This window comes from Nicotiana tabacum, chromosome 11 (genome assembly GCF_000715075.1).
Source record: "Nicotiana tabacum cultivar K326 chromosome 11, ASM71507v2, whole genome shotgun sequence".
In the NCBI taxonomy this organism is placed as follows: Eukaryota; Viridiplantae; Streptophyta; class Magnoliopsida; order Solanales; family Solanaceae; genus Nicotiana; species Nicotiana tabacum.
Window position 1 is genome coordinate 73,505,907 of NC_134090.1, and position 72,089 is coordinate 73,577,995.

A 72,089-nucleotide genomic window follows, 5' to 3' on the forward strand; every position below is an offset into this window, starting at 1 on the left:
CCAAATCTAGGCAATACCTAAACTTGTTAAGAGGTCGAATCTCTTCAGTTATACCATCAATCTGCCGATATACTTCTGCAATCAAGATATCATCTGGATAGATATTACATTCAAGCACATCAACAGTCTCTGCTGTCACACCTCCTTTTTGCTACACCCGAAAGGGGTATAAAGGAGTTTTTTCCAATTTAAGTGACAATCGAAATGAGATTATTTATATTAAAATTTAGAGTCGCCACTTGGGATAATTTATGGTGTCCCAAGTCACTGGATTCCGTGGAGAAGGTGTTAGACATTCTCGGATTCCGTGGTTTTAGCACGGTCGCTCAACTATTATTATTGGCCTAATTATCTGATTTTTTACACATTCTAAACCTATGTGCATTTTTAACTTTTTAGCCGCTTTTAATATTTCAGAAAATTTCAAGGTTATTTAAAACACATCATAAGCCCCGCTACATAAAATGCACCCGTGGTTCACGACACGTTCTATTTAACCTTGTTGGAAATGAGAATCAGGTCACATGAAATGTACACCCGAATTTATAACATGTTTATTTCATTATTATTATTCCAAATTATGACAGGGTCACATGAAGTGCACACCCGAGCCCCTTTAATCTAATTTAACACAGTTCAGTTGAAGAATAGCAACCCAATTTCTATACTGTGACAAAATCATGTTTAGCTATAACCAATTCGAGTAAACATACAAGGAGATAACTAAGTGCGCAAATTCAAAACTATGAAGAGCAACTATACAAACAACGTAGAATCACAAATCAAGCAACACACACATCAAGCTATCGTAACACAATGAAATGAGAATGAAAATTGAGAAATGAACCTTTTATTGATGAACAAGGCTGAAAATTGCAAATCAATCGGGCTAAACAAAACAACAATCCTTGGACCAAAATACCAAAATTACAAGTCAGAACCTCGAATTGACACCGGAAAGCTCGGAACCCAAATCAACCTCAGTCAAGTGATAAACTAAAACCTCAAATAACTGATTACAGAATGCAGACGAATGAATGAGCTGTCACAATCACAAATCCTAACGTCATCTGTAATGGTACCAACAATGATGGCAATCTTATCCGGATCAATCTGTTGTGCATCACAGATGCACAATGTTCTAACGTCACTGTCGTGAAGGCCTTTAGTAGTTAGAGATTTGTTCTCCTTTAACAATGCTTCCAGATGAGCAACATGAGTAGGATCATATGCATGTTCAAACAACCCCTTTGGCAGGAATGTTATGACATCATACTTTGTAGTTGAAGCATAATTTCCCTTGAATTTGGCAAGGGCATTAGCTTCACGATCATTAACGAAGACAATACGATGACCGGGTGCTTGAGGTTGTACTCCACCAAGACGAATGCTTCGAGAGGATGAAATACGATTAAGTATCGGTCCCGATCTAGATCCTCTCCATCCACCTCCGGCCATTCTGAAACTTCATGTCGTTCTCGCCGGAACCGGAGAAATTACTCGCACAGCGATAAATTATTCTTACTTATTTTTGTTTTTTAGGTGTATTTAGTTGACGGTTAAGTTGAATGAAGTTAAAGAAGAAGCTTCGAAGAATTGACTTGGGTAGAACTTCTTCATCTTCTTTCCTCGTTTTCAGTGTGTGTGTGTGCGCGTTCTTTTTTTTATTTTTAGAGAAGATCAAGAGGATCTCAAATGGGGAAGGCTGCTGTATGGAGATGGATATGAAGTCTTGGAGATTTAGGGTTTTTGGGTGTAGGATGTCAAGAAGAAGAAGGTTGGGGTCTTTGGGTGTTCCAACGGCGGATCTTAGGGTCTAGGTTTGCCTTTTCCGATTTTTTCCTTAGGTCTTAGGTCTTAGAGTCTTTGTATTTTTGTGTGTATTAATAGGTTAGATCTAGGTTATTATTTGGGTTGAAGGGTATTGAGCTCAAGGAATAGGCTAAAAACTTGGGTCTTTATGACGAGTTTTGCTTAAAATTAGCTTAATTAACTAAAAATCTATCCATATAGAAATATTATCAAAAATATTAATTAGCCCTACTTAGTAAAATAATTATTAAAATAAGACTGACCGTTAAAACAAAACTATTTTTGGTATTTTTCAAGATTAATGAAACTATTTTTTTGTAATTTTTATTTTCTTGTAATAAAATAAAGTAAAAGAGTAAAATTAGTTGAAATAGTGATATTAGGCCTAAATTAAATATTTACAAGCTAAAATATAAAAAATCTTGGGGAGGGTAAAAAATCACATGTCTACAACTGCCCCTTTTTGACTGGAAATACGAAGTATTTTCAGACAAAGAACGACTAGACAGGCTTTTTGACCCGACCCTTATTTAAAGAGACCAAAAGCTAAAAGAAAGAAGAATGTTACCGAGCCCTGGTATCTGAGCCGCCTACATATCCTTAGCTATAAAGAAATCAGGCCACGTGTAGTTCAGAAGGGAGTGAGATGATGGAGTATACCGAGGTGGAGAGCTGATCGAGGTGTCATTCCGTCGAGGTTCCGGTCCGCGGTCCTGTTATTACATCAAAATCAAAAAATGAAAAAAAGACTAACTAAGCCTATCAACTATGAGTTACAAGATTCATATCTATAAGTCTTCTGAAGCTTGATCTTGAGTCTTGAATGCTTCTTCATGCAGACTTTGGATTTGAACCTTGACGCTTGCTAGTTGCAGGTGCTAGTTCATTCTTCTTCGGATCAAAACCGGACATGCAATGCTCGTGATTTCAGCCATCATGTCTTGAGCAGTTCACAACTTTCTCTACTTCTGCATTTGGATTCACTTCTTACCTTTCTCTTTTTTTCCTCGTTTTTTATATTCTGGATTGAGACTAACTCTGTTGGTTATCTCGGACTGTTGACCCGCATTCTTGCCGCGAGCTTCTTTTGTTGCTGACTTGAATTGCATTCTGAAGTGAATTCCCTTATTCTCCAGGTGGCGCCTAATTGCTAACATTTGAATCGTATTCCCTTGCTCTCCAGGTGGGCACCTGATTACCAAAACTTGAATTGTATTCTCTTTGTTACTTTAAACTGTTTTCCCTTGAGACCTGTGTTGTCTTCCTTTGAAACTTGAACTGCTTTCCTTGTTCTCCAGGTGGGTGCCTAATCGCCAAAACTTGAACTGTATTCCCTTGCTCTCCAAGTGGGCGCCTGATTGCCAAAACTTCAATTGTATTCCCTTGCTCTCTAAGTGGGCGCTTGATTGCCAAAACTTCAACTGTATTCCCTTGCTCTCCAGGTGGGCGCCTGATTGCCAAGACTTTAACTGTATTCCCTTGCTCTCCAGGTGGGCGCCTGATTGCCAAAACTTGAACTGTATTCCCTTGCTCTCCAGGTGGGCGCCTGATTGCCAAAACTTCAACTGTATTCCCTTGCTCTCCAGGTGGGCGCCTGATTGCCAAAACTTCAACTTCTCTTGCTCTCCAGGTGGGCGCCTGATTGCCAAGACTTCAACTGTATTCCCTTGCTCTCCAGGTGGGCGCCTGATTGCCAAACTTTAACTGCATTCCCTTGCTCTCCAGGTGGGCGCCTAAATGCCAAAATTTTAATTGTATTCCCTTTCTCTCCGAGTGGGCGCCTGATTGCCAAAACTTTAACTGTATTCTCTTGCTCTCCAGGTGGGTGCTTGATTGTCGAAACTTGAACCGTACTCCCTTGCTCTCTAGGTGGGCGCCTGATTTCCAAAACTTCAACTGTATTCCCTTGCTCTCCAGGTGGGCACCTGATTGCCAAAACTTCAACTATATTCCTTTGCTCTCAAGGTGGGCGCCTGATTGCCAAAAATTTAACTGTATTCCCTTGCTCTCTAGGTGGGTGCCTGATTGCCGAAACTTTAACTGTATTCCCTTGCTCTCCAAGTTGGCCCCTGATTGCCGAAACTTCAACTGTATTCCCTTGCTCTCTAGGTGGGCGCCTGATTGCCAAACTTTAACTACATTCCCTTGCTCTCCAGGTGTGCGCTTGATTGCCAAAATTTTAACTGTATTCCCTTGCTCTCCAGGTGGGCGCTTGATTGCCAAAACTTTAACTTTATTCCCTTGCTCTCCAGGTGGGTGCCTGATTGCCGAAACTTTAATTGTATTCCCTTGCTCTCCAGGTGGGCGCCTGATTGCCAAAACTTGAACTACTTTTCCTCAAAACTTGACATGCTTCTCCTTGTTCTCCAGGTGGGTGCCTGATTTCCAACACTTGCACTACTTTTCCCTCGAAACTTGACTTGTTTTCCCTTGTTCTCTAGTTGGGTCCCTGATTGCTGAACTTGAACCGTCTTCCTTTGAACATTGCTTCTTTCCCTTTGTCCTCCAGGTGGGTGCCTAATTGCCAGAACTTTAACTGTATTCCCTTGCTCTCCAGGTGGGAACCTGATTGTCGAAACTTCAACTGTATTCCCTTGCTCTCCAGGTGGGCGCCTGATTTCCAAAGCATCAACCGTATTTCCTTGCTGTCCAGGCGGGCGCCTGATTACCAAAACTTTAACCGTATTCCCTTGATCTCCATGTGGGCGCCTAATTGCCAAAACTTTAACTGTACTCCCTTGCTATCCAGGTGGGCGCCTGATTGCTGATACTTTCAACTATTTTTCCTTGAAACTTGAGCTGTTCTCCCTTGTTCTTCCAGGTGGGTGCCTGATTTCCAACACCTGCACTACTTTTCCCCGAAACTTGCACTGCTTTTCCTCAAAACGTGAACCGTTTTTCTTTGAACTGTCTTCCCTTGTAATTTGAACTGTTTTCCTTAGAAACTTGCACCATTTTCCTTGAAATTTGAGCTGTTTTCCTTTGTTCTCTAGGTGTGCGCCTGATTGCTGAACTTGACTCATCTTCTCTTGTTACTTGAAACGGTTTTTCCTTATTCTTCAGGTGGGTGCCTGATTACAACAAAACAGACAAAAAAAAGAATTTTTCTACCCCAATTTGATATGGGGAACATCTGTGAATGTTAACCGAATCATCTTACCCAAAATCTCTAAGAATTTAAAAGCTAACTCCATTATCTAGGAGGGTCCTGAAAATTAAAACTTATCCTAAGAGTTAAAACTTGAAAGCTATATTCTATTTTCTAATGGTAAAACTTACGCTAAATCTCATTATCTATGAGAGTCCTAAAAACTTAAAGATACATCCCCTTATCCATGAAGGTCCTGACAACCTAAAACTACATCTCATTATCCAGGAAGGTCCTAAACACTTAAAACTACATCTCATTATCCAGGAGGGTCCTAAAAAGCCGAGAATGAACTTACGTGAGCCATGCTCTCTTCTTGGAGGATCTCTGCAGAATGAACAAAATTCCTTTCCCCTGAACCATGCTTTCCTTATGGAGGGTTCTTGTATATCGAATAAATTTTCCTTTGGTTTGGACATAGTCTTCGTCCCTAGTTCAAACAAAGAAAACTTGTGAGTTTAAACATGGTGGTTGGTTTGTGGCCTTGACTTTGAGGGCGATTTCTCCTTCACTTCCCATGATAACTTTGATTTCAACTCGAAAGACCTTGCTTATTTATTGACTAACCACTTTCTCTGTCACCCTTATCATAGAAAATACCACTGATCTGTTCAAACCCAACATCCTCTATCTATTGCATTTTGCTCATAATTGACATTTGCCGAACCTTTGTATTTTACATGAATCCCAAAACACATTGATTTTTACCAACTCAGTGCACTTGCTGTTCTTTCCTAACGTATGCCACTGGTCTTGGCCTTGAGGTCTATTGCTCCTTCACTTGCCATGATAACTTTGATTTCCACTCGGAAGACTTTACTTGTTATTGGTTAACCACTTTCTCTGTTAACTTTATCACAGAAAATACCTTTGATCCATTCACCCAACACCCTCTATCTGTTGCATTGTTCATGAATTGACATATACCAAACCTTTTCACATGAATCCCAAAGCACGTTGATTGTTACCAACTCAGTGCGCATATTGTTCTTTCCTGACTTATGCCACTTTGATGTGCTAGCCAGATCCCGTTTTGTGTAATTGGAAAGCTGGTAGCAAATTTTGAAGTCATTTCTCACTTGTTCTGACCAAACAGACTCAGGAAGAGGAACTAAACAAGACAAAGGAACAGAGTAAAGGACAATGGAAAGAGATGATTCCTAACAAGAAAACTACAAAGTAGAAACTTATCAGATGTGGATACCAACTCTAATAACCATGACATGCACCTGTGGCCTAATCTGTCAAGGAAGTCTGATGTTCAACTCTTGTTGTACCTCTTCGCCGTGAAACTAGGCTTCAATGCTCCGATTATCCAATCTGATTCACAATCCTTATTTGACTTGTATTGCCCGAAGGGTTTTCACCATCAAGCCTCTCTCATTTTATTCTTTCTCTCAACTCACCATCGCCTTATGGTGCATGTGAAGGTTTTCACCAATAAGACTCTCTCATTTTGTTCTTTTCTTCTTATTTCCTCTGATTCTACAGATGACAAGGTATTAACTATGGTAAAAACATCATATACTCTTGGCATGTGTAAACTCAACACTCTCAAATATTATCTGGGAGGTCTTTTTTGGACTGTAATGTGGCTTTTGGACAGGATTAGAAAGAAATAATATCATAAAGGTTCAAAATAACTAAGACAATGGGGTTAATTTATTTACAACTTTTGGAATCCATTTCAAAACTTTGCCCCAATTTCTAAAACAAGAGAATTTGATTCTAAGAAAAACCACCCCACTCTTAACTTCGTGGGATTATGAAATATTTTATTTGGTATGACCGAACCGTAAGGCTGCCTACGTATCTTGTGATGACAAGAATCAGGTCAAACGTAGTTCACAAGACTACTTTTGTTACTATTTTCCCCTTTTTCTCTTTTTTTTTCTTTTTCCTTCTTTTTCTTTTTTCCATTTTTTCTCTTTATCTCTATCTTTCTCTTTTTTTTTGAATTTTCCTCTTGGAATGAACTTTCTAAAATAAACCTATGGGGACATGAATTCTTTTTTTTGTATGACTTTAACTTGATTCCAAAAGAGGGGAGGTAAAAGAAATCAACACATGCTCAAAGGGGTACCAAAGATTATAAAGTGTTTCGATAGCTAAAAGAGGGTCTCCCAATTTCTAAGAATACCAAGTATAGCACATGCAACTTGAGAATGAAAAAGAAGATCTTGCAAAAGAACATTTTTTTGTAGCTTCGGCATTGATATCACTGATATGCCTTCCACTTCTTTTAGTACCTTGTCAAGTACAAAACTATCGTTGGATTATTTCTTCTTCATAATGGATACCCACCGTCTGCTTGGAGCAAACTCCCTTGGCTTTATCTTGTTACTTGAGGTGCATTCAAAATTGCTCGCTTCAAATTGTCTGGGATGCACTCTCCTTTAATGAATTTTTGTCATCCTATTAACTTCCCAAATTATCTGCGCCAGTTTCACACAGTTCAGGCTTCAAATGATCTCAAAATGTCCAAATTTGTCCTTATTTCCCTCAAATGTCCCTATCATCTTCAAAATTATTTCATTGCTTCGTAATTAAATTAACTTTTAAGACCAAGCCTAGAATTATGCGTGCATGTCATGTCACTAGAGCCAGCATGAAAAGAACTATAAAAGGAGAAGAGAACTAAACAAAAAATGACTAGAAATAACAGAAAATAGAAAATTGCATTAGACAGACGGTGAAAGGGTTTGAACAACAAGACAAGCAAAATAAACTGGGGTACAACCCTGGAACAAACCTAGTTAACACTAAATGAGTTACTACGACTAAAGGAACTAGGCAAAATAAAAGGATAGAAGGATTTGAGTCACAAGACAATATCCGGATTACAACCCTGAAATAAACCGGACAACAGAAATGACAATAAAATGAACCTCCAAGACTCCTCTCTGGCTAGCCAAGAAAGGAGCGTCTTTCCAATTACCAAACTCGGCATCTTAGCCACTGAGTTCCGCATCAATATTACTAGGACCTTCACAAGTCTTCATCATATTGACTTTAGCAAATTGCGTTTGGGTCCCTTTTGCCGGCTCGTTTTAAGATCAACCTCTGATAGCGCTGAAAGATTTGCAGCACGTGGACCTCCGAGGATCTCAGAAGAATTCTCACATTCCTTTTCAAAAAAAAAGCATACCCACCATATGCGTCTCATTATGAATAGGCGATGGACTTTGGCTAGTGTCTACTATCTAGATTTTGCACGACAATGTCACCTGCATCAATAAGCTTCTAAATTGCTTTTTTCAAATGCCAACACTTTTCTGTGCTGTGACCCGGGGCATCAGAGCAATATGCACACCTTTGAGAATAATCAAAATTCTTTGGAAGAGTGTTCAACATTTTTATCCGAATCGGCTTCAACATGTCCAATTGCCTCATCCTTTGGAACAAACTGACATATGATTCTCCAATGGGAGTGAAAGTCTTTTCCTTTTGCTTTTGCCTTTTCATCTTGTATTCTGGCCTCGGTTGGAACCTTTTGCGGGTAGGTGGTTGATATGCTTGAGGGGGCAGGTAAGACATTTGTGGAAGTGGTGTAGCCATCGTGGGTCTCGTGGGTGTGGAGCATATGGTGGTGCATTGTGGACGGAGTATTGGGAAGGTGATGTACGACTTTTGGGGTTTTGTGGAGAGAAGTAGCATTGGGGAGGATTATCTGGAGCACAGGGATATCCATGGGGTCGATGTCAAGGCTGAAAGTGTTGAGCAGGAATGCCTACTGGATCCTGTCATTGGCGCGGCTTAACAACATCTTTTCTATTTCTCTTTCTTCCATCCAAACTTACTGAGATGTTCTGAATGTCTTTTGTAGTGTCTTTCAATGTAGAATAACTCATGATTTTGCCTGACTTGATTCTCTATTATACCATCTCCCCCATTTTTACCACATCATTGAAAGGTTTAACCAAGGCCGGGATCAAATGACTGAAGTAGGTGGGGCCCTGGGTTTGTAGGAAAAGCTCAACCATTTCTTCTTCACCAATCGGGGGGACTGACCCAAACAGCTTGTTCCCTCTATCTGAGCCCAAACTCCCTAAAGCTTTCCTCTGGTTTCTTTTCCATCTTGGATAGGAAGAAGTGGTCTGGGATAATGTCTAGATTGTACTGAAAGTGTCGAACAAAATCTTGAGTCATGTCATCCCATGTATGCCACTTATTGACATCTTAACGAGTATACCATTGCAAGGCTGCCCCAGTTAAACCCTCGTTGAAATATGTCATCAACAAATCCTCTTTCCCGCCAATACTTCTCATTTCACTAGAATAACCCCTCAGATGGGCTACTGGATTTCCACGCCCATCATACAAGTTAAACTTTGGCATTTTAAACCCCGCGGGCAGACGAACATCAAGGGACATGTTAATCTGATTTCCCATCCCTTGCATGCTCCTTAAGGATTGTTCTATACCTTTCAGCTTCCTGGATATCTCATCTCGCCCTTCTTTTCCTGTGAACTTTTCATTTTCAACATGAGGCTTATTCTGAGGGCTCTGCTTGTATGAGTCAGGAACCTTGAAGGCAACCTCTGAGGGGTAATATTGGTCATCATGAGCTTTGAGTAGGTGTTCATTGTTGGGGATAGTGGATATGACATGAGGGCAATTTTGGGGAAGGGTAATTGGAGGACGAGTATAAACATGTGATTTTTGACCCTCCCCAAGATTTTTTATACTTTAGCATGTAAATATTTAATTTAGGTCTGATATCGCTATTTCAACTAATTTCGACTCTTTTACTCTATTTTATTACAAGAAAATAAAAATTACAAAAAATAGGTTCATTAATATTTTGTAGTCATTTTAAATCTTGAAAAATACGAAAAATAGTTTTGTTTTAACGGTCAGTCTTATTTCAATAGTTATTTTATTCAAATAAAATTAATTAATAAATATGGTAGCATTTTTAGTCTCGTTTGCGGGGAAAGAATAAAAACTTGGGCTCGAACAACCCATTTTTAAGCCTAATTTTGGACCTAATCCATAATTCCCTAGCTCATAATTCCTAGGCTGATACCCCTAAAGTAATTCCTATTCCTATATAATAGCACCTACACCCTAAAAAATCAAGGGGAGCCGTTTCAAAGACGATCAGCAAAACGGAAAAATCAAAAAAAAAAAAAAAGGAACTAACGCCGATCTCCTAGGGGATCAAACAAAAATAGCCATTTTTGGACTTTCTTCTACAAAGAAAGAATCAGCTAAAAAGCTAAAAAAAATAGACAAAGAGACAAGGACCAAAAACTGACAGTAGCGCCATTCTCAACCAAAGGAACCCCACCCCGTTCATTTCAATCAACAATCAACATTCTTTCCCCAAAATCACGAAGCAGCAACCGACGGAAACAGAGCCGGAAATCCATTATTCCGTTTTCGGCTTCAGTTTTCTTCGAGTTTCACCTCAAAATTGGAGTCCCGCTAAGGTTGTCGTCCTGTCCGTTCCGTCGATTGGCATTTTCGGATTGTAAGTTAGTTAAATTTCAGTTGTACTTGGGTTATTTCCCTTTCTCTTGCTATCTTAGCTTTAATCTGAATCTTGGATGTAATATTTCATCTTTTGCTAACTATTTCTTAGCAGTATTTGGTCATTTTTTTGTTGTTCTTGTGTTATGGTTGATCTGTTTTGCTCAATTTATATTGAGTTGGAATTTCGGTTGATTTGTTGTTTTATTAGGATTCTGGTTGATTTATGTTTCTTTGCAAATTTGTTCGTTTTCGTTGGTTAGTGAAATTGTATTTCGTTCATTGTGTTCTGCCGTGCAAATTGAATTATTCGTCTGTTTAATAGCTCAGTTTACTATTAAGAAATGTTGAAGTTAGGTTGTAGATTTACGTCGTTATGTGATTTTGCTCGTCAGATTTAGCCCAGTGCAATTTTCTTAGTAGTTGTGTAAATATGGCCTTAGATCTTTGGTTGAAGTAATTCTTGTAATTAAATTGAGGTGTGCCATTTTCATTAAATAACCCGTGGCCCTTACAAATGTTGCTATTGAAAACTGAATCTTCGTAGTTGCTTTAGGCGCGTAATTTAAAATTACCTTCCTAAACTCGGGTGTACATTTCATGTGACGTAAATTCAAATCTTAACAACGTCAAATAGAATATATCTCAGACTGCGGGTGCATTTCATGTGGCGCGGTCAAAAGATGTGTTTTGTATAACGTTGAAATCTTCCTAAAAAACGAATAAAAGCGGTTTTAAAGTTAAAAATGCACATAGGTTCAAAAGTGTTTTAAAATCAGATAATTAGGCCAATAATAACAGTTGAGCGACCGTGCTAGAACCACAGAACTCGGGAATGCCTAACACCTTCTCCCGGGTTAATAGAATTCCTTACCCGGATTTCTGGTTCGCGGACTGTGATACAGAGTCAATCTTTTCCTCGATTCGGGATTTGAAAACGGTGACTTGGGACACCTTAAATTATCTCAAGTGACGACTCTGAATCTTTTAATAAATAATCACGTTTCGATTGTCACTTAAATTGGAAAAAACTCCCTTATACCCTTCAAGGGGTAGGAAAAAGGAGGTGTGACAACGAGTGATGGAGCTACTAGGGTGGTTGGGACAGCTGTGATAAGCGGGTGGATTTGGAGAGTATGGGGGATCATCTGGCACTATGACTGGAGTTTGGATAAGGGTAACATCTAAGAAGCTAGGTGGTGGCGGGAGTGGTGCCTTCTCAGTCATCCAAACCTGATACATGTCCGCCATGTGTTGTCTTAACATCTTTACCTCTTCAACCAACCCATTGCCCTGTTCAACCAATTGCTTTTGGGCACCAGTATCAACCGACTCGATTCCATTGCCGCCATTGCCTTTCGACCTTATGTTTTAGAGAAGAGTTATCACTTTAAGAACCACAAACCAACCACCTTTCTGCTATGAAGATGAAGTCATCACGTTAGCGTTAGGGCATTTAACATAAGATAATCTCACTTTATGTGCAATGCATCTAGCCATAGTTAGCGATTCTAAAATAACTTCGAGGGTACGAAGGTCAGTTGACATCATCCCAATTTGTTTATTTCAATCCTCTCTTTTCTTTGTTTTTCTAGCACTTGCTTACTCATTTTCCTTCCTCTTTTTTTTTTTTCTTTTTTCTAATAATCACTCTTTTCTTTCCTCTCATTTCTCACATCCCATAATTTTACTTTTTTTTTCTTTTTTCTTTTTTTCTTTTAATAATAATAAAAATGATTCTATCGAACCCTATGTAAGTTGCCTACGTATCATGACGCCACATGAATCAGATCTTTGCCTAGTTCGGGAAAATCGGGAATAAAGTAAACAAACTAATGTTTTTTTTTTTTTGCCTTAATGACTACTCTGATGAGAAAAGAGAAATAAAAGTAGCAAATCCTTTTTTTTTTGTTTTCTAGACTTAATGTTCTATAACCTATTCTAAACTCAAGCTTAACGAATTTTTTTTCTTTTTGAAACAAATACTCTATTAAGGAAAAATCCTAGAAGAGAAAAATATTTTTTGACTTTCTTTATTTTAGGAAGGAAATCTAAAAAATAAACCAAAGAAATATATTCTGATTTTCGTTTGATATCCTGAAAAAGATTTCGAAACGAGAAATGAAAAGATAAAAAAAATGTTTTTGGATTTCAGTTTTTGATTACCTAAGAAAGAAACTTTAAAGATAATCAAAAGATAAAGTATGTTTTTTTTCTATGTACAATATCCTAAAGTTCTAATGAAAAAAAAGATTTTTTTTCATTTTTCATTCCCAAAGAAGAACCTCAAAAGAAAATCTTTTTGGATTTTTGGAATTAATACCTTAAAGAGGACCTTTTAAAGAGGTACTAAAAGAAAATTCTTTTTTTTTTTGAATTTTTAGTCTTAATATACTAAAAGGAAGTATAAAAGTAATTTTTTTATTTATTTCTAGATATTAATTCAATAAAGGAAAACCACCTCAAATGATTTTTTTATTCATAGAATTAGTATTCTAAAGAAAACTTCTAACGGAAATATAAAATGCAACATCTCTTTTTTTGGATCTTTGATTTATAACACACTTTATCAAATGCAAAATAGAAAGTACAATAATAATAAAAAAATTCGACATTACTATACAAAACTAGAAGGTAAAAGACGACATAAAAAGAAAAACAGACAAATCTTCTTAAGCAACTCCTGAATAAGCGATCCTGACTGGATGGTTCCGGGGTGTCTGTCATGCTCAAACTCCGATAAGTAGACACACACATGTATGAGAAAATTAAGATCAAATAAAGTTAAAGACCTAGAACGCTATATGAGACAATAATACTCCCTGTTTGACACATGCAAGACACGATTGTGACTATTTTTCTAAAACTAACATATGTGGCTAAAAGTGGCTAAAAATGCAAGATTTGGCTAGACCCCGCGAAGCCAAGAACCTAAGACTTACTAGGAAGACCGGACCCTATGTGGGTTGCCTACGTATCACGCCCCGAAAGACGAGAATCAAGTTTGCGTAGTTCGGGCAGATTAGATACGAGCGAGAATTAAAACACAAGTAATTTAGAGAATTTTTTTTTGAAAATAATGAAACATGTAAACTCTTTTTGGATTTTCTGCTTCTTTTTTTTGGAAAATAATGGGAAAGTGCAAAAAAAAAAAATTGGATTTTTCATTTTCATTTTTTTTGTTTTTTTTCTTGAAAAAGTGTCGAAGAAAATTATAACTAGGCCCTACATGCTTTATTTTTTTACACTTTACCCTCTTTTTTCATTTATCCTCAACCCTCATTGGTCCGCCAAATGACCCCTTTTAACCTTCAAGATTGCAACATGTAGCACATAGAATGTATCAGGATGGTCTTTTATTTTTTGGGTACACCTGTCCTAAACGGACCCAACCCCTGTGTTGAGTTCCCAAAGTCAAATGCACATGATGCAAACAAACATTCCTACTTGGGATCCGACATGAGGCTGAGTTATTCTAGGTTTAAAACCTGGGTGTATTTGTTGTAGACCTAGCTTACCCGAGCGAACAGCTTGAGCCGAGAGGGCAGGGTACCTGGAATACAGAAGCTTCACCAACTTTAAAACTTGTCCGAACCTCGTTCTAAAATTGGGATATGACTCTAATAGAAGAGAAGTCACACGAAGTGCACACTTCCCAGATGATTTAGAAGACTCAGAGAGAGGAGGGTTTCGTAACAATTTATATACAGTCCAAAACATATCAATGCGGTAAAAAGCAGCAATTGGCACATTAGGCTCAAACATATAAAAATCAGATAACAAATAAAGCCAACTATAACAGATATTATAAGCTCGAATTCTGAACCCTGAACCAAAGGTTCTGGGTTCCCAAATCCCCAGCAGAGTCTCCAGAGTTGTCACAACTCCTTTTTACTACACCCTGAAAGGGATATAAGGAAGTTTTTTCAATTAAAGTGACAATCGAAACAAGATTATTTATATTAAAATTCAGAGTCGCCACTTGGGATAATTTATGGTGTCCCAAGTCACCAGTTTTAAATCCCGAATCGAGGAAAGTTGACTCTTATTTATGGTCCGCGAACACAAAAATTAGGTAAGGAATTCTGTTAACCCAGGAGAAGGTGTTAGGCATTCCTGGTCCCCGTGGTTTTAGCACGGTCGCTCAACTATTATTATTGGCCTAATTATCTGATTTTTTACACATTCTAAACCTATGTGCATTTTTAACTTTTTAGCCGCTTTTAATATTTCTGGAAATTTCAAGGTTATTTAAAACACATCGTAAGCCTCGCTACATCAAATGCACTTGTGGTTCACGACACGTTCTATTTAACCTTGTTGGTAATGAGAATCGGGTCACATGAAATGTACACCCGGATTTATAACATGTTTATTTCATTATTATTATTCCAAATTACGGCAGGGTCACATGAAGTGCACACCCGATCACCTTTAATCTAATTTGACGTAGTTCAGTTGAAGAATAGCAACCCCATTTCTATATTGTGACCAAATCATGTTCAGCTATAACCAATTCGAGTAAACATACGAGGAGATAACTAAGTGCACAAATTCAAAACTATGAAGAGCAACTACACAAACAACGTAGAATCACAAATCAACCAACACGTGTACCAAGCTATCGTAACACAATGAAATGAGAATGAAAATTGAGAAATGGACCTTTTATTGATGAACAAGGCTGAAAATTTCAAATCAATCGGGCTAAACAAAGCAACAATCCTTGGGCCAAAACACCGAAATTATAAGTCGGAACCTTGAATCGACACCGGATAGCTCGAAACCCAAATCGACACCGGATAGCTCGAAACCCAAATTGACGTAAGTCAAGTGATAAACTAAAACCTCAAATAACTGATTACAGAATGCAGACGAATGAATGAGCTGTCGTAATTACAAGACCTAATGTCATCTGTAATGGTACCAACAATGATGGCAATTTATCTAAATTATAACATTCGTGAGGGCCATAGATTATATAATTACCCCCGAATTTTAATAACAGCTGTGATAATTATATAATTAACGCGCCTAAAGCAAACTACGAATTTCATTTTTAATATCTAAATTATAACACTCATGAGGGCCATAGATGGTTTAATTTGCCTATGGCATGCCTCAAATCTCTTTCTCCAAATGATATTGTGATCTAATCCTTTGAGGGCCATAAATTATATGTTTTGTTGATATGGCACACCTCAATCTAATTAAAGGAGTTATGCTTAATTAAAAGGGGTTAGAGGCAGTTTGAATTTTATCCAAATTAAGTTCTGTATACATCGCTATGAGCAGCCTACGCAAAATACTATATTGGCCTACATTGGGGGGGAGGCGAATTCCAGACTTAAGTAAAAAAAGACAACAATTAAAGAGGAATTGGGCTCAAGGTGAGGCCCAAGACTAGACGGGATCAACAAAGGGATTTTGGGCACAGCTGGGCCAACTACAAGGCCCAGCCGTGAGACCTGCTGCAAGAGCTCGAAACAAAATGTCCACATGAACATCTAGGGCTCAGGTAATACATTAAATGAAATTGCAAAGGGGAAAACGAAAAAACTACACCCAAAGCTGAAGGACCTAGCTTGAGACTGGGCTGCTCGATTTGGGCCTATGTTAAGTCTCATTCGAAACCCAACAACAGTATTACTCCATGAAAACCCAAGTCACTTTGCATAATTCTAATCGGATTAAAAGCATAGCTTAAGATTACATACATTTAAAATGCAACATTTAAAGCTTTCCTTAGTCAAAATCCCAATAGCCTGCTCTACAGAACATTCAAAGCCTCTAAATATCCAAATACACAGACCTCCAACTCAATCACAAAAAAAAAAAAACATAACAAGCTGAAAGCTTAAACCATACTTTGAAGATGAAATACCAGAATATCAACATAACTAAAGGGAACAGACATGAAAGAGTTGAAATTAATACATAGATATGGAAAAATTCTAAAGAACATAGATTAATGTTCAGCAAAATTGAATTTCATTCTCAAATCCTCCAACTTGGTTACACATTTCAGGTTTGCACTTCATAGGTCACTTAAGAGCCAAGGAATACCTGGAAGTCAAAGTAAACAATATAAGGTTAGGATTTCAGCTACAACAGTAAATCAGCATATTAACCCAGCAAATTCAACTTTTTTCAAACCATTTTTAACCCTAGACAAAGTAGAGATGCTTTGAAGCTTTTAAACTCTTCCAACAATGAAAATCAAAAGGCAATTTCAAGCAACTTCCAACCCAAACGAATGCAGAAAACTTGAGTGTTTTTTCAGAGTATATCTCTCAGCCGTTTATAATTTTTATTATTGTAATCTCTGCCTAGAAGAATGCAGGAAGTGAACCTTTTATAGACAGATTTTAGGGCAGCCAAATTGATTTTAAAGCTTTTCCATTTACCCCTTCCCCAATTATCTTTTTTCATTTCAGGTCCTGGAATTAGAGCCTATTTGTTAAACCAACCCCAATCCCACCTTTTCTGAAAATCCCCTAGTTAGTTAGGCAAGATTCTCTCAAATTAAAATCCCCAAACTAACCTCCTAGTGCTTAGAAATTTCCTCAGAACCAAGACTGATGCTGGGCTCAAAACAACTGAAATTGTCGGGCCTGCCTATCACAAAAATAGGCCCAAAACTGAACCAAATCAAACGGACTGATTAATTGGCCCCAAAAAGAAAAGTGTTCAATTATTAATCTAACATATGCATTTGACTAATTAACCATGCAATTACCCTAATAATCCATCTTAATTGAATTAATCAAAACAATTATCAACACTTAATTGAGGATTCAACAACAGAAAAGAAACAAGTAAAAAAAAAAGAAATAGAAATACACTGACTTGGCCGAACATGAATGGACAAACACAACTAAACGACGAGCGATGAAATCGACGAAACTTGGTTGGGCAATAGTAGCTTGGCTGAAATCCGATGACTTCGGAACGGGTCAAAACTAACGCAAAACGATTGCTCTTATTAAGAGCAATCGATTCAAATGAGTCTTGACCCCAAATCGAACGAAATGCACAAAATCGAATTAGGGTTCTCCTGGGCGTTTTCAGATCTAAAATTCATTGATTTTGGTGGGGTTTCTAATGTAATTGAAGGAAGACGTGAGATGAGGGAAGTGTGAGGGATGTCTGGTTAGTTTTTGGTGGAGTTTGGAGCTCCACCGCCGCTGATGGCGAAATCCAATGGGTGGCAGGCGGTGGTGAGAGAGAAGATGAAACAGGGGTCCTAGGTTAATTTGATTACATTCAGACAATTTTAAACAAAAAGGGGAAAACTTTTACAGCCGTTGGATGAAATAAGATGAAGGGCCAGGATCTTTTTTTAAACACTTGAACTCAAATCGACGTAGTATTGACTCGATACTACGTCGTTTTAACTGTCTCGATACCTGAAGGATTTGGACCGGGTATGGATTGGGCCTGGGCGAAATTGCTTTGGGTTTTCACTGAACTGGCCCAATTTCGAGCTTTAAAACAAATTCTCAACTTTCCTTCTCTTTATTTTATAATTATCTTCTTTTCCTTTTCAATTTTCTTTTTCTTCTTTCTAAATTGATAAAAATCCTAAATTACCTTAAATTAAAATTAAACTAATTATCAAATTACAAAATTTACAAAAATTATTTGACCATAAATTAAAAGAGAAACATCAATAATCTTGAATTAAAGACAATAATTGTAAAAACGAGCCAATTTTTGTGATTTTTATTTTTTAACAAAACAAATAACTAACTAATTAATCATGGAACTGTAGGATAAAATCTAAATGCGATGCATGATATTTTTGTACTTTTTCATGATTTAAATAGAAATAAACATGCACAGAAAATGCAAACAATTAGCACAAATTCTCACAAAATCCTATAAAATTGTAAATAATGGAATTTTTTTATTTTCTTGACTTTATGGGAGTAATTCATATAGGGAAAAAATCACGTGCTCATATCTGCAACCTACAAAGTAAATCACATATATTTAAGAAGATTTTCATCAATTATGTTTGCAAATCTTTGCGGTCGATTGATCACTCTTTTTTGCCCTACCTGTTGTAATTAATTACGATTTATATTGCATAGGTGCATTAACATTATTATCTTGATTAATATTTTGCACCTCTTCCACTTTTGAACTATTGAAAAGAGCTAGAGAAGATTCAATTTTTAGTTCTATGCGGTCACTAAAGTTACAATTTATTTATGCTATTGCCTTCTCCCTCTGACTGTTCAATGAGGCAGATTCATTGAATGTTACATCCTTACTAATAACTAACTCCCCGGAGTCTTCTAATATGTGCACTACAACCTGTAATCTTTTGCCCCTGTTGAACACCCTAGAAATATGCACTTCTTTTCCCTCGGCTCAGGTTTTCTACCCCTCATACGAGCATAAATAGGACAACCAAAATATCCTTAAATTTGAATATTAGCAAGCGAACCATACTATATCTCAAAAGGAGTTTTGAATTAAATAGTGGTAGATTGAGATTTATTGACCAAGTAATAAGCTGTATTGATTGCTTCAACCCCATAAAACCTTGCTAACACATGAGTGTAAAAGCATGCTTTCTGTCCCATCACAAAGCATTCTGCTCATATGTTCTGCAATTCTATTTCTTTTGTGGTGTTCCAAGACAAATACTATGTCTCATTATGTCCTATGCTGCAGAAATCATTAAATTCTGGATTGTAGATTTTCAACCCAGTGTTAATCCAAAGAAACTTAAATTTTCTTTTTGTCTGCCTCTCAATCACCGACTTCCATTTAACAAATATCGAAAATGCTCCATCTTTTATTTTCAAGAAATACACCCAAACTATTCTTGAGTAGTTTTCAATCAAAGTTATAAAGTACCTGACACTACTCTTGGAGGGAACTCTACTTCGACCCCATAAATCTGAATGTATATAATCTAACTTGTCTCTGGTCTTGTGCTCTGCCTTCTTACTGAATTTCTCACTTGTCTGTTTACCAAACACATAATGCTCATAAAAATTCAAAGCTTGATTTTTGTACTCATCCAACAAATTATGCTTGATCAACAAAGATAATCATTTGTCACTCATATGACCAAGTCACAAGTTCCACAACTAAGACTAATTCAGATCGCTCTTCCATAAGCTATATCAACTTCCCTTCAACTACACTAGCCTGAAGATAATACAATTTGTAGTGTAGCTTACCCTTCTTGAGTACCATGAATCCTTATACACTTAGATGTTCTATTCTCGGAATGGAACTTAAATATTTTATTATCCAGAGTTGAAAGAGAAATTAAATTCCTCTTCATCCGAGGAACATGCCAGCACTCAATATTTTTGATAATTACATCGAACATTCTTAATTTGATGTTTCAGATCCCCTCTATCGATGACAGATTATTATCTCCTTAGTAGACAGTCTCACTCGTTTGCTTGTAAGTTATAAACCAATTTTTATGTGGACATATGTGGAAAGTTGCACCAGAATCAAGAACCCAGGAATGCTACCTATAACTAGAACTCACGACGCATACTTCCCTATATAGTCACTATTATCAGATTGCAAAATTATCTACTTTCTGTTTACCACTTTTCTCTTTTAACTTAGGACCCCATGGTGACCTTGCTCCCCACACTAATAGCAGTTCTGCTTCCTTACTCTAGACTATGATCTAGCGGTATATTTTTTTCTTTTTAAAGTCTTTCTGTTGTGTTCTTCCTCTACTCACAAGACCCTCATACACAATTTTGCTTGTTTAAAAATCTCCTTTTCAACTCTTTAGATTTTAGTGCATTTCTAACATCTTCCAATGAAATACTAATATCTTTTTCATATAGTATTTTATTAGTAAAAGTATCGTAAGAAGGTGCTATAGAACATAACACCCTCACTCTTAATTCTTATATCTATGTTCTTAGGTCCATTATAATTGAAGTAAACTCATTAATGTGAGTTTTAACCGTTGTACTTTCGCTCATACAGAGATTAAATAACCTATTTTTTTAAGTAAATGCGGTTTGTCAGTGATTTTTCATAATACAAATCTTCAAACTTCTTCCATGCATTGTTACAGAAGTTTCTTCAGCAATTTCCTGAAAAATGCTATCCTTATCGCTTATAAAGATCGCACTTATAGCACTCTTCTTCAGGTCTTCCTTCTTTGACTATCTTCAGAAAATTCCTCATCAATTGATTTCTATAACTCTTGTAACGCCATGGACGATTTCATCCTAATCTTTCATAAATTGAATCTAGAGCCCACATTGAATTTCTCTACTTCATACTTTATTGAAGATGATGAAGACATCTTAACTCTAAATTATGTGTAGAAATCCGAGCCTAGCTCTGATACCAATTGGTGCGCAAGATCGTGAGTTAGCTAGCAGACAATCACATAATAAAAATAGAGAAGAAAATTAATACAATGATTTAACAAGATTCGGCGAAATCTAATCCTCGATACAAAAGCAGAGATAATTTTTCACTATGAATGAGAAAAGTAGTTACAAACCTATAAGAAAAAACATATAATAACAATAAGTTTTTCTTTCCCTAATTTATTAAAACAATAGGTTTCCCAAACCTTTAACGATTCCTAAAAAAAATACTAGGAAGTATAATAAAATTAGGAGTCATATAATTCAAGACACACCTAACATATTTGTTGGAAAAAGAAAACAGATGCAATTATAATTTCCCGACATTCACTCATTAAATGACCATTTGAGTTATACTTTTCGCAAAAATCATCTCAACCACGTAGAAACTTGTAGATCAATTTTTATTTTTATGTTTTATTGTCTCTTGCTTTTAAAAAATAATTTTGATGTGAGATGTATCCATGGATGATCTGTATTTTGCTCGCGCTTCTACACCTTCAGATTGCCGAAAATGCCGCTCTAAGAGTTTTGTGTAGATTGGAAGGATAGCCTTAATCAACTACAGATATCAAAATTGACATCAAAAGAATCTCAAAGAAGAAGACCTTGGTAGAGGCTACGGAAGCTGCTGATGTGAAGACCAAGTGGGAGAACAGTTCATGGGGAAGGAAGTTGAAGAGAGGGCTTGACAGGTTTAAGCTTATGTTGGCAGATACATGTATGTTGACATTGTCAGAGGGCCGGAGTTGTGAGACAAGAGCTTGCAAAGCTTAAGAAGACTGCTGCTTAAGAACTCTCTGATTAGTGCAATTGATATATAGGCCTTTTGGATATTGTATTTTCTTTAGCTTTGAGAGATTATAACAGAAGTCTGTTCTGTTTATTGCCATGCAATATTTATTATCTCACAATTTTGTGGACCAAAAAGTAAAAGATTGGGGTCCACAAATTTATAAGAAAAAAAAAATGTCACTTGTAAAAGGCACACAATAAAACTTTCTCTAAACAAATCCATTCATTCATAACATTTCCTTATGTTTGTAATGATGCCATCTCCAAGGTAGAACCCATGGGCAATAGGCACACCTTTTAATGCGCTGCCTAGAGGAGGCGAAATGTTTATGCATCCAACATCACGACTTAGGCGTGCCTCAAACAAACCTTCAACAAAAATGCAGTGAGAAGATATTTCAAACAAAATGACAGTTCCAGTAATGGGTAAGGGATTCCTCCATACAGCACATAAAAAGGTATGCATGACACTCTTCGGTTCCTTCTCTTTTTTCCAACTAGAGGTTTCTAGTTAAACCTCCCAGCTACAAAGCACACTCAAAAGATAGTTGTGTATCCGAAGAACCTACTGAATCTGCTGGTTAACCAGATTTCTGCAGCAGCATTAAGAAGAGAACAGTAAATGGGAGTACCCATCTAATTTAAAGATTAGCTGCTCCAAACAGCTGAAATTGAACCCCATTTGCAGTGAATGAACAAGCAACATATCATTGCCAAGGAATCTTCCTTTCCAGATATTCTCCAACTCAAGGCACAAGAAAATTTGGACATCTTGGAGACCACTAAGCAAGGATAAGTTTCAGAATGTCGAGGTTGAGAGGAATGATAACATGTTTCATAGGGCCATGTAAACAGATCTCACATAGAAGCATCCATTTCCAGAAGCATTCTGCACTACAGAGACGATGATCACTGATGAACTGCAAGTAGAAATAAATGGTCCGCGACTTCCACTCTTGCTGTCCTTCTAGAACTAGGAACACACTATTCAGCCAGCAGCCATAAAAAACTCAAAAACATTACTAAAATTGGACTGTTCACCAATGATTAAACTCAATACACCAGCAACAATGTTTTTGATGAGAGCAACTTTTAGAACTTAAAGGAAACAAACTTGTGGACGTAGACCCTTTCAGTTTACACTTCCCATCTCCTTGATGAATCCTTACCAACTCCAGCCATATCACTACTCCACTGGCAATACATTTCCTCCAAATAAATTGCTCCAAGTTTTGATCTCAAGAAAGTTTAAATATAAAACCAGCATCAGTCCGCAAACTTCAACCGTGAAAGGATTAACTTCAACTTTTAAAATGTGATCTATAGCTAATCATCTTTCCAAATGATTATCTAGCCAATTTCACTATCTTGTTTCATCCTGATCTTTCTCAATTCGCAAGTCCCCAGAAACATATTTAAAGCATTAAGCAATTACATAGTCTGGTGAAGATTCCAGCAAAACAATGCAAATGTGCACCAAAATTTTCCATTATTTTTTGCACAATGTGACACCATTTCAATTAGCTTTCACAAAATTATCCACATAATAGAGTAAAAATGATATTTGTGCAATAGAAAATTCATATCAGCATTAAGATAAACAGATTATTACATTCAATACAAGGGGAGAGAGAGGGTGAAATTACATTAAAAACAATCGCCAGAGCATTCAAAATTAAGAAAAGGAAAAGATAAAAAAAAGCAAGAATAAAGCTAAAAAGTATGCCAATGGCTGATATTACCACAATAGCATCAATCAGAGGCAACTAGCATTATCATCATTAACAGCAGCAGTGGCAGCCGCTTCCCCTGAGCTCGAAGAACCACTGCTGCTAATGCATAGTCCTCGCTTCTTTCTCTCCTCTTCGTATTCAGGATCATCTGTAGGCAATTCAAACCTACACACTGGACAAGAATTCCTCGAACCCAACCACTGAACTATACAATCATCATGATAACCATGACCACAGGGCAATTTCTTCGCCATTTCGCCCACATTAACTACATCTTTGCAAATGGCACATGCCATAACTTCCTGTTCTTCCTTGATCGCCAATGTAACAAGACCCTCAATTGCACTCTTGGAAGCTGGTGGAGCTCCTCGCCTTCCGCTACCATCGCTCTCAGCTAGGGTTTGCAGTAAAGCTTCGTAACCCGCCGCGTCCACGTAGTCCCCAGGGTTTCCGACGTAGCCCTCAACGTCCGGAACTTGTAATCGGAGCTCAATCGAGTGGTCTTCAAGTCCCATCAGAATCTCTGCCCAATCGAGAATCCGGTTGCGCCGATTGGCGGCTCTGGCGGCAAAGTCACGGAGTCGGAGACGGAGCACTTCCCGCCGCCTTCGCCGGAGATCCTCTTCTTCGCCGCCGCCGCGATTCTCGTTTCCTTCATCCTCATCAACATCATCATCTTCTCCTCCATCATCTTCTTCATCATCATCCTCGTCCTCAGATTGGCTTCTATTCCCTCGATTCTCTTCGTCAACAACATTTCTAACCTCGATGTCGTTCTCGTTCTGCTCCTCGTCATCGTCGTCGTCGTCCCAACCGTTCAGCTCCACACGGAGGAAATCGTCATCGGAATGATGATCAGCGTGCTCAGATGGCGGGGGAGGGGGCGCGTCGTTGTCACGCGCTGCCTCAGCGATGAGCCGGAGGACCTGGATGAACTGGTTGCCGAAAGAAGGATCATCAATCTGATCGGAACCCGTAACCGGAGTGACGGAAACAGCAGCGCGTGAGGGTATGGACTCGACGAAACCGTTCTTGCAGTCGGTGCAAATGAGATCAGGAAGATCGGGTAGGGTTTCAACGGCAACCCGTTTGTCACACTGGTAGCACCAGTAATCAGGGTCCGACCCGGTTGGAGCTGGAGGGACTGAGATGGGTGTCTCGGCCATTGTTGGAGACCAAAAGTGGGGGAGAAAAGCAGAAAGAGGAAGAAGGAAAAGATCGAGGGAATTTATGTGGTTTAATTGGTAAGATTCTTATATTAATCATAGCCGTTGGATATGATCACTATTGGTTGATCCAAAGGTTAGTGACTTAATAACTTAGTGGAAGGGAATAGATAATGATAGATATAGTACTATTCTATTTTAGGAAGTATAAAATTAATACTATCCCGTTTACTTTTATTTTGCATGTACACTAAAAATAAATTTTTATTTATTTATTACTTTACGTATATCAAGAGAAAATAAGTTTTTTTTCCTCTTATACCACAATATTTATACTCATTTCAAATTATTTTTCTCAAATCCAATAAATATGCATCAATTAATATGAGTATCATGGTAAATTACGCACTTTATTTATTATTTCTTAAGGAGCGTAAACGTCAAAACGTGTCAAGTAAAAGTGAACGGATGGAGTAGTAAATGATGATTTTTAATGCATTGGAAATCACTTCTTTGAGGTACAAAATGAAACAGATGTACAGGTAAGGAGTGAGGCGTGAGAGATTGATATTGAAAGTCTAACGGAAAGGTAAAGGCAGGTCAAAGAAATATTGGAAATAGATGATTAGGCAAGATATAACGTTGCTTCATTTACCGAGGACATGACTATAGATAAAAAAACATGAAGATTGAGAATAAAGGTAATGTGCTAGGTGGCTTGAGTGTTATCCTTATTTTTAACAATAGTTTTAGTGCATCACTTAGTGTCTTTTGTGTATTCTCGTAGCTTTAATTAGAGGGTATTTGCCCGTAGCCAATCTACAAATAAATATAAAGCAATGCATTTGAGACAATTTTATAAACAAAAAGAGTATAAACAATTATTAGTTTTGATGTATAAATTTTTTCTATATGTTGTAACCAACGTCAATGCAAGATAAGAGATGTAGCCAAAGAATTTGGGAGAATGAAAGATTTTATTTCTTTTGAGATTGTTATACAAAATGGATTGTTTTAGCTCCCTATTTATAGAAGAGAGGAGCTTCTTATTTTGCTCTCTTTTTATCAGGAAGCTGTAGAAATAATAAGAGTTGATTTTTTTCTGAAGGTAGCTAAACTAATAAAAATTATTTAAGAAAGTCACTTTATTTTGTCCTTTGAAACTGAAAACTTATTTTACTTTATTTCCCCCAAATAAACTAGATGGCTTGTGCCTGTGCTGCGTATGCTGCGTATGCCTAATATCTCTGTACAAAAGAGGTCCGACACTGAGAATAAATAGGATGGCAATTGGGGCGGGGCGGGGCGGGGCGGGCAGGGCAAACAGTAAACGGGGCAGGGCAGGGAAATATGTAAATGGGACAGGGTATGTTGTAGGTCAGCTCCTTGCTTACTTCATTGTTCATGTCTTCCTTTTCATAAATTGATATTGAAGTAGCTAGAGGATGTCACAGACACAAATTTGGAATAATACTTTTAAAGGATGGTAGAATTTTCTACGTATTAATGAATGTAACATGAAAGCTACAATTAAAGAAATAGACAATCCAAAGTATACATACTATGCGTTATCTTGAGAGTGAGAGAAGCCATGTGTTGTATGATTTTCAACCGTGACATTTACTAATGCCAACTTTAATTGTTCGCAATTTATAATTCGTGATAAAATTTTAAAAAGAATGCCGAAGTCCCTTCTTAATTATCAATATTTATAAAGACAAATATTGACAATTAAAAAACAAATATAATTGCAATATAATTGAAATATTGAAATATTGAAACAAATATAATTGCAACAAATATTGAAATATAATTGCAATATTTCAATACATGTTAAAAATTATGTATCTTCTCATAGTTAATCTTCGAAGATGATGGTTAAAAATCAAATAGCACGTTAATCTTCGAAGATGATGGTTTAAAACAAAGATGATGTTCTTTGTTTTTCTTTGGCATAGTTGATGTAAAATATGGTATTTATATAAATATACGGGTAAGATAAAGTATTTATTGGAAAATGAAAAAAAAATATAAAAAAATGAATCTAAACGGGGCAGGGCTTAATAGGGCATGGAAGGGCAAAATTTTGAAACAAGGCTAAACATGGGCAGGGCGGGTCAAAATCTTAGTAGGTCAAAGGTTGCCCTGCCCCGCCCTGCCCAGCCCGCCCCAATTGCCATCCCTAAGAATAAAGATTAAGGTCCACAAAATATGGTTTAAGCAATTCGTGGCAGAGTTACAGTCAATATAGGCCAGCTGAAACTTTATTCTTTCTGCATGTCAAAAATTGTTAGCCACTTGTAGCTAAGGGTTTCCTTTGGTTCCTCCTCCTCCTATATTTCTTTAGACTCTCTTTACTACACTGCAAGGAAGATAGAGAAAAAGATCAAAGACATAGTATTGTTGATTAAAGTATGCATAGGCAAACGCACAATAGCAACAGAGAACACACACAGACACAGGGATATCAATTCACAAAGAGAAAAGAATCTTATTATGATAAAGAAAATTGAAGTTTTTTTATTCCTTAATGCAAATTTGACCCGACTACATTTATGAGATGACATTCATGGCACGTCTTCTCCCTCTTGGAAATGATGATATAGCTTGATTCTACTGGTACATGACAAAAGTGACCGGTAAGTGCTACCGAAGTTTATCCGCAAATGTAATAGCGAGGTTTCCTATAAATTATTATAGATGTCAGGATTCAATACCACAAAATAACGTCTCTAACAGTAGATAATTGCAAGAACAATATTAATACATTATAATTGGGAAAAAGTTACACATTTTTCATATCTTCTCGACACCAATGAAATCTACATAGTCTCTCTTCTTTTTTCTCCCCTTTCCCAAGGTGAAACCATTTTCGCATTAAAGCAATACAAATTTCAAAAGAATGATAACTCAGATTTTTCCAACAATTACAATTTGAAACAAAAAAACAAAAACTTAAACCTCCATGAAAATGCTGCAAAAATGCTAATGATATAGGAGAGTAAAACGATATTTATCACATCGATATGTAACTAACTTTAAGATCTACCAGAAATTAAACAAGAATCATCATTAGAGCTGACTACAAGTACGTTATGTTGCAAGAACTTGACATCCACGACTTTAACACCAAATATAAAACAAAAAGACTATAACGGGGAATTTTTTTTTTCCATGAATAATCAAAACCTTCAAAGAATTATATTATGTCTTCATAATATAATTATGATGAATTATTATGTGCTAGAGTCAAATGGCACAAAAAACAAAGAATTAAGCTAAACTACCTTCAAAGTATGTCTTCATAAGTTATGCTAGCATATTTTAGGTGTGCCTTTGTCTTTTCGAATTTTCAAGAATAGCTCTATCAACCTGGGGAAAAAATAAAACAAGTAATCACCCATATTAGACTCAAAACATCTAAAATCCACAACACGATGATCGCAGGTTTTTGTTTATTACTCCTTAATAATACAAGTGAAATATTTCAGAATATCACACTATGAACTGTTGGTTTCCTTAATATTCACATGTTAAACAGATTAGGGATAGACCAAATTAGGCCATAATTCGTTTTGTTTCTCAAGAGGCCTGGGGAAGAAAATTTTCATTTAGTATCCAACAGAAAATCGTATATCTACTGCAAAAGAATGTAGATTTATCTTTGATACAGAAAACATAAAATATAAGATGAGACTATATGGACACAGAACAGAAGTATGTATAAAATCTATGAGAATCAAGATGGATCTTGTATACACGCTTTTTTCGTTTCTGCAATATACGCGTAGAAACTTAAGTTAAATTAAAGGAAAAATCCAAAACTTACCCAATCACGGCAGGTAACAAGAAGACGGTCAGCTTCGGCAGTTCTGTCCCAAAAATTATGTCTTTGAAAGAAATGGACTTCTCTCTATCTGAAAGCCATTTAACCAGAAAACTTTAACACTACAATCACGGCAAAACCGTGCATCCTTCTAATGGAATACACCATCAAAAGAGGAAAGCAGCAGAGGTTACGGTACACAAAACAAGAAAAAAGCTCTCAATTCGATTTCAGATGAAAAAGCAATACAAACAATCTCTTTGTTTCAGTTCCACTTTCTCATTTTTGTTTAATTTGACTCTATTATTTATTTCATTCCTCTGATGTATTTGTTTTCTATGAGTGAAATGGAGTTAGCATTACCCATTTTCTTGTTGTTTGGCCAAGTTAAAATGTTATAATACTACTACTAATTATTTATCAATAAGATGTTATAAACCACAAGCTGACCAACAAATGCATAATCATAGAAGCAAAGCAAATCTTGTGGGAGTACCTCTAATAGTCTTATTTGGTATAGAAAATATCAATTGTAAAGCCTCATTCTCATCGTTCTTAAGGAAAGAGCATATGCTACTTTATCTCCACGCTCCAACAAAGCTGGTGATTAATGATTAATAGATAATGGTTACTGTAGTACATAGTGGCCTCTCTTTCAAAATTTGAAAGTTCTATTTTAAGTCAGAACCACAAAGGCAAGATTCCATAAGCTTTCTCAAACCCCAAAATCAGTTGAAATTCTAGTCAAGATTGAAACTTTACAAGACACGTTTCAAGGATTTCTCCTATTGATAGCAACAAAAAGACCTGTCGATTTAAAAGACCCAGAAACCCCAATTCACAATATTACAAGTTGCCCCTTTTAGATAACTATTTATATTTTATAATTAAGTGTCACTTAATCTAAATAATAGTAGTACCTACGGTACAGCTTAATTCCAGTAGTAAAGATAGTATGATACTCCCTTCCTAAACCAATTTCTTTGGAACAAACGTATAACATATATCACAAGGTAAAACAATTTGGGGAAAACTATCAACGGACAAAAAAAGGGAGAAAAATAAAACTCACCCGGTATTTGTAGCAGCAACAAACCAAAATCAAATACGGTTCATCGAACAGCTCCAACTACTGTACAATGTGAAGGTGCAATAAATGTAACAAATCACAACATGCATATCCAAGATGGGGTGACAAACCATAGAAAATAAAAAGAATGTGTTGTAATCAAGTATGCAAATATTTCATATCCTAAATCTGAAATAAAAAAGGACTAAGCAGAGAGATAGGAAGATTGAAAATAAAAATTGTGAAAAAAAAATTAGAGCTAAAACAAAAAGATTCACCGAAAGATAACTCAAGACCAGAAACTACCCAAAAGTTCGAGATATCCAAAATTATATTGTAAAACAGGCACATGCATTGCTGAGAAAACAGATAAAAATGCAAAGAGTCCATTTCCTTGTATCATTAATGTCACGACCCAAAACTCGAACCCGATCGTAATGACGCCTATCGTGAAACAAGGCCAACCGACACAATACCCAATTCATTTAAACATCTATAATAATTCAATTTAAGTCATAACATGATTAAATCCCAAAAGAACAGTAAAATAATACAATTTGCGAAAACAAACACAGCCCGACATCAGGGTGTCACCAGTCATGAGCATCTAACATAAGTCTAAGAGTATGGAAAAGACTAAATAGTCTACTACAATTCAGTACAAAAGAAGATAAAAATAGGAAGGAGAAGCACTGGGTTGCGAACGCCGAGCAACTACCTAGTGATCTCCGCACGGTCTGCTGGAAGCAATCAACCCTTGCTAGCAGGGCCCGAAGCTCCTGAATCTGCACACAGGGTGCAGGGAGAAATGTGAGTACGCCAACTCAGTGAGTAATAAAAATAAATGAAGGCTGAGCGATAAGAAAAACACGTAAAATCACAACAAAATGCTACAAAGAGACAATGAAAAACCTTTGCAAAGCAACAAAACAGTGAAATCTCATAAAATACCTTAGTTCAGTGTAAGCTTTTTTTAAACATCTCTTAACAATTAAACAAGTGAATGAAAAGCAGCGAGAAAAGGTAAACACATAAAATTAGCCCCCCGGGCACAACATCAACAGGATCTACCCCTCGGGCAATAACATGGAACAACATCAGCCCCTCGAGCTATATCACATATCACACTGGGTACCCGTGCTCACTGGGAGTGTACAGACTCCGGGAGGGGTCCCTTATGGCCCAATCGGAATATTAAACCATCTCGTGGCATAATCAATAGGCTCTCGGCCTCATATCAAGCCACCGCTGCGATGCGCTGCCCGATCCCATAATAACCTCACAACACAGACCCTCGGCCCTACTCAGTCAAAAATCTCTAAAAGCCACTCGGACACAGTAAAATATGATGCTCAACTCAAAATATCTTTTAAGATGTCAAAATAGAGTCAACATGGCTGAGTTATAAAAACAGTAGAATATAGTATGACTGCACACAAGTATGAAGTCAAAATAGTGAGGAGTAGTGGTAAAAATCCCCTAAGGGTCCAAAACAGTTGGCACGAGGCCCAAATATGGCATTCAGCCCAAAACATGATTAAAGCAAACGGTTTTCAATCAAATACGCAGTAAAACAGTCATTCGAGGCAGACTAAGTCACAATCCCCAACAGTGCATGACTCCACGCTCGTCATCTAACGTGTGCGCCACCTCAATATAGCACAACGATGTGAAATCTGGGGTTTCATACCCTCAGGATAATATTTACAATCATTACTCACCTCTATCCGGTCCAAACTCTAGCCCGTGGTGCCCTTGCCTCTCGAATCGGCCTTCGGATGCTCCAAATCTAACCAAAATCAGTGCAAAACCATCAAAATATGCTAAGGGAACAAAGCCCACTCGAAAGAAATCAAATTACAACACAAATTTCGAAATTGGCCAAACCCGACCCCCGGGCCCACATCTCAGAATCAAATAAAAAATTACATCAATAGACTCCCTATCACTCCCCGAGTTCATTCATATCAAGAGCATCAAAATCCAACCACAAATGACCCCTCAAATCTCAAATTCTAGGTCTCCAATTACAAGCCATAGTTTCCCAATTTTAACCCTTAATTTCCATTAATTTTCAAGCCAAATCAGTAAAATAACACCATAGAATCGAGTTTAGGGTCCAAAAACCTTACCTCTATGAAATCCCCTTGAAATCCCTCTTTAAATAGCTCCCTCAAGCTCAAACTCGTATGAAAATGGTGTAGAATAACTCAAAATTCGCGAAGGAAATCTTTTATACCTTCTAACCTAGGCTTTTCACACCTGCGGTCCCATTACCGCTCCTGCGGTCCCGTTTATACGGTCCGAGACACCGCATCTACGGTCCTCACTTAAAACCCAGGCGCCAAATCTGCGATCGATCTCTCGCACCTGCGATACCGCAAGTGCGCTTAAATTGCTGTTTCTGCAGTTCTAGCCCCCATGGCCCTTCTCCGCATCTGCGACCCATTGGCGCTTCTGCGAGCCCGCACCTGCGATCCCCTAGCCGCAAGTGCGGTTATGACAGCAGACTCAGCTTCAGCTGCCATTTCTCAATTCCTAACTTTCCGCCAACCATCCGAAATCACTCCGAGGCCCCCGGGACCTCAACCAAAAGCACAACTGAGTCATATACCACTATTCAAACTTATACCAATCTTCAAAACACCTCAAACAATATCAACTAACCAAAACACATCGGATTCAAGCCTAAGGTTCCAAAATATTTCGAATTACGCTTTTGATCAAAAAGTCTATTAAACCACGTCCGAATGACCTGAAATTTTGCACACATGTCCCAAATGACACCACGAAGCTACTGCAACTTCTGGAATTTCATTCTGACCCCTATATCAAAATCTCACCTATCAACCAGAAAATACCAAAATACCAAATTCCACCAATTCAAGCCTCAACCTACTACGGGCCTCCAAAACACGTTCCGATCACACTCCTAAATCCCAAATCATCTCCCGAAGCTATCTGAACCATCGAAATTCACAACCGAGCCCCTTTTTACTTAAGTCAATATCCAGTTGACTTTTCCAACTTAAGCTTACTCAAAAGAGACTAAGTGTCTCAAACCTTACCAAAACCTCTCCGAACCCGAGCCAACCAACCCGATAATACATAATACCACTGAACAAGGCAATAAGAAGCAGAAATAGGGGAAACAAAGCGGTAACTCATGAAACGACTGGCCAGGTCGTTACATCCTCCCCCTCTTAAACAAATGTTCGTCCTCGAATGAGTCAAGAAATATACGTGAAGCCTCAAATAGATGAGGATATCTGCTCTGCATCTCCCACTCGGTCTCCCAGGTAGCCTCCTCCACGGGTCGACCTCTCCACTGCACTTTCACTGAAGCTATGTCCTTTGACCTCAACCTTCGAACCTGACACTCTAAAATAGCTACTGGCTCCACATCATAAGTCAAATTATCATCTAACTTTACCGTGCTGAAGTCCAAAACATGAGACGGATCCCCAATATACTTCCGGAGCATAGAAACATGAAATACTGGATACACACTCGACAAGTTGGGTGGCAAAGCAAGCTTATAAGCTACCTCCCCAATCATCTGAAGCACCTCAAAAGGTCCAATGAATCGAGGACTCGATTTACCCTTCTTCCCAAATCTCATAACACCCTTCATGGGTGAAACCTTCAACAGAACCTTCTCACCAACCATGTAGGACACATCTTGAACCTTCCTGTCAGCATAACTCTTTTTGTCTCGACTGCGTTGTACGAAGTCTCTCCTGAATCACCTTCACCTTGTCTAAAGCATCCTACACCAAGTCTGTACCCAATAGTCTAGCCTCACCTGGCTCAAACCAGCCAATTGGAGATCTACACCGCCTCCCATACAAAGCCTCATATGGAGCCATCTGAATACTCAACTGGTAGCTGTTGTTATAAGAAAACTCTGAGAGCGATAGAAACTAATTTTATGACCCTCTAAAATCAATGACACAAGTGCGGAACATGTCCTCCAATATCTGAATAGTGCACTCAGACTGCCCGTCCATCTGAGGGTGAAAAGCTGTGCTCAACTTAACCTGAGTACCCAACTCTCGCTGCACAGACCTCCAAAACTGTGAAGTAAACTGAGTGCCCCTATCTGAAATGATGGAAACTGGGACACCATGTAAATGAACAATCTCCGGATATAGATCTCTGCCAACCGCTCTGACGAATAGGTAGTACACACAGGAATGAAGTGCGCAGACTTGGTCAGCCAATCCACAATTACCCAAATAGAATCAACCTTCTTCAAATTCTATGGGAGCCTAACTACAAAGTCCATGGTGATCCGCTCTCACTTCCACTCTGGAATATCCATTTATTGAAGCAAGCCACCCGGTCTCTGATGCTCATATTTCACCTGCTGACAATTGAGACACCGAGCTACAAATCCCACAATGTCCTTCTTCATTCTCCTCCACCAATAATGCTATCTCAGACCTGATACATCTTTGCGGCGCCTGGATGAATGGAATACCGTGAGCTATGGGCCTCCTCTAGGATCAACTCCCGAAGCCCAACTACATTGGGCACACATATCCGCCCTGCATCCTCAACACCCCATCATCACCAATAGTCATATCTCTGGCATCATCGTGTTGGACTCTGTCCTTAAGGACAAGCAAATGAGGATCATCATACTGGCGCTCTCTGATGCAATCATATAAGGAAGACCGAGAAATCACACAAGCCAATACCCGAATGGGCTCCGAAATATCCAACCTCACAAACCGATTGGCCAAGGCCTGAACATCAACTGCAAGAGGTCTCTCCCCAACTGGAATATATGCCAAACTCCCCATACTCACCACCTTCCTACTTAAGGCATCGGCCACCATATTGGCCTTCCCCAGATGGTAAAAATAGTAATATCATAATCCTTTAGCAACTCCAACCATCTCCGCAGCCTTAAATTGAGATCCTTCTACTTGAACAAGTGCTGGAAGCTACGGTGATCAGTAAACACCTCACAAGACACACCATACAAATAATGCCTCCAAATCTTCAACGCGTGAACAATGGCAGCCAACTCCAAATCATGAATAGGGTAGTTCTTCTCATGGGGCTTCAACTAACGAGAAGCATAAGCAATAACTATACCCTCTTATATCAACACACACCCGATACCAACTCTCGAAGCATCACAATACAAGGTATATGAACCTGAAGTTGATGGAAAAACTAACACTGGAGCTGTGGTCAAGGAAGTCTTGAGCTTTTGAAAGCTCTCCTCACACTCATCCGACCACCTGAATAGAGCACCCTTTTGAGTCAACTTGGTCAAGGGCGATGCAATAGATGAGAATCCCTGAACAAACCGGCTGTAATAGCCCGCCAAACCAAGAAAGCTATGAATTTTTGTGGCTGAGAACGGTCTGGGCCAACTCTGAACTGCCTCTATCTTCTTCGGATCAACCTGAATACCCTCGCTGGACACCATGTGCCCCAAGAAAGCCATTGAACTGAGCCAAAACTCACACTTGGAGAACTTTGCATAAAGCTTCTCCTCCATCAATCTCTGCAACACAACTCTCAAATGCTCTGCGTGCTCTTTCTGACTATGCGAATACACCAGAATATCATCAATGAAAACTATGACAAATGAGTCAAGATAGGGTTGAAACACGTTATTCATCAAATGCATGAACGCTGCAGGGGCATTGGTCAACCCAAAAGATATCACCAAGAACTCATAATGGCCATATCGGGTCCTAAAAGCCATCTTAAGAATATCTGAGTCCCTGATCTTTAACTGGTGATAACTTGAACGGAGATCAATCTTGGAGAACACTCTCGCTCCCTGAAGCTGGTCAAACAAATCATCAATACAAGGCAAATGATACTTGTTCTTAATTGTTAGTTTGTTCAACTACCTGTAATCAATGCACATCCTGATCGTGCCATCCTTCTTCTTCACAAATAGGACCGGTGCACCCCAAGGCGACACACTAGGCCGAATGAACCCCTTATCAAGGAGTTCCTGAAGCTGCTCCTTTAACTCCTTCAACTCCGCTGGTGCCATACGATACGATGGAATAGAAATAGGCGGAGTGCCCGGCACCAGGTCAATACCAAAATTAATATTCCTGTCCGGTGGCATGCCTGACAGGTTTACAGGAAACACATGGGGAAACTCCCTCACAACAGAAACAGAATCAATACTAGGTGTCTCTGCACCGACATCCCTTACAAAGGCTAGATATGAAAGACAACCCTTCCTAACCATACGTTGGGTCTTCAAGAATGAAATTACCCTACTGGGAACATAATCAGTCGAACCTCGCCACTCAATCCGTGGCACACCCGGCATAGACAATGTCATTGTCTTAGCATGACAGTCCAAAATAGTGTGACACGGAGATAGCCAATCCATGCACAATATAACGTCGAAGTCTACCATACATAACAACAAAAGATCAACTCGGGTCTCTAGACCCCCAATAGTCACTATACAAGACAGGTACACGTGGTCTACAATAACAGTATTGCCCACCGGAGTGGATACACGAACAAATGAAACAAGAGACTCACGGGGCGTATCCAAATAACGAGCAAAGTATGATGACACATAAGAATAAGTGGAACCGGGATCAAATAATACAGAGGCATCTCTGCGACAGACTGAGACGATACCTGTGATCACGACGTCTAAAGCAATAACATTGGGTCTTGCTGGGAGTGCATAGAAATAGGCCTGACCGCCACCTGATCGACCTTCCCCTCTAGGGCGACCCCTAGCTGACTGACTTCCACCTCTAGATGACTAGGTAGGTGGTGGTGAAGTAACTGGCACTGAAGCCGATGGTTGGCTTCTCTGCTGAGATGAACCCCTAAGACAACGAGGACACTGCCTCCACATATAACCCATATCTCCACACTCATAGCAGCTCCCAGGTGCTGGAGATGGACTGAAGGGAACCCCTAGCACCGGAATGACTAGCAGATGCACATGGCATAGAAGAGCCCTGAACTGATGGAGCACGGGAGGAACTCTGAGCTGGAAGGACACTAAGTGAATGGCCCTGATGAGAGCTATGAGAACCATGACCCGATGACGCCCCACGATAGCCTAGGTGAGATGACTAAGCATGTTCGAATGGACGACCTCTGTCGTGCTGAAACTGACCCCTCGAAGGAGCACCACCATAACTACCAGATCCTCGAGGCCTTTTGGTCTCCCTCTCATCTCGCTCCTGGCGATGAACTCACTCAATCTCACGAGTATTGTCTACAACCTCCTCAAAAGTAGTATCAGACACCCTCTCCCTGATCATGAGAATACGAAGTTGATAAGTGAGGCCATCAACGAACCTCCTAATCTTCTCTCTATCTGTCGGAACCAACCAAACAGCATGACAAGCTAACTTTGAGAACCTCATCTCATACTGCGTCATAGTCAAATCCCCCTGACGTAACCACTCAAACTGCCTGTGCAGCTCCTTTCTACGAGATTGTGGTACATACTTCTCTATGAAGAGAATAGAGAACTACTGCCAGGTAAGGGGTGCTACACCAACAGGCCTACGCCTCTCATAAGCCTCCCACCAAGTGAAGGCAGCTCCAAAAAATTGAAAAGTAGTGAAACCAACCCCGTTGGTCTCTAGAATACCCGTTGTATAAAGAATCCTCTAACACTTGTCCAATAAACCCTGGGCATCTTTGCCCTCTGCACCACTGAAAGTTAGAGGCTAAAGTCTACCAAACCTCTCCAACTTGCAATGCTCGTCCTCTGGCATGGCAAGAGCTACATAGTCCTGAGCAGCTGCAACCGGCTGGGCTGGAGGTGCCCCCGGTGTCTGAAGTCCCTGCATGACCTGCTCAGGTGTGCGAGCGGAGGGAGTCTGAGTGCCTCCTCCAGCTTGAGAAGTAGTTGCGGCAGTAGTAACTGAGGCCACTTGAGCTAAGCCAGTGCATACTGATAGAATCAGAACCAGGGCCTCCTGAAGACCCGAATTACAATGGGCACAACTGGTGCTGCTGGAGCATCCACAACTGGGACCTGATCCTGAATTGGGGTGGGTGGTGGATATGGAGGTGCTGCCCTAGCTGCTGTGCGGGCTACACCCTTTCCCCTACCGTGACCTCGACTGCGTCCTCGGCCTCTAGTGGCCATAGCTGGTGATACTGGTGGTCGTCCATCCTGACCGGTAGCACGTGTCCTCACCATCTGTGAGAGATAAAATAACAGAAGTTTAGTACTCGGATCAACAGATTCGCATGACAAGAATTTCAAGAATACGGAGTTTTTCCTAAAGGTTTTGCAGCCTCCTGAGGATAAATACAGATGTCTCTGTACCAATCTGCGAGACTCTACTAAACCTGCTCATGACTCGTGAGACCTATGTAACCTAGGCTCTGATACCAACTTGTCACGACCCTAAACCCAGACCCGATCGTGATGGCGCCTATCGTGAAACAAGGCCAGCCAACACAACACCCAATTCATTAAACAACTATAATAATTCAATTTAAGTCATTAACATGATTAAATCCCAAAAGAACAGTGAAATAGTACAATTTGCGGAAACAAACACAACCCAACATCGGGATGTCACCAGTCATGAGCATCTAACATAAGTCTAAGAGTACGAAAAAGACTAAATAGTTTACTACAATTCAGTACAAAAGAAGATAAAGATAGGAAGGAGAAGCACTGGGCTGCGAACGCTGAACAACTACCTAGTGATCTCCGCACGGTCAGCTGGAAGCAATCAACCCTTGCTAGCAGGGCCCGAAGCTCCTGAATATGCACACAAGGTGCAGGGAGCAATGTGAGTACGCCAGCTCAGTGAGTAATAAAAATAAATGAAGGCTGAGCGATAAGAAAAACACGTAAAATCACAGCAAAATGCTATAAAGAGACAGTGAAAAACCTTTGCAAAGCAACAAAATAGTGAAATATCATAAAACACATTAGTTCAGTATAAGCTTATTTTAAACATCTCTTAACAGTTAAACAAGTGAATGAAAAGTAGCAAGAAAAGGTAAACACATAAAATCAGCCCCTTGGGCATACCATCAATAGGATCAGCCCTTCGGGCAATAACATGGAACAACATCAGCCCCTTGGGCTATATCACATATAACACTGGGTACCCGCGCTCACTAGAAGTGTACAGAATCGGGAGGGGCCCCTTACGGCCCAAGCGCAATATTAAGCCATCTTGTGACATAATCAATAGGCTCTCGACCTCATATCAATCCACCTTGTGGCGTACAACTCAGGCGCTCAGCCTCATAATCATGAATCAGTTCAATACCGTTACAGCGCGCAGCCCGATCACATAATAACCTCACAACACAGGTCCTCGGCCCTACTAAGTCAGAAATCTCTAAAAGCCACTCGAGCACAATAAAATATGATGCTCAGCTCAAAATATCATTTAAGATGTCAAAATAGAGTAAACATGGCTGAGTTATAATAATAGTAGAATATAACACGACTGAGTACAAGTATGAAGTCAAAACAGTGAGGAATAGTGGTAAAATCCCCTAAGGGTCCAAAATAGTTGGCACGAGGCCCAAATATGGCATTCAGCCCAAAACATAATGATAGGAAATAATTTTCAATCAAATGCACAGTAAAATAGTCATTCGAGGCAGACTAAGTCACACTCCCCAACAGTGCACGACTCCACGCTCGTCATCCAACGTGTGCGTCACCTCAATATAGTACAACGATGTAAAATTCGAGGTTTCATACCCTCAGGACAACATTTACAATCATTACTCACCTCTATTCGGTCCAAACTCTAGCCCGTGATGCCCTTGCCTCTCGAATCGACCTCCAGATGCTCCAAATCTAACCAAAATCAGTGCAAAACCATCAAAATATACTAAGAAAACAAAGCCTACTCGAAAGAAATCAAATTACAACACAAATCCCAAAATTAGCCAAACCCGACCCCCGGGCCCATGTCTCGGAATCCAACAAAAATTACATCAATAGACTCCTTATCACTCCCCAAGTTCATTCATATCAGGAGCATCAAAATCCAACCATAAACGACCCCTCAAATCCCAAATTCTAGGTCTCCAATTACAAGCCCTAGTTTCCAAATTTCTAACTCTTAATTTTCATTAATTTTCAAGCCAAATCAGTGAAATAACACCATAGAATCGAGTTTAGGGTCCAAAAACCTTACCTCTATGAAATCCCTCTTCGAATAGCCCCCTCAAGCTCAAACCCGTAGGAAATGGTGTAGAATAACTCAAAATTCGCGAAGGGAATTTTTTAAACCTTCTGACCCGGGCTTTTCGCACCACGGTCCCATTACCGTTCTGCGGTCCCGCTTATATGGTCCGAGACACCGCATATGCGGTCCTCACTTAAAACCCAGTCGCCGCATCTACGATCGATCTCCCGCACCTGCGATACCGCAGGTGCGCTCAAATTGCCGCTTCTGCGGTTCCAGCTTCCATGGCCCTTCTCCGCATCTGCGACCCATTGGCGCTTCTGCGAGCCCGCACCTGCAGTCCCCTAGCCGTAGGTGAGGTTATGATAGCAGACTCAGCTTCAACTGCCATTTCCCAATTCCTATCTTTCCGCCAACCATCCGAAATCACCCCGAGGCCCTCGGAACCTCAACCAAAATCACAACTGTGTCAGATACCACTTTTCAAACTTATACCAATCTTCAAAATACTTCAAACAACATCAAATCAACCAAAACACATCGGATTTAAGCCTAAGGTTCCAAAATCTTCCGAATTACGCTTTTGATCAAAAGACTATCAAACCACGTCCGAATGACTTGAAATTTTGAACACACATCCTAAATGACACCACAGAGCTACTACAACTTCCAGAATTCCATTCCGACTCCTATATCAAAATCTCACCTATCAACCGGAAAACTCAAAAATACCAAATTCCGCCAATTCAAGCCTAAACCTACTACGAGCCTCCAAAGTATGTTCCGATCACACTCCTAAGTCCCAAATCATCTCTTGATGTTATCCGAACCATCGAAATTCACATCCAAGCCCTTTTTCACATAAGTCAATATCCGGTTAACTTTTCCAACTTAAGATTACTCAAAAGAGACTAAGTGTCTCAAACCTTATCAAAACCTCTCCGAACCCGAGCCAACCAACCCGATAATACATAATACCGCTGAATAAGGAAATAAGAAGCGGAAATGGGGGAAACATAGTGGTAACTCATGAAACGGCCGGTCGGATAATTACAATTTAAGTAAAAGATAAAATTAAAGAGAAATCAAACTACTAAAACATAAAACTAAGCAAAAAATAAAGAAAGAGGAGGAAGAAAAAAACTCACCAGGAAGAGAGACATTGAAGCAGAAGGAGATGGGAAACTGAAAATCTTACATTCAGATGGAGAGAAAAGGAAAAAAGGGTAGGGAAAATATAAATCCACGTGATGCTCAAATGAGGCTGGGAAGTCTCAGTGTAGCACTTAAGAGGACAAAATTACGAAATTATCCCTTAATAAATGTATAATATCGAAAGTACCCTTGGTCGTCCAAGAGTGTTTCACTTATTATATAGTTAAAAACTTATTTTACTTTGCTTTGTAATGGAAAATCACTTTATCTTCGATTGCTTTTTGTTGATGTGGTATTTTTATTTTAACCCAATCATTTATAAAATTAAAAGTCATTTACCGACCCACTCTATGATCTGATTTGCTAGACCTTTCTCTTTTTAATTTTTAAGAAAAAACATAAAACAAGCCCCACTCGGTTAAAACAAAATGGTGCAAATTATTAGCATTTATTTCTTGGCTATATATCTATATATCTATAAAAGTAATAACAAATTCAAAATGGAATTAGTAACACTCCTATTAGAAAAAGATATGGAGTATCTCTTTGTGGGCTAATATAAATAATAAACTAGACTACGCTGCTGTTTGATTCTACTATCTTTTCTTGCGAAGCCTCCTGCTATTGCTGAATATATACATGACATATATATCAATCAATTATGCCTCTTTCTGGGAATCAACTGTACTCATCTAGTTAGAGGTTCTACAAGTCATGAGTAAATAGCTAAATAATTTTATAAAGTAACAAACCAAACAATTTGATGAAACACCACATCGTAAAGGCATTTCATATACATATGCTTGCACCATTTTATTTTAATCGAGTGTGGCTTATATTATTTTGTTTTCTTATAAAGGGAGAGAGGGTCTGGCGAGTCGGATGATGGAGTGACAATAGATGATTTTAATGGATACTTTTAATTTTTTAAATGGTTAGATTGGGAATAAAAATTTCATATTAGCAAAAAGAAACAAGAAATGTCCCCTGAAAGTATAGAATGGTTTTTCAATTACAATTGGTAAAATATAGTAACTTTTTAGTTATAATAGGCAAAATATAGTAACTTTTCCGTTAAAAATAAAGTAAAGTGACTTTTCAGTTACAATAATGCCACTAATCTTTGTTGAAAGAACAAGTGTTACTATCCTATAGTCCGAACAAGTTAGAATTAACATTTTAAATAATCACTAATCTTTGCTGAAAATTTGTGTAAACTTTGTTTCGACAAAAGTAGATTAGAATTATGAGCAAAAAGTTCCTTTACTTATTTATTGTATGTGCACTTTTTTTAGGTCATATCGTATATGCACTTGTTACTATACCAACTTGATATAACCAGCTTATTGTTTTGTTATTGCAGATCAACTTATTTGCTACTCTCTATTGCTAAATGTTAAACTCCTAATAAACAGAAAAGAACTTCGTTCTTTTAAAATTCTTAACATACCAATAGGATGAGTCAAATGCGTTTTGCATCATGAACTTTGTAGTTTGTACAACGCACATTACTTGGATGGATTCTAGAAAAGCATATAGAAAGGGCTAGAGAAATTCGTAATGAAAAAAAAGACAAAGAAATGAGAGAATATCAGATTCTATATCTTTGGATCTGAGCAGAAACTTGTCTATTTCAACCCCTCTAGATTCTAATTCATCTTTTGCGCCTTTCAACAATTAACCAATCTAATCTTTCGAATATATATTACGTATTCAAATTCGGTTGAGCGATAGGAGAAAAAAATGAGAGGACATAGAATCCAATTCTTTTAGATACTTTATCTAAGAAACTCTACCCATCTAGAACATAAATGGAGTATATCTCGCCAAACGTAAGGTCGTTTGGTACATGGGATAAAGATAATAATACCGAGATAAAATTTGGTATTAACTTTTTCCTATGTTTGTTTGGGGTATTATTAACTAATTCAGGGACAACTTTTATACTAAATGGTGAGATTAGTTATCCCATATAGAAGGTGGGATAACTAATCCCATAGGATATTCCACCTCATGGAATATCCCACCATTATACCGAATAACCCCTTAGACCTAGTTTAAGCTTCACACAACCCCTTAAATTTCTTACTCTTTGTCACGTTAAGATTGATTCTTCAATAAAAATAACTCTACAATAGCTGAATCCCACTGGAAAAAAGACTAGAAAAACCTATTGCAAAAAAATAATTAAAATTACAAGCAAGACACCATTCTATTGGATGTACTGAATCAATTTATGCCGTCAATGCATAATTAAGTTTGCAACTGTTATATGTTAATTTAATATGGGGACCTAAGTGTACAAAAGAAAAGATGGGGGGATCAATTAGTTATTGGTGGCAAAATAGTTAGTTATGTGGAATAAAAGCTGTTAGAGGTTAGTTATTGGTGGTTAGGAGAATTAGCTTTATATAATATCCTTTCCTCTGTAATTGGGATTCATTGACTTGATTCTTATGAAATAATCTCTCTCTCTCTCTCTCTCTCTCTCTCTCTCTCTCTCTCTCTCGATTCTTCTCAATTGCTATACTGTTCAGGAGTAATTGGAGACTGCTCCTTAGGTTTACAATTTGGGTGTTCTTTACCGAACAAATTACATTGATATCAAAGCGCAGTTGATTATTGGCCAGTAATCATGCCGGAGATGACAAGAAATGGTGAACTCTGTGGGGAAATGGCTGAAATTAGGGAACACATTCGTGAGCAAGGTGAAAGGCATGGAGACGCCTTGGAGAAGATTCATCGGCTGCTAGAAAATCTGACTGCTAATAGTCAGTATCAGAATTAGCCACCATGCCAGAAGTTGCAGCTCCGGCGGAGGCAGAGGAGGCACAAACATGTAACAAAAAGAAATCTAAGATCTAATAAAAGTGAGAAATTCTTTGATTTTGAGGGTAACTCCAGATAAAACAAGGTTATAATTGTCGCAATTAACATGGAATGTAGGGCTTTACAATGGCACAAGGTTTTGATAAAGTCACGAGTAGGTAGAGGATTAATCAGTTGGAATGATTATGTGAGACCATTACATTTTCGATTTGGGCACACTTTATATGATGACCCTATGTCCGAGCTGATTGAGTCAAAACAAACGGGGATTGTTCAAGAGTTCCTAGATCAATTTGATGCATTACTGGATGAGGTAGAATTATTGGAGGAGTATTCTATCAACTATTATTTTGAAAGAGTTGAAACCATAGATTGAGGTTCAAGCCAGGATGTTGGGACCAAGAACCTTAATGAAGGCCTATAGCTTGGTCAAATTAGCTGAGCATTCTTTAAAATTACAGAAGGCACAAAGTTACCCATTAGTTAGGAGTTTTAGACCTTTATTTCCAACCCCAAACTCGTCTTGGAATCCAAACTCGTGAGGATTCATAGGGGGTAGGGGAAGTAAATACAATGAGGGGACTAAATACAATGAAGGAGGGAAATTTTCTGGTTCACAAGGGAAACCTCTGGTGAGAGGGTCAAGGAGACTAACTGGAGCTGAGATGGATTAACAAAGGGTCAATGGATTATGCTTTTAGTGTGATAAAAAATATGTTCCAGGTCACAGTTGCAAGGAAAGAAAATAGCTTTACATCTTAGAGGTTGAGGAGGAAGAAGAGGAGTGAAGTAACAAGTTCTTTTGGAGAGGAAGAGACTAGTGATTAGTTAGCTCTAAGTCCTCAAATGTTAGTCCATGGTTTGGATGGTACATATGATAATAGGACGATAACGGAAAAGGGGAGGGGGGGGGGAATAAAAGGGAGAATGGTTCAAGTGCTGATAGATTCATGATCTGCTCACAACTTCATGGACCTGGAAACAACTAAAGACTGGGGTGCAGGTTGGAAGGAATCCCTTCTTTCTCTATGGCAGTTGCCAATAGGAGTAAAGTACACAACTCTTTCATGAGTGCAGGAATAGCATAGAAAATGCAGGGAATGGAGTTTAGAGCTGACATGCTAGTCATGCCACTGGGAGGTGCACATGCAGTCTTGGGCACACAATGGCTTATAACATAGGAGACATCAAGTGGAATTTCAGACAGTTGAAAATAAAATTCCAAATTGGTGGAAGAAGATATCCCCCAGAGGCAACCAAGAGAGCCTAAAATGCTGACTAACCAGAAAATGCAGAAGGTTTTCACTAAACCTGCTCAACTGAGCATGATGTTTACTGCTTTTGTGCAGCCTAGTGACAAGAAGAATGCCATGCAGTCCATTAACATACAATCCCAGACATAATACTCCGGAGTGCACCATGAATTTTGACCCATCAGCATTGTGACCAGAATGTTGCACTCTTCTTGGAGCCTTCTTATCTTAGGGATTGGAATCTATCCGTTGTACTCATCCTTTGTCACGACCCAGAATTCACTAGTCGTGATAGTACCTAACCCAATCAGCTAAGTAAGCAAACTAATAACTATCCAATTCCAATAAAGTCAATAAAACCATTAAATAGAGAAGTTAACTGAATTTTATACATTCCCCAAGGATTGCTGGCACAAATCATGAGTTTCTAAGAATAGAGTTTACAAAGCTGGTATGAAGTAATACATTAACCTCACGATAATATCGTCCCCGAGTCTATGTCAATTAACTGAAGACGAAACTTTTAACGTACGAAAACGCGAGATGTAACATCCTCCCCCCCTTAGAAACATTCGTCCTCGAATGTTCAACTCCCCGTGATCTATATAAATTTGGAAGGGTCGCCCTTGTAAAAACACTACTACCAACTCTCCTCATAAAAGCTTAATAACCCAACTCCACACAGGACCATAATTATGAATAACGATAATGGCCTCACATGACCAACGACAATAACCAACACAAGAATTTATACACGTACCTTATGGTTATGACGTCTCAGTCGAACCCTTCTCTGGAGGAGGAAATAAGTAGGGATATCTAGACTTCATGTCTTCCTCGACCTCCCAAGTCATTTCTTCCACATTATTGTTCCTCCAAAGTACTTTCATAGAGCCTACCTCCTTATTCCGTAGCTTGCATATTTGTCGGTCTAGGATGGCAACCGGAATTTCCTCATATGACAAGTCCTATGTAATCTGTACATCATCTCGAGTAGAATCGTCAATGTACTTCTGTAACATAGATATGTGAAAAAAAAAACAGATGGACAGGCTCCAACTCCGAGGGAAATTCTAACTCATAAGCTACTTTGACCACTCTCCGAATGATCCTATAAGGCCCAATATATCATGGGATAAATTTGCATTTCTTGCCAAACCTCATCACACCCTTCATAGTTGACACCTCTAAGAATACCCAGTTATCAACCCCGAACTCTAAATCTTGTCGTAGCACGTCAGAATATGAGTTCTGACGACTTTGAGCTGTCAATAATCGATCCCGAATAAGCTTTACTTTTTCTATGGCTTGCTGAACCAGGTCTGTCCTATGTAATCTAGATTCTCCAACATCAAACCTCCCTATAGGTGACCTACACTTCCGTCCGTAAAGAGCTTCATATGGAGCCATCTGAATACTGGAATAATAGCTATCATTATATACGAACTCAATAAGCGGTAGATGATCATCCCGGCTACCTTTGAAATCTATTACACAAGCTCGTTACATATCCTCTAGTGTCTGAATAGTATGCTAGGGGTGAAATGTTGTACTAAGTCTAACTTGAGTCCCCAATCCTTTTTGGAAGGACCTCCAGAAGTTAGCTGTAAATTGAGCTCCTCTATCTGAGATAATAGATATAGGGACACCATGCAGTCGTACTATCTCCTTAATATAAAGCCTTGCATAATTCTCTAAGGAATATGTAGTTCTAACGAGCAGAAAATGGGCTAACTTTGTAAGCCTATCAACAATCACCCATATCGAATCGAACTTACACTGGGCACGAGGTAAGCCTATGATGAAATCCATATTGATTACTCCCCATTTCCATGTTGTAATCTCCATAGCCTGCAATAACCCATCGGGTTCTTGATGCTCATACCTGCTGACAGTTAGGACACTGAGCAACAAGCTCCGCTATATCCTTTTTTCATTCCATCCCACCAATATACTTCCCTGATACTTCCAAGTACCAAGGAAAAACTGCAATCCAACCCTATGGAGAAATCCATCTCCAAATATCAAATACTTCAGACAAATCCATGTCCAAGAAAATCCATCCCTCAATAATATCATCCGTGCTCACTGGGGTTGTGTAGACTTCGGAGGGGCTCTTTCAGCCCAAGCGCTATAACAAGCCAATAATGGCATAAATCAATAAACAATGATGCGACGTGCAACCCGATCCCATAACTGTCACTCATAATCAGGCTCTTGGCCTCACTCAGTCATCAGTCTCTCTAGTCTCACCCATGAGCTCATGATTTCATGAAAACTAACCTGGAATAATGATATGATGTATCAATAAGTAACAAGTGAGACTGAGATATGATATGAATGCATGAATGTCACTGAGTATGAAATATCAATAAAATCAATGATATGACAGCAAGAAATGACCCTCTAGGAGTCCCAACAATATTAGCTTAAAGCCTAAACATAATATCTAGCATGATGTATAGCTCAATTACTTTATCACATGGTGAAAAACACAAATATCAACAAACCGGGCCACTAAACAGTGCCTTGGAAATAACAAGTCACAACTCACAGGGTGCACGCCCACACCCGTCACCTAGCATGTGAGTCACCTCAACACCAATCACATAACACATAATTTGGGGTTTCATACCCTCAGCACTAAGTTTAGAAGAGTTACTTATCTTGAACAAGCCAATTCCGACACCGAGCAAGCCAAGCGATGCTCCAAGAATGCCATTTCATGCGTTTCGACCTCAAAATGGCTCGAAACTAACCAAAAACAACTGAAATGCATCAAACAATGATAAAGTAACCAATCTCAATCGAAAAAGGTCGAATCTTTAATCAAAAGCCCAAAATCGACCAAAAAGCCCAACCCAGGCCTATGTCTCGAAATCCAACAAAACTCATAAAATTTGACGATCCATTCACGTACGAGTCCAACCATACTAGTTTCACTCAAATCCGACTCCGAATCGATGTTCAAAACTCAAAAATTCACTTTATGAAATCTTAGACAAAACGCCCAAATTTCACTTTGAAATCATCAATCAAATACCCAAAACGAAGATGGATTCATGAAATATAACCAAAATCGAGTATAGAACACTTACCCCAATCCATATAGTGAAAATCACCTCCAAAAATTGTCCAAAGCCGAGCTCCCCAACCTTCGATATTAAGCACTTTTGCCCAGCTGTTCTGCATCGTTTTGTATGCCAAATAATCCCAAAACTTGCTTTTGATGCCTCCAATGGATTTCTTGTGAAATTTCAGTCAAGATAGGATTTTGAATCACTCCATTTGACTTTATAATGAAGGAGATATGTTGATTTCAATATTTGGAAATAGTGCAGACAATACGAAGTTAGTGGCAATTTCGTAATTAATTTGAAAAAAATCCGGCAACCCAATTCTTAGTAAAATGACAATAAAATCCTCATACGATGTTTAAATTTGACGATTCTTTTTGCTACGGATATATAATTACGATACGGATCTAATACTTCAACCAAAATATAAATCACAGCTCATTTGTTCAATGTGGTACCATTTATGCTTGAAAAAACGACGTCGAAATATAAGAAAAACGAGTGCAACACAACCCAATTCTATCCAAAACTCACCGAGCCCCTCAGGACCCCGTAAGAACATACCAAAAAGTACCATAACATAACATGGACTTACTCGAGGCCTCAAATCACGCATAACAACATCGAAATGATAAAACACACCTCAAATCAAACTTAATGAACTTTTGAACTTTTGACTTCCAAAAACTTACCCCGAAACATATCAAGCCAACTCGGAATGAACTCAAATTTTGCACACAAGTACTAATACATCATACGGAGCTACTTGTGCCCCCAAACTACCGAGAAACGGGCAAATGCTCAAAATTACCATTCGGGTCATTACATCCTTATGGTGTTGTCCTCGTCCATAAAGGCACATCCTGGATCATATCGAACTATCTGAGAACCCGCAAGAGTGAGTATGATTGGATGCCCTTAAATGCGATTAGCTCAATGAAGTATTTTTGAGAAGTCCTTAGGATTTCCCTCCCACCTAACCATAATAGCTTCTAGTTGACCCATTCTCCACTTAGATTAGTCATCATCTCGCTCCACTCTTCTTGCCCATGTGAGGAGACCCAATGTCTTACCCTTTCATTGTGGCTGCGATCATGTTGCTGACACCCATAAAGTAGTTAATGGTGGTCTCTCACTGGAAGAAATGTTCTATTGCCCAGATATGAAGTAGCAATATACAACCGTTAAAGAAATCATACCCCCTACTCATGCAGACAAAACCCTTAGAATCTCAGCTAACACCATCGGCACCAGAATAGCTTGAAGGTTGCCACGGAATGTTGCCAAAACCACGGGAAATAAGTTGATATTGATCTGACCCCTCCTCTGTAGGAAGACCAATAATCCCAACAATACCAATGAGAAAGTGATAGGCCTGAGACTCTCCCATATTGCATGATCACACTGAAGCTCTCCCGGATACCACTCATAGGTTTCACGATATCCAAATATGTTGAACAACTAATATAGTCTCGCCCATTTGTCTTTGATATTTCACAGATCTCGACTGTTCGCTAGACCCAAAACATCCAAGAACCTGTAACAAGGCGTATTGACTAGTAGTATTGGTTTCCTCCCTATGAATGACAGCTCCATGAAACTAGTAACTGTCAGCACTAACTCACAGTCAGCAAACTTGAACACCACCTTAGCCGGATCCCAGAACTCTATCAGCAGGCAAGTGAGCACCTTGTATGCTTGGATGTGTAGCAAGCGGTCAGTGTCCCCAGGTGTGTCTGAATCTCGTCTCAGTGTTCCTGGTGGATGTTCTTCCACCACTGCTTTAACTTATGTGGCGCTCCCATCACCATGTTAATCTCGAAGATGTTTTGGTTGATTCACATTTTTTGATATGGGTAAAGAAGATTTTTTGGTAAGGGGTTGCTTCGGATCTTTAGATGTCTCATCAGGTTTGTTCGTCTTTCCATAGAAGTCATGTCATTAGGTGCATGACCTGTGGCAACCTACGTATCCAAATGGAATCAGTCCAGAACAAGGACTGACTCACCTAAGGTTTATGCAGTATGACCTATTTTACTAGAGTAGAGTGTTTCCTACTTTTGAGTTGGACTGAAGGCTGCGAGAAGTTATGTCAGTTGTCCTGACAAAGCCATTCTCTGAAACTAGAGAGTTTTGAAAAGAATGTTCGGAGGGGTATAAAAGACAACCCTCATGTGCCATTGTGTGTGATAGTGTATGGACAACACTCAATAGGAACAAAATGTGATGACAACATATGTAAAGCAGTAATAGATAAGGGGTGTAGCAATAATAAGCATGATAATAAGCACAAAGAGCAAATAAAGCAGGTAATCAAGTAATTGCAAATTTAACTAAAATTAAAGCAATGTACAAACAAATCTAAATGCCAAATTCAATCTAAGTCTGCTAAGGTCAGAACCTGAGTGTGAATACCCAGCAGAGTCTCCATGTTGTTGCACCCTATATTGCACTAGTTAAAATAAGATTTAACTTGTAGTTTCTCCGTTGTTGATGAAAAAGAGTCGCCACCTAATATTGGAAGGTATACTAAGGTACTGTGATAACCCAAAAGGTCATCTCATGTTTTAGAACCCAATCTTGGGTTTCGAGGCCTTCAAGACCTCATTTTCTTCCTCCTCAATTTGCGTGCATAGTCCAGACACACTTCCGAAAAGCCTTTATGTGAAAATTTGAGAAAAATGCTAATTTTGCCTTTAAATTTGAATTTAAGTTGATTTCGGTCAATATTTTGGGTAAACTGACACGGATCCGTGATTTGACAGTCTCGGAGGGTCTATAGGAAAATATGAGACTTGAGCGTATGCCCGCAATTAAATTCCGAGGTCCCTAGCCCGAGAAAAGAATTTTTGAAGAAAATTGTTTAATTGAAAAATATAAGAAGTTTGGAAATTTAATAATGTTTGAATTTGATGGTATCGGGCCCGTATTATGATTTCGGAGCCCGGTACAAGTTTAATATAGTATTTAAGTTGTGTCTGTAAAATTTGGTAAGAAACAGAATTAATATGACGTGATTTGGACCCTCGGTTGTGAAAATAGTAACTTAAAGAGTTCTTGGGACTTTCATTGATTTTGATGCTAAATGCGTTGTTTAAGATGTTATTTGGGCGATTTGATCGCACGAGCAAGTTATTATGATATTTTTAGGTTTGTGTGCAGGTTTGCTTTGGAGCCCTGAGGGCTCGGGTGAGTTTCAGATAGGTTTCAGGATGCTTTGAACTTAAGAACTTCTGCTGTATTGTTGCTTCTGGTGTCCTGATATTTTGTTCTTCACATTCGCGATGCAGCTTATGCGAACGCGAAGTACAAGCTGGGCTGGGGAGGATTTTTTACGTGAATGCGAGGCCTTGGTCACGAATGCGGAGCACTGGGAAGTTTGCTCTTCGCGAACGCGATTGGCCACATGTGAAAGCGTAGTGTAATAAATGGAGGTGGGATGGAAATCGATCATTTCTTATACGCGAACGCGTACAGTGGTCCGCGAATGCAAAGGCCAGGGGGAATACCCTTCGCGAATGCATGGAAGATCTTGCGATCGCGTAAACCTAAAGAAGGCTGCTCTTCGTGAACGCGACAGTGCTTACGCGAACGCGATGAACACTATCGCCAAACACTTAAAACAGAATCAGAACGGGAATAAGGCCATAATTTCATATTTTCAAAAACTAGAAGGCTTAGATGCGATTTTCAAGACACAAGTTCTTCCCTAAAGTGTTGGTATATGATTCTAAACTACTTTCTTTCAATTACCCATTGCATTTCATCAATTTTCATCCAAAAATCTAAGGTTTTCATGGTAGAAATTGGGGATTTGGGTAGACAAGGCTTTTTGTATAATTGGAATTTAGACCTCGATTTGGGTTCGGATTTCAAAAATAATTGCATATCCGGGCTCGTAGGTGAATGGGTATTCGGATTTTGGTCCGAACTTCGGGTTTTGACCAAGCGGGCTCGGGGTCGATTTTTGGCTTTTTGGGAATATGATAAAAAACTTATAATTAAGCATTGGAGTTGAATTCCTTAGCATTTATTAATGTTGTTAAGTTAATTATGACAAGATACAAGTGAATTCGAGGCGAAATCTAGAGGAAAAGCGGTATTTGAGGCTTGAGTTTGGCCGTGGAATCCAAGGTAAGTTTTTGGTCTAACCTTAACTTGAGGGAATATGTGTTGTGTCTTATTTGCTATGTGTTAGTGTCGAGTACGACGTATAGGTGAGGTGACAAGTATCTATACATTGGTGTCAAGCATATCCGTGAGTCTTATACTATGATTGTTGTGACTTTTATTATGCATTGTTCATGCTTAAGTTGACGATTATCACTGTGGAACAAGACTTATGATAAATTCCTGCAATTTGACCATTGTCAAGTATAGGTTCAAGTGAGGTTTATTTTGTAAAGTAACTCTTGAAACCGAGTTGGTTATAGCTGATTCCCTTGCCGGGATATTATTGTTTCTGTTGTCAACTCCTTTACCGAGACAGTATTGTTCTATTGTTGGTTTCCTTGCTGGGATGTTATTACTTCTATTTTTTGGGTGAGGAAGAGTGTAAAGAACGAAGGGTGATGTCGTGCATGATATTGTGAGTGAGTGTTATTGCACGAAGGGTAATGCCATGCCGATATTGTGAGTGTTAATGCACGAAGGGTGATGCTGTGCCATATTATTGAAAGTAAAAGCACAAAGGGTGATGCCGTGCCATGATTATAAGAGAGTAAAAGCACGAAGGGTGATACCATGCCGTTTTTGTTGATTTCTATGGTGAGTACGAGAGTAAAAGCACGAAGGGTAATGTCGTGCACTTGTTACTGCGTTATCATTTTCGTTGCTTTAAGTTTGATATTTACTTTGTTGCTTTACCTCACTATTTTCATAACCTGATATCCCCCTCAGCATGTTCCCCCTTTTCCCGTCTTATTCTGCTAAATTCTTGTTATTATTGCTTCTCATATATGATTTAGCTGCACAGGTTTATATGGTTGTTGTGTCCTAGCCTCGTCACTACTTCACCGAGGTTAGGCTCTACACTTACCAATACATGGGGTCGGTTGTACTGATACTACACTCTACACTTTTTGTGCAGATCTAGGTATTGGACCCTACGAATTGTAGTTCGAGGTTGATGCGTTCTGTCCAGTAGAGACCCGAGGTAGTCCTGCAGGCGTCCGCAGGCCTTGGCGTCCCCTTCTATCATATTTCCTTTCTGTTTTATCTATTTTTAAGATAGATTTGTATTTTCTTATTTAGACCACTGTTTGTAGTATTCGTAGATAGTCCGTGAAATTGTGACACCAGTTTTGGGTGGAGTTTTATTATGGATTTCGTATTAGTATTCAGTTAAACTGTTAAATTCTATTCTTCCGCATTCTATTTTCCGTTGATTTTCTTAAATCATCTGGTAAATTATTAAAGATAAAGGATAAAGGTAAAATAATAAAAAACGTTGGCTTGCCTAGCGGGTTCAATGTTAGGCTCCATCACAGTCCCGACGATGGGAAATTCGGGTTGTGACACATTGCTATCAGATCTCTAGGTTGCTTAGGTCTCACAATTCACGGACAAGCTTAGTAGAGTATGAGAGATCGGTACAGAGACGTCTGTTTTTATCCCCCAGAGGCTGCAGAGTTAGGAACATTTTCACTTCTATTTATCTCTGTCGTGCGATTTGATTTCTCAATGCTAATTGAACTTCTAGCTGTTCTTTCGCAGATGGCGAGAACACGTGCTTCTTTATCTACTGATTAGCAGCCCAAGCCCCCAGTGGCATCTTCTACAAGGGGCAGAGGATGAGACCGAGGCAGGGGCAGGTCTCAGCCTAGAGCAGCAACACAAGCGGGGGGAGCCTCAGGTAGAGTTTAAGGAGCAAGCTCCAGCCCAGACCATTCCAGCAGGGCCAACTCAGGTTCCAGAGGGGTTCATCGCTACCCCAGTACTCCAGGATGCTCTGGTCCGCCTAGTGGGCCTTATGGAGAGAGTCACCCAAGTAGGCTTACTTCTTGTAGCACCAGCCGTCTCTCAGGCTGGGGGAGAAGCACAGACTCCTGCTACCCGCACTCCGGAGCAGATGGCTCCTCAGTTTCAGGCTCCAACAGCTCAGCCAATTGGGGTAGTTCAGCCGGGTGTTGTAGCTCTGACCGGTGGTGGAGCAGCTATGTCTGCTAGTGCTTTGTGGAGGTTGGACATGTTCACTAAGCTTTTCACTATTACCTATGGCGGTATATCTTCAGAGGATCCCCAGGACTATTTGGACAGCTGTCATTAGGTTCTATGGAATATTGGGATAGTGGAGACCAATGTGGTCAACTTTGTTGCTTTTCATTTGTCAGGTTCCGCTAAGACTTGGTGGAGAGATTATTGTTTGGCTAGACCAGCTGGGTCACCGGCTTTGACTTGGTACCAGTTCTCTTAGCTATTTCTGGAGAAGTTTCTTCCTATCACTCAGAGGGAGGACTATCAGAGGCAGTTTGAGTGTCTCCAGCAGGGTTCTATGACCGTCACTTAGTACGAGATCAGATTTATTACCTTGGCGCGCCATGCTCTTATTATTCTTCCCACCGAGAGAGAGAGAGTGAGGAGGTTTTTGAGGGACTAGCTCAGCCTATCAGATTGCAGATGGCTAAGGAGACAAGGAGTGAGATTTCTTTCCAGGATGCAGCCAATGTGGCCAGGCGAGTTGAGATGGTTCTATTACAAGGGAGTGGTCAGGGGTCTGACAAGAGGCGCCGTCATTATGGCAGGTTCAGTGGTGCCTCATCTGGAGGCAGGGATTCTTTTGGTAGGGGCCATCCTCCCATGCTGTTTCATTTAACACTTCAGGCTTCACACAGTGCTCTAGGTGGCCACGGTTCTCATATGCAATATTCTGATCAGTTAACCTACAGTGCACCACCAGCTCCTATCAGTGCACCGCCGCTCCAGAGTTTTTAAGGTGGTTACTCAGGCCGTCAGGGTTAGTTTCAGGGTCAGCAGTCTCAGCAGCCGAGGCCTTGTTACACGTGTGGTGATCCGAGGCACATTGCTAGATTTTTCCCTCAAGCATCGAGAAATTCTCAACATCAGGGTTCTCGTGCCATAGTTCTAGCATCGGGTGTTCCACCACCCGCTCAGCCAGCTAGAGGTAGGGGTCAAGGTGCTAGATGTGGAGGTCAGGCTGTTAGAGGTGGAGGTCAGGCAGCTAGAGGTAGAGGCCAGCCAGCAGAAGGCCGTCCTAGGGATGTAGTTTAAGGTAGTGGGGCCCAGCCCTGATGTTATGCTTCCCCAGCCAGGCCTGAGGCTGAGCCATCCGATACTGTTATCATAGGTACGATTTCAGTTTGTAGTAGATATGCTTCAGTTCTATTTGATCCAGGGTCTACATACTTCTATGTGTCTTTTTATTATACTTCATATTTGGTTGTGCATTATGATTCTTTGAGTTCTCTTGTTTATGTGTCTACATTAGTGGGTGATTCTATTGTGGTAGATCGTGTCTATCATTTATGCGTGGTTGTTATTGGGTGTCTTGAGACCCATGTAGATCTCCTACTACTCGATATAGTGGATTTCGATGTCATTTTGGGGGATGGATTGGTTACCGCCTTATCATTCTATATTAGACTGTCATGCCAAGACCGTGACCTTAGCATTTCTAAGGTTTCCTCGGTTGGAGTGGAGAGGGACTCCTGGTCATTCTACCAGCAGGGTTATCTCATATATGAAGGCTCGGCGTATGGTTGATAAGGGATGTTTGGCCTACTTAGTGTGTGTTCGTGATTCTAGTGCTGAGGTTCCTTCTATGGATTCTGTGCCCATTGTTCATGAGTATCCAGAGTTATTTCCTTCAGACCTTCCGGGGATGCCACCCGACAGGGATATTAACCTTTGCATTGATTTGGCTCCGGGCACTCAGCCTATTTCTATTTCGCCATATCGTATGGCCCCCCCAGAGTTGAAAGAATTAAAAGAATAGCTGCATGACTTACTGGATAAAGGCTTTATTAGACCTAGTGTCTCGCCTTGGGGTGCGCCGATGCTATTTTTTAAGAAGAAGGATGGATCGATGAGGATGTGCATAGATTATCGGTAGTTGAACAAAGTCACCATCAAGAACAAGTATCCATTACCGCAGATTGATGATTTGTTTGACCAACTTCAGGGTGCCAAGGTATTTTCGAAGAATGATTTGTGGTATGGCTACCATCAGTTGAGGATTAGGGCATCCGATGTCTCGAAGACAGTTTTTCGCACTCGGTATGGGCATTATGAGTTCTTAGTGATGTTATTTGGGTTGACAAATGCCCCAGCAACTTTCATGGATTTGATGAACCGAGTGTTCAAGCCTTATTTGGATTCCTTCGAGATTGTCTTCATTGATGATATTTTGATCTATTCCCGCAGTCGAGAGGAGCACGAGCAGCATCTTCGAGTCGTTTTTCAGACTCTGAGAGACAGTCAGCTGTACACAAAGTTTTCGAAGTGTGAGTTTTGGTTGAGTTCAGTAGCATTCCTAGGTCAAGTTGTATCAGCAGAGGGTATTCAGGTGGATCCTAAGAAGATTACGGCAGTTAAGGACTGGCCTAGACCTACGTCATCCATAGAGATCCGGAGTTTCTTGGGTTTGGCGGGCTATTATCGTCGGTTTGTGGACGGATTTTCATCTATTGCAGCCCCGATGACTAGGTTGAACTAGAAGGGTGACCAGTTCAGGTGGTCGGACGAGTGTGAGGCGAGCTTTTAGAAGCTCAAGATAGCTTTGACTATGGCACCAATGTTGGTATTGTCTACAAGTTCAGGGTCATATACAGTGTACTGTGATGCATCTCGTATTGGACTTGGTGTGGTGTTGATGCAGAATGGCAAGGTTATTGCTTATTCTTTGCGATAGTTGAAGATTCACAAGAAGAATTATCCAGTTCATGATTTAGAGCTATCAGCCATTGTTCACGCGCTAAAGATTTGGAGGCATTATTTATATGGCGTGTCATGTGAGGTGTTCACGGATCATAAGAGTTTGCAGTATTTGTTCAAGTAGAAGGAGCTAAATTTGAGGCAGAGGAGGTGGTTGGAGCTATTGAAGGACTATGATATCACTATCTTGTATCATCCCGGGAAGGCCAATGCTTTGAGTAGAAAGTCAGCTAGTATGGGCAGCCTTGCGTATATTCCAGTCGGTTAGAGGCCGCTTACTTTGGATGTTCATACTTTCGCCAATCAGTTCGTGAAGTTGGATGTTTCGGAGCCCAGCCGTGTTCTAGCTTGCACAATCACTCGTTCTTCATTATTTGAGCGTATTAGAGATTGGTAGTATGATGATCCTCATTTGCTTGTCCTTAGAGACACGGTGCGACACGGAGGTACTAAGCAGGTCACAGTGGGAGGTGATGGAGTTTTGAGGATGCAAGGTCGTATTTGTGTGCCTAATGTGGATGGACTTTGTGAGTTGATTCTAGAAGAGGCCCATAGTTCCCGGTACTCTATCCATCCGGGCACCGCTAAGATGTATCAGGACTTGCGGCAACATTATTGGTGGAGGAGTATGAAGAAGGATATTGTTGCGTATGTAGCTCGGTATTTGAATTATCAGCAGGTAAAGTACGGGCATCAAAGGCCTGGTGGTTTGCTTCAGAAGATTGAGATTCCTGAGTGGAAGTGGGATCGTATCACTATGGATTTCGTTGTTGGACTCCCACAGACTCAGAGAAAGTTTGATGCAGTATGGGTTATTGTGGATAGGCTGACCAAGTCAGTGCATTTCATTCCTGTGGTGGTTTCTTATTCTTCTGAACGGTTGGCAGAGATTTATATTCGGGATATCGTTCGTCTTCATGGTGTGCCTGTGTCTATCATTTTCGATCGAGGTACGCACTTTACCTCGCATTTCTGGAGGGCAGTGCAATGTGAGTTGGGTACGCGGGTCGAGTTGAGCACAAGATTTCATGCTTAGATGGATGGACAGTCCGAGCATACTATTCAGATTTTGGAGGATATGCTCCGAGCATGTGTTATTGACTTTGGAGGTTCTTGGGCTTAGTTCTTGCTATTAGCAGAGTTTGCCTACAACAATAGTTACCAGTCGAGCATCCAGATGGCTCCCTATAAGGCATTGTATGGTAGGTGATATCGGTCGCCGGTTGGGTGGTTTGAGCCGAGAGAGGCTCGGTTGTTGGGTATAGATTTAGTTCAGGATGCCTTGGAGAAGGTTAAGATCATTCAGGATAGGCTTCGTACAGTCCGTCCAGGCAAAAGCGTTATGCCGATCGTAAGGTTTGTGATGTGACATTCATGGTCGGAGAGCGAGTGTGGCTTTGGGTGTCGCCCATGAAAGGCGTGGTGAGATTGGAAAGAAGGGCAAGCTAAGCCCTAGGTTCATTGGTCCTTTTGAGATTCTTGATCGAGCGGGAGAGGTGGCTTATAGACTTGCGTTGCCGCCTAGTTTATTAGTTGTGCATTCAGTGTTTCATGTGTCCATGCTTTGAAAGTATCATGGTGATCCATCCCACATGTTAGACTTCAGCACTGTCCAGTTGGACAAGGACTTGACCTATGAGGAAGAGCCGATATCTATTCTAGACCTGCAGGTTCGTTAGTTGAGATCGAAGAATTTCCATTATATTCATGTGCAGTGGAGAGATTAGCCTGTTGAGGCAGCAACCTGGGAGTCCGAGTCCGATATGAGGAGCTGATATCCTCATCTTTTCCCTGACTCAGGTACTTTTCTATGTCCATTCGAGGATGAATGATTGTTTTAAATGTGGAAAATGTGATGACCCAAAAGGTCATCACGTATTTCAGAACCCAATTCGGGGTTTCGAGGCCTTCAAGAACTTATTGTTTTCCTTTTTGATTTGTGTGTGCAGTCCGGGCGCACTTTCGGAAAGCCCTTATGTGAAAAATTGAGAAAAATGCTAATTTTGCCTTTAAGTTGAATTCGATCAACATTTTGGATAAACGGACCCGGATCCATGATTTGATGGCCCAGAGGGTCCGTAGAAAAATATGGGACTTGGGCGTATGCCCGTTGAATTCCGAGGTTTGGTTTGGTGCCCCGAGGGCTCGGGTGAGTTTTGGGATGTTTTGGACTTAAGAACTTCTGCTCTATTGTTGCTTTTGGTGTCCTAATATTTTGTTCTTCGCGTTCGCAATGTAGCTCACGCGAACGCGAAGTAAAAGCTGGTATGGAGAGGGGTTTCTTCTACGCGAACGCGAGGCCTTTGTTGCAAATGCAGAGCACTGGGGGGTTTGCTCTTCGCGAACGCGATTGGCCATATGCAAAAGCGTAGTGTAATGGAGGTGGGCCGGGAATCGATTATTTCTTCTATTCGAATGCGTACAGTGGTCTGCGAAGGCGAAGGCCAGGGGGAATACCATTCGCGAACGCGTGGAAGATCTCGCGATCGCGTAAGCCTAAGGAAGGCTGCTCTTCGCGAATGCGACAGTGCTCACGTGAACGCGACAATGCTCACGCGAACGAGATGAACACTGTAGCCCAACACTTAAAACATAATCAGAATGGGAATAAGGCCATAATTTCATATTTTTAAAAACTAGAAGGCTTAGAGGCGATTTTCAAGAGACAAGTTCTTCCCCAAAAGTGTTGGTATATGATTCTGAACCACTTTCTTTCAATTACCCATTGCATTTCATCAATTTTCATCCAAAAATCTAGGATTTTCATGGTAGAAATTGGGGATTTGGGTAGAGTTAGGACTTTTTGTATAATTGGAATTTAGACCCTGATATGGGGTCAGATTTCGAAACTAATTGCATATTTGGGCTCGTAGGTGAATGAGTATTCGGGTTTCGATCCGAACCTCGGGTTTTGATCAAGAGGGCCCGGGGTCGATTTTTGGCTTTTTGGGGAAAATGATAGAAAACTTATTATAAGCATTGGAATTAAATTCTTTAGAATTTATTGATGTTGTTAAGTTAATTATGACTAGATACAAGTGAATTGGAGGCGAAATCTAGAGGAAAAACGGTATTTGAGGCTTGAGTTTGGCCTTGGAATCGGAGGTAAGTGTTTGGTCTAACCTTAGCTTGAGGGAATAGGTGTTGTGTCTTATTTTCTACGTGTTAGTGTCGAGTACGCCATATAGGGGAGGTGACAAGTATCTATACGTTGGTGTTAAGCATGCCCGTGAGTCTTATACTATGATTGTTGTGACTTTTATTATGCACTGTTCATGCTTAAATTGACGATTATCACTATGGAACAAGACTCATGATAAATTCCTGGAATTTGACCATTGTCGAGTATAGGTTCAAGTGAGGTTTATTTTGTAAAGTAACTGTTGAAACTAGGTTGGTTATAGCTGATTCCCTTGTCGGGATGTTATTGTTTCTATTGTCGACTCCCTTGCCGAGATGGTATTGTTCTATTGTTGATTCCCTTGTCGGGATGTTATTACTTCTATTGGTTGGGTGAGGAAGAGTGTAAATCACGAAGGGTGATGCCATGTATGATATTGTAAGTGAGTGTTAATGCACGAAGGTTAATGCCGTGCCGATATTGTGAGTGTTAATGCATGAAGGGTGATGCCGTGCCATATTATTAAAAGTAAAAGCATGAAGGGTGATGTCGTGCCATGATTATGAGAGAGTAAAAGCACGAAGGGTGATGTCGTGCACTTGTTACTGTGTTATCATTTCTGTTGCTTCAAGTTTGATATTTAATTTGTTGCTTTACCTTTATCCCTCTCAACATGTTCCCCCTTTTCCCGTTTTATTCTACTAAATTCTTGTTATTATTGCTTCTCGCATATGATTTAATTACACAAGTTTATATGGTTTCGCGTCCTAGCCTCATCACTACTTCGCCGAGGTTAGGCTCGACACTTACCAGTACATGGGGTCAGTTGTACTGATACTACACTCTACACTTTTTGTGCGGATTCCGGTACTGGACCCTACAGACCGTAGTTCGAGGTTGTTGCCTTCAGTCTAGTGGAGACCCGAGGTAGTCCTGCAAGCGTCTGCAGTCCTTGGCATCCCCTTCTATCATATTTCCTTATTGTTTTATCTATTTCTAAGACAAATTTGTATTTTCTTGTTCAGACCACTATTTGTAGTATTCGTAGACAGTCCGTGAAATTCTGACACCAATTTTGGGTGGAGTTTTATTATGGATTTCGTATTAGTATTCAGTTAAACTGTTATATTCTATTCTTCCGCATTCTGTTTTCCACTGATTTTCTTATATCATCTGGTAAATTGTTAAAGATAAAGGAAAAAGGTAAAAAAATAAAAAACGTTGGCTTGCCTAGTGGGTTCAATGTTAAGTGCCATCACGATCCCGACGGTGGGAAATTCGGGTCGTGACAGGTACCTATTTAATTACTATAGGTTATATTCTTTGCACGTCTGCTAATCAGAGAGACTATGGGTAAGGATTCTTGTTCTTCTAAGGGGAAGATGTTAGGCACCCCTTAAAATTTGCCTGAGATAGCTCCATAGGACTTAGACTAGATTTGGGACTAATTATTATATGTCTTAACTAGTATTCAAAGAGTGTAGCTTACCATATATTAGGGGATAATATCTATAAAGGAAGAGCATGGTTTAAAGAGGATGAATTTTAAAGAAGAGTTTTTTTTAGGAAAGTAACGTTTGTATATGTAAGCTTGAAAAGAACCTTGAAAGATGGAACGTTTGTTATGAAAGTGTTTGAAAAGACGCTAAGTTAATGCACTTTGTTTCCTAAAGAATAGAAGTTCATATTATTCTAATGAGGTGAAAGTGTTAAGAAAAATGATCCTAAGATGTACCTTGATTTTAAATAAAAAATCATTTGAAAGTTTTTGTTTTTGGTGCAGTGGCACTTTAATCTTTTCGAAATAACTAATTCCCTTTTATAAAGATTAAACTCGCAACTCGGTTATGATATTTCCTTTTTGAAAGAGGGATTTCTGCCCTTTGTTATGCATTTGGGCCTAAAAAATCTTTAAGAAAAGAGTTAATAAAACATGATAAATTAATATCAACTTACGATTTGCGGGTATAAAATTAGTTGCTAATTAATGCTTCTTTTAATCCTAGATTCTTTAGGCTTGCCTAAGTTATTTTATGTGAGTTAAAAGATAAAATAAAGCATTCAATCCAATATATAATTGGCATATACATATGAGATAAAACAACAGGAAACACAACAAAGAGTAACGACATAGTACAACTGGAGAATAACGAAAAATAGTAAATAAATAAGCTAAGTGAAAGAAGTGACTCTAGGAGGTTTGAGCCTCAAAAGGCAGGCCCGGCAGCAATAGGGACGAGTGCTCACAGACTTTTGGACCATAGCAGGGCTGGACTTGGGCCTGAGTTCCTGCAGAACTCAATAGGCCCAAGTCATTGTACGTGTCCAAAAACGAAGATCATTAGAATGATAGTACAATATATATATATATATATATAGAACCATGTATGAAATTCACAAGCAAAGAATAAAAGTAAAGATCACTGGCAGTATTTGAATACTACGAAAAGTCATACTAATGTAGATGTTATGCCTAGTAAATGATCCACATTGAACACCTTTCATTGTCATTAAACACCAAACTCAAAGAGAGTAATGAGTGTCAATGAATTAAGGGCTAAGGAGAGAATCCTACTCAAGGTCGATGCCCCCTCTGAACGCCCGACACTTCAATGTTCTGAAAGGTATAAAAGCCCTGGGCAATGCTTGTGTCGGGGAGAGCATCCTAACCTAGAGTTAAACTCTACTACCAAATAACTCTAACCACTAACAACTCATTCTTCCCTATAGGTTTGAATGCCAATGAGGCTCTTTCAATGCAAACCAACTACTATGACACTTCCTACAACACAAACATGTTCCTTCTTAACAAAATAACTTGGGAAAACTCATAGAGACAATATGACTATATTTTAGTATTAAGTGAGTGAAACACATATTGAACATGTTTAAAAGTCAAGTTCTAAGAATATATGGAGACATGGACACTTGTACTATTTTTGCTAAAGAACCAAACAACTAGAGTCATATGACTCATAGATAGATAAGTCATATAGTTTTAGAGTTGTAACAACATATGCTATTGTCCAATGGATTGATTATAGGTTAGTTCAACATTATATATTATCATGAGCATACACATAAATTGATAACACCATTTGAATCCTTTATAATTCTCAATAACGATTTAAACAATAATATATGCAAGTTACTGTACTCAATCAGTAATAACAAAAGTTTTTTCTCATACTAAATTCAATCCAAAATAATAGGGAAAGAGAGGATTGAGTACAATTTCAAAACAATGTTCAAAGTATGGAGTCATGAGGGATAAACAAAGATTCATGCTAAACTTCCACACATACAGAGACTCCCATCAAAGTTATGAACCTCACAAGATAGGATGAGTCTAAAACATTAAAGAATCATATTGTCAATATAATTAAGGGGTTTAAGCATGGGAGAAACGCCATACTAAGTAGACTTAACTCAGCCGTACAGACTAAGGCATGGTGAAGTTGTATTCAAGTTGTAGAAACAATTGTCATTCAACCACAACAAACACAACTACAATCTAACTCATAAGAAATAGGGTGATCAGAACATGTATCACTGATGGCCATAGAAAGTTCATCTAGTAGGACTGTTTACAACTAACAATTAGACATGGATGTAAAGCATCCATAAAGAGGACTCAAAGAACACTTAAGGAATAACAAGAATTTATATATTAAAAAAGGAAGCATTTTGGATTCTCAGACTTCAAAATCCTTAACCAAGTAATGCAGGGTCACACTATATGCTTTCATGTATGTTCCAGCTAGGATCATCTAACAACAACCTAAGTTTATAATAATAGAACTCAAAAGAACATGGCATGATAAGCATATAGACTTCAACAACAATCCTATGTATAGAATAATAGAACTCAAAATAATACAACATGATGGGCATGAAGATTATAACAGAACATTAAGTATAGAATAACAAAACTCAACGAAATACAACATGATGAGTATGAAGATTATAACTGAAAATTAGAGTAAAATCTAAAGTCTAGGTAGATACGAGAAATCATCAAGGCAGGTTAAGCAACTTAATCACATAAGCTGTTCAATACAGAGATTAAAGTCATACATCTACTTAACTAACATTAGATAAATACAACAACTTATCATAGGTTATCAACAAGTCACGGTGTACTAAAAATAAACACTTACAAACTGAATAAACATTATAAACTAAGCAGTTAATCAGGAAAACAATAGCACTTTCATGATTTTTCAAATGAAGCAATTAAGAGAGACAATATGGAGGTGTACTGACCTCTTCATGAGCAACAAACCAAACAAAAGTCTCTTTTTTAGTCGTACAGAATCAAGAACTCACCCCGACCAATTTAATGCTCAGGATCAGAAAGAAATCAGAAGCTAGTCAGAATCCTAGCTTAGTTTACTACTCAAGACTAAAATTGATATTTTTCTAAATAATTTTGTGATAGCTTTTTATATCTGTTGGGTCTGTTAGCTCTGTATGTTGGAGATGTTAGGTGAGAACATTAAAAACCCCTATTTATAGTGTCATTAATGGCTTAGGGTTTTAGCAAAATTCAAACTCAGTAGTGAAAGATGATGACTACTAGATGATGCAAGCATAGGCGAGTGAAAATCAGAGAGACAGAGGTGAAATTGGTGAGGGAGTTTGACCTAAGAAGAGAGAAAATTGACTATTGATGGCAAAATCCATCGTTAAGACCCCAATGTCTAGAGGCTATTGAATTTGACCTCTAGACCTCGAATACTCATAATGAGGTTTTGAGGAGGCTCCCATGTGCTTTGATTTGAAAGAACAAAAGAAAATCTTAGATGATTTGAGATTTCATCCTTTGATCTATGATTTCAACATTAGGACTTTTTAAATTAAATGGTGAAAATGGAAATAGAGTGATGAGCTTCATAATACAGAGACAAGATGTATGGCCATGCATGCCGTGGATATGAAAAACCACAGTGGATATGAAGTTTCATCTCTAGGTTAGGGTTTTCGAATTTAGGGATTTTGAATCTCAAAGGCAAAATGAGTAAAGATTCAATGAGAATCATAGGTAATGAAGGTAGAAAGAATAATTTCTGGTCATGATTCATGACCTTGCACTAATTAGTGCAAGGTTTTGTGATTGATGGGTCTGGTGAGTTTTAGAGAGATGAGAGAAGAAGGGGAAAGGGGGCGGCTGAGTGTTTGGAGTGAATGATTAGGGTTAGGGGATTGGGGGTTGGCCGTCTCTAGGATAAGGTTGCGAGAATGAATCTAGGCCGTTGGATCATTGGATCAACGATCTTGATAATTTGGAATTAAATCAATTTTTTACGGAATTTTGGCGGCCGTTGGATCCTTGTGATCCAACGGTCAAGATTAAGTCTCTGCGTGTTTTGAAAATTAAAGTAGATGAAAATTGTGGGCCATTAATATAGGAAATAAACAGCTCAGATCAGTTGTGTTTGTTTTGTGAATGTGGAAGATCAGTGACATGGCAAACGCTGATTGGTTTAGGGAGAGGGACGAGGATCGCCATAGTGGATTAGAGGGTCATTTGGACTGGGTTTTTTTTCCGAATTGGGCTTGTCATTTGGGCAAAAATAAATTTAAAAGATGGTGCCTTTAATCCCTTTTGAAATTAATTTAAATAAACTTAATTATTTTTCAATAATATATATATAAATTATAATCATCAAATATACTAGTAATTATTATAATTAATTATTCATAAAATACTTTGTCTTCTAAATTATAAATCTACTTTTGAATATAATAATCCTATTAATTAGAATTTGAGAAATAATTCATTAAATTAATTATAAAACCTAGTGTATACGGCAAAAATCAGAGGGTCCGATTTTGTGACCGTTGAGGCACCTCGTAAAGACCGCTCCCAGAAGGCTCGAGGGTTAGCTCGGGGCTCGATACCGAGGGTTCTCGATGATCGACCTCGACGCAATACAAATCAGCGGCTATGATGGACTAATGGGATTCCCAAGGCACGTGACAAAAGCTGACCAAGTCTATTAGGTTAGCTCAAGCCCTACCGTGGAATTAAATGATTGTACCAGCTGTATATCTTTATAATAAATATATTTGTACTATGCTGGGATTCCCCCTCAGATATAAAGGGGACCCTTTTCATTTTGTAAGACATTATTCATAACATTCAATACAAGAACATTCTTTGCTCTCTAAATTAAACATATTCTCTTGGTTTCACTACTTACATTAACTGCTTATATTTATTGTGTTCAGTTTATTGTTCTTCATTTACTGCTCATTATTGGCCATAAAGAGCCTTCATCAAAACTCTCAAAATTGTTAGTCCTTCATCACCTACCCATAGCCTAGTATCGAGCTCGACCTCGAAGCCTCGTGTAACCTTGTTCGAGGCCCCGATTCTCAGCCACTCGGTTTTCTTAAACACATTGCTTTTGAGTTCTTACCTTGTTTTCTAGTGTCACACTTAGCATCTATCATCTAACAACTAGCATAAAAGCAAATCACATATTTTTAGAACCACAAAATCAAATCTAATTGTAATTACCATTTTCAAGGCAAACTGTTTGGCGCCCACCACGGGGCTAAAAATAATAGTGATTGTTTTCTTGCTGGTTTACTACATAACGCAAGTTATCTTTCACGGTTTTTCTTGTCCAATAATCTTTGATTTCAGGTCAGAATGTCTAACTCAATAAATGCATATGAAAACAACGGTCTTAAAGACCATGGAGAGAATGGTGTAGCCGTTCCAGGTAAGCAAACGAACAATCTCTCGGATATAAATCTCTGCTAACCACTCTGAGAAATAGGTAGTACACACAAGAATGAAGTGCGTGGACTTGGTCAGCCGATCCACAATCACCCAAATAGCATCAAACTTCTTCAAAGTCTGTGGGAGTCCAACTACAAAGTCCATGGTGATCCGCTCCCACTTCCATGCTGGAATATCTATCTGCTGAAGTGAGCCACCCGGTCTCTGATGCTCATATTTCACTTGCTGATAATTGAGACACCGAGCTACAAATCCCAGAATATCTTTCTTTATTCTTCTGCACCAATAATGCTGTCTCAAATCCTGATACATCTTCGCGGCACCTGGATGGATAGAATAACGCGAGCTATTGGCCTCCTCCAGAATCAACTCCTGAAGTGATGTACCACCACGAAACCCTGAGGATGCACCAGAACCAATCCCCACGGATGTGGTCTCACATGATGCTCAACACGTCGATATAAGCTCCCACACTAACAGGAGCATACAACAAGGAGACCAACAAGAAGCTCAAAAAACCCCATCTCCGGAGGAACAAGAGGTTAGACTTCACGTTATTTTTGAAAAGTTAAAGGCACAACAACTGGCGATTGCTCAACTGCAAAGCCATCAAAAAACTCCAAGCATAGCAGCACCGGAAATGGCTCCTCAAGCCGAACAGGTACTGGAAAGATCGAGTAACAACGGGTCAGTGGCTGACCCTGCTATTATGAAGATGCTCAAGGACCTCATAAAGAGGATTGAATCGGGCAAAAAAAAATTATAGAAGCCAACGACAAAAAGGTAGAGACCTACAACTCGAGGGTCGACCAAATCCCGGGCACAACCCCGATCCTGAAGGGTGTTGATTCAAAGAATTTGTACAAAAGCTATTCCCATCAAATGCCGCTCCAAAGCCCATCCCGAAGAGTTCACATTGCCCGATCTCCTGAAGTACAATAGGACCTCGGACCCTAACGAGCACGTCACATCTTACACTTGTGCGGTAAAAGGAAATGACCTGAAGGACGACGATATTGAATCCGTACTGCTAAAAAAGTTCGGAGAAATACTCTCGAAAGGGGCCACAACGTGGTATCACAAACTAGCTCCGAATTCAATAGACTCATTTGCCATGCTGGCAGACTCTTTCATAAAGGCGCATGCTGGTGCCATCAAGGTGGCTATAAGGGAATCCGACGTCTTCAAAATCAAACAAAGAGAGAACGAGATGCTACGGGAGTTCATATCTCGCTTTCAAATGGAGCGACTAGAGTTACCACCAGTCTCCGATGACTGGGATGTACAGGACTTCACCCAAGGCTTGAACAAATGGAGCTTGGTGGTTCGAAGCAGCTGAAGCAGAATTTGGTTGAATACCCCGCCGTAACTTGGTCGGATATCCACAACTGATACCAATCAAAGATCAGGGTCGAAGATGACCAAATGGGAGCCCCATCTGGCTCGGTATATCCAAGAAAGCTCCTGGAAAAGGAGCCAAATCCAAACAAGGAAATGTACCAACCATACACTAAAGATTAAAGAAGCGCCCCAAGGCGAAACATACTCCAAAATGACCTAAGGACAGATCGAGGTCAGAATCCTTGGGGACTCGTAAACAGAGCTGGATTTGACAGATACACATGGCTGATAGAAGTACCCCGGTTATCCGAGTATAACTTCAACATCGATGTTTCAGGCATCATGTCAGTCGTAAGTAAAATCAAAGACACCAGGTGGCCAAGGCCCGTACAATCAGATCCGTCACAAAGGAACCCCAACTTAGTATGCGAATTTCACGGCACACACGGTCATAGGACCGAAGAGTGCAGACAGCTCCGAGAAGAAGTAGCCTGGCTGCTCAGCAAAGGGCAACTTCGAGAGTTCCTTAGCGACCGAGTCCAAAATCAGTTTCGGGAAAGAGAGGCAAACAAGAAGAACGAAACAAATGAACCACAACATGTCATCCACATGATCATGGGAGGAATCGACGTCCCACATGAACCCACTATCGGAAGAACAAAAATATTCATCACCAGGTGTCACACCTCCTTTTTTACCTACACCCTAAGAAGAAGAGTATACAAGGGAGTTTTTTCCAACTTAAAGTGACAATCGAAACGAGATTTATTTAAAAGATTCAGATTCGCCACTTAGGAGATTTATGGTGTCCCAAGTCACCAGTTGAATTGAGGAAAAACTTGACTCTGTTTAACAGTCCGCGAACCAGAAATCCGGGTAAGGAATTTTGTTAACCCGGGAGAAGGTGTTAGGCATTCCCGAGTTCCGTGGTTCCAGGACGGTCGCTCAACTGTTAAATTCGGCTTAATTATTTGATTTTAATACATGTTTTAGCCTATGGTTCAATTTCAACTTTACCGCTTTTATTTAAATATTTTTGGAAGATTCAACGTCATCTAAAACACATCTTGAACCACGTCATATAAATGCACCCATGGTCCACGATACATTTTATTTAACGTTGTTGAGATTTGGATTTGGGTCACATAAATGCACACCCGAGTATAAGAACGTAATTTATTAAAATAACGTGCCTAAAGCAGCTACACATTTGCAACTTTGCGAGGGCCACGAAAATTCGCTAAGTGGCACGCCTCGGTTTCTAAGGACTTATTAATTAAACTAAGGCCATGCAACTTAAGGTTCTGTTCGGCATGGCACGCCTCCAATCTATCTGTCTAACATTGATCAAAATATTGAAGGCCATAAGTTATACATTTTGGGCTAATAGGGTGTGCCTCATCCCATTTTAAAGGGTCTAGTTAGTTAACTAAAGGTCTAAGGTGATTTGAATTCCCTCTAGGCAAACAAATAACTCAACCTTTGAGGATCAACAAAATGGAACAATGTTTCGTTAACATGAAGCCTAATCAAAAGCAGGCCCAAATCACATTTGTCATTTTTGCACGTTGGAAACAAAGTCTAATCTTGAACGAAATTGGCAGCGCATCGAAAGGGCATTGGGCCAACGTTAAGGGCCCAACTGCAAGTTTCAATGCCAAATCACACACAAGAACTCAGAATCGTACACAATTTATTGAATACCAATTAGCTAAAACTATTGAGCACAAGATTAAAGTAACATTTTTGTTTCCTTGATTATTCAAACATAGAGCAACTAAAATTGCATTTTTTGGTCATGTCTGCACCTTGGACCCACGTTGGCCTTGGACTCACAAGGCCACAACACAAGGAAAATAAACATTGGGCCCAAACGAGCTCAAGTCAGATTTCGAGGTCAATTGCGGGAGGCTTAAGACTCGACATCGAGTCTTCTTAGAAGCAAACAACATATGTTTAACTCTTTCTTCATAACAATAAACCAGGCCTCAACTTGCAAGATTTGAAGTCTCATTTCACAAGATATCAACCTTCAACTTATTGATGCCTCAATTTAATCAACACTAATAGGCAAATCCACTACTCTCAACATGAGTTTACGTCCATATTTCAAAGTGCAGCTAATTCTGAGCAAGACAATACACATCACAATAGACTATATATCCTGCACTAGTCATGATGTTTGATTCTACACAAAGTTGTTATCACGTAATGTAAAATCAAAATGCATGCCAAACAAGGTTCAATTACAATTTTTAATGTAAGCCTCAAAATTCAAAGTGTAACTCTACTTTAAACATGCTACACCCAGGAAATTAAACCAAACAAACCTAGTGGAACAAAAATAAGGACAAAAGTCAGCTAGTAAGAAAAAAAGACCTTCATTTCTTCACGATCATATCAACCATCTTACATGGCTAGAATCAGAGATATATACCTGGAAATTGAAAGGAAAAAGAAGCGAGGAAGCAGTAGAAAAGCAGCAAAACAGTGCCCAGCAGTAACAATGGAACAATAACCTCACAGCAACTCAAAACCAGCTTTAAAACCCAAAATCAGACCATCTTCGACCCAGATAAGTATTTGTGACTTTTCAGAAATTATAAATAAAGGAAAGGAGTTGAGAAAAACAGAAATGGGGACTCAATTTTGGACCAGTTTTACTAAGAGAAGCAAGGAATTCAATGTTCTTCTTTTGAGCTAGCTGTTTTAGTTTTAGGGAATTTTCTCCTCCAGAAGTCTGCCTTCAATGCCAAGTAAAGGTGCCTTTAAAGGCAAGGCATTAGGGCAGCCTCAAAGGAATTCAGATTTGCACTTTAAACCTTTTGTTATTTTCCTTTTTGCTCAAATACCCTTAGCTTAAAACTCAGATTTTCAGATTGTCCCCCACCCCAGCTTCCTAGAAGTTTCCTTAGGCTATTACAAATGATTCCCTTACCTACAATTCCTATTTTACCGCTTAAACACCATGTTATTACCCCTGAAATCAGACATATATGGGTCACGGGTTGAATTGACCTAGTAGTTAAGCCAAATCACGGGCTCAATGCTGACCCAATGGCCTAAATCAACCCCTTAGGGAAATTCTGATTTTGGCTTCAAAGCCCAAGCAAAATGAGCCAAATCAAATCAGTCAAAAAATTGAGGGCAATTACTTAAATGATTTTGAAACCAAACTTACACTAGTTGAACACAAGTAAGCAGGAAATTGACTAAGTTATCAAAATAAACCTAATTAAATTAACTAAGCGAGAGACGAAATCAGAACTTCAGTCATGTTGTTACCAAGAAAACTGAACCTACCAAGAAAATCAGGGGACAAGATTTTGAAAAATAAAATTAAAATTGAATAAAAGAACACTATATATTCTCACCCAGAAAGTTTTGGTCAAGTTTCAATTGAATTGACCAAAGAAGAAGAAAGAGAGATGAAGAGGAACGAAATTGAAATAATGCCAGAAATGAATAAGAAAGGAATACTCACCGACCAAAACTTGAACTCGTGACCGATATTTTGACTTAAACCCCTGACGAACGTCAACTGCTCGTTCTTTGTCGACTAACGTTATTTTATGGTAAAACCGGCCCTGAACACTTGTGAAGACTGGAGAAACACCTTTGCATGAACGACCTCGGCCATGACTTCTAGGGCTTGAACCTTAGATTTGAAATTCGAGAAGTACCGGACAGATTCGAGGGAAACCAACGGTGGATTAGGTGTAAGGGGGCGTGGGGGTTATGGGGTATTATTTTGGGGATGATTGGATGGGTTGGAGTTTTGGTCGTTTTCTTCGATCCAAGATTCGAGAGGCTGGGCTGGATTCGAGAGTGGGGATTTGGAGATTTGGAAAGAGGAGAAAGAGGGGAATCTGTGTTGTTAATTTGGTGTTGATCAGAGCAACGCCGCCAGCGGAGACGATTCCCGGCGGGTGGCTCACGGCGGAGACGGTGAGGGCTTTTCTGAGGGTGTGAAAGAGATGACTAGGTGGGGGGGGGGGCTGTTAGGACATATATAGATGTCGGGTGTCCCTCACTTCTTAGCCGTTAGATTAGGCAAACCTCGACGGCTCAGATCTATCTTGCACTAAACGACGTCGTTTTGTTTAGGGGGGGGGAACCGGATAA

At 39.4% G+C, this 72,089-nt stretch overlaps 1 protein-coding gene and 1 long non-coding RNA gene across 2 annotated transcripts; both read right to left on the minus strand.

Annotated features, from left to right (window-relative positions):
- Positions 1-23,169: 23,169 nt before the first annotated feature.
- On the minus strand, positions 23,170-24,554 carry LOC107832293 (E3 ubiquitin-protein ligase CIP8-like). The gene has a single exon (XM_016660111.2). It carries the CDS (start codon positions 24,503-24,505, stop codon positions 23,363-23,365), a length of 1,143 nt encoding a protein of 380 aa, XP_016515597.2. The 5' UTR covers positions 24,506-24,554; the 3' UTR covers positions 23,170-23,362.
- A 2,152-nt stretch (positions 24,555-26,706) lies between these two features.
- Positions 26,707-29,683, minus strand: LOC142166529 (uncharacterized). Its single transcript, XR_012696939.1, has 4 exons — positions 29,404-29,683; positions 28,335-28,422; positions 27,793-27,877; positions 26,707-26,867 (listed from the first exon to the last, which is right to left on the minus strand). It is a non-coding gene; the product is annotated as an uncharacterized LOC142166529 (long non-coding RNA).
- Between the last annotated feature and the right edge of the window lie 42,406 nt (positions 29,684-72,089).

Coding starts and splice junctions, on each gene's coding strand:
- LOC107832293 (XM_016660111.2), bottom strand. CDS start 24,505: ATGGCCGAGACACCCATCTCAGTCCCTCCAGCTCCAACCGGGTCGGAC.